A 72,089-nucleotide genomic window follows, 5' to 3' on the forward strand; every position below is an offset into this window, starting at 1 on the left:
GTGCGATGACATTATAGAAATATAAACCTCCAAACCAAGATGATGCTCTTTGACTCAAAATAGGGTGTATGAGCATCAAAGGGGGAATGTGGTAGAGCCCGTCCCTAAGGAACGTGGTGGGGGCCTCCTCAGAACAAAGGAAGGCAATGTGGCCCAATCAACTCCTATACACCTAGGCATAGTTCTGACATAACTCTGTAACTTGGACTATGTGAAATCAGACTATATGTCACCATATATGGGAGACAAAGAAGTAGAAATTGCATAAAAAGCTATATCCTGCTGTGCTTGGGGCTCAGTTTTTCAGGTATGAACCCACTAAGCCCGTGCCAGCACGATGAATAAAGTTGCTTCCTAGACAGAAAAGCTTCAGTGTCCTGTCTCTCTGTGCAAGAATCCTGCTACACCCTGCAAATATTGGCTTCATACCTTTCTTACAGAGTTCTCAGCAGCCTTACCAGGAAACCAATGAGCAAACTAATGTGCCTTCTTACTCTCGTGAACCTGTAGAAGATCTGAAACTACTCTTCAAACAACAATGAAGGTTGTATATTTTATCTTTGTTTTCTGCTCACCTATCTTGGCTGACTTCCTTTTTTACAATGGGTACATCATTACGCTGAACTACAAAATCAAATAGCTTGTTGGACATGTGGAGTTTTGCCCATATCAAGTATATCTTGGTTACCCTGTTAGGTTTCCCCTTTACAAGGCACTAATTGGCACTCTCTACATACCTGTATTGCAGAAATGATATATAATGATACCATGTTTCATGATAAATCTGTCACTAAGCAAAATGTTTCTTCCTGGCCCATGATCAACAGGACATGAAATTTACCAGGACATAACCAGACTTTTTCATACCTTCAAACTATTAAAACATTAATTGACTTTACAAACCCACAAATTGATGCCTGCCAATGAGTGCCTAAGTTATAAAACCCTACTTACCACTATACTGAGGATGACATATATCAAATTTGGGATGCATAATTATGGCTGACACCCACCATTGGTTGGGTGTCACCTCAGTCAAAGGCACCTTTGACCCACCTCAGTCAAAGGCAATTTTAAGCTGGGAGCAAATAAATCATATACATGATACCTGGGCAAATAGCACATGGTATTTAGGATGGTTATTATTAGAAGCGTGTTCTCAAAGCATTGTACTCCAGGCTACTGACTGGTTTGCTACTGATTGGATAAGGCAACCTGGTATCAGATGGCTAGTTCCAAATGGAACTCAATGGTAATGTGGAACTAATCTCTAACCCTTGCTTCCTCAAGGGTAGATACATTGTTGTACCTAGGTTTTGCCTGGATTCATGGACATTTTATCAAAATCATCACTACCCCAGCTAATCTTCCCAATTTAAAATAAAGATGGACATGGTCTATTTTTCATTGGTATGATCATTTGGTGTCCATTTTTACTCCATTTGTAGGATTAGAAAGTATACTTTGGCATATGGAAGCCCTTAATTAATATAACATAAAAGCACCCAGTGATTCACAGAACAGCATCTCTTTACTTCACACTGAAATTACACAGATACGCAAAGTGGTTCTACAAAACAGAATGGCTTTATATATCCTAACAGCAGCACAAGGTGGTACGTGTGCCATTATTAAAATAATGTTGTGTATACATCCCAGATTATCACAAAAACGTCACAAGTCTATTAAAAGATACAAATACCTAAATTGAAGCCTTACAAAAACTGTCTCTTTCAATGACTGATTAACTTCCTGGTTTGGAGGAGGATTGTGGTTAACTATTAAGGGTCTCTTTATTGGGCTTCTCATTCTTATAGCCATATCAATCCTAATATGTTGCCTTTTTCAACATCTCTCTGCTTGGTGCATCACTACAATAACTTTCATGTCTACAGATGATCCTTACCACCCACAGAGATACTTCTTTACTGTCCATGTTGGATTCAGCTGCCTCCGCCTTTCGTAACTCCCCTATGCATTCCCCAACTGACCACTATTGACCTGTAGGTAGAGATATCTCTATGCCCTTATTCAGTAGAAGTTACAGAAGATAACAACTTCCTCCAGCAATCTTAAAGAATTTAAGGGCCAAAATTGTTGGGGGGGGGAAATGATGTGGAAAATGAAGGCCAAAGAAATGTAGATAAATTAAATTTCTTTATAATTTGCAGCCCATTGACAAATACTTGAAGCAGGCAGAGTATAACATTCCTCCAGGAACTCCCAGTCTTAATGTCAATGCCTTGCTAGAAGAAAAAACAACCTTAGTTTGATGATAGCTAGGCCCCCAGAATTCTGTAAGTTTTCTTTTACTAATATATGAAAATCCTATTGGGAACTTCCTTTGTCTTTAGCTCCCCCAACTCCAAAGTATATAATCAATTGCTCCTCACAATCCCAGTGCAACTCTTTCTGCCCACAGGTCCTGTCCCTGTGATTTATAAAACTACATTTTGCACTGAAACATCTCAAGGATTCATTCTTGACCATTCACTCATGAACCCCACTTCAAACTACATCACTACAAACATACATTTATCATTCAAAAGTCTATGTGTAAGCATCATTTCCTCTGTGAAGCTTGCCTGGAATCACCTCACTAATCAGCATTTTTCATGTGTCTCTCGTATTCTTATCATGTGTTGTTTTAATTATTTAGTCAAAAAATTGTCTCCTGTATTTACATTATGTCTTACTTATCTTTGTATAACTCCCACCTCCTCAGGCTAATGCCCAAAGCAGCTGTTAAATGGATGCTGGTGTAATAATTAATGAACAAATAAATGTATTTAATTCATGAAAAATGGAAATAGATTAATAATAGCTAATACAACATTAAAATATAAAGAACTAGTGGTCTATGACAAAGTCACAGCAGATCACGGAGTCCTATGAAAGTCATCAAGTAAATTTTTTATGCATTTCCAGACTATATAACCTCTCAATGTACTATTTATAGATAAGGGTATAACATGGTTTTAAACAATACATTCTCTGAAGTGATAGCATGTAGGATGATACTCTAAAACTAGTTCTCATCAAATTTTAGACTCTTGCATCACTCTTCCTATTATTTTCAGTTACCAATAAGTAAATGCATTCTTTATGTTCTTAAATACACAACTATATTCTATACTGCTTAACGAGACCTCCTGGGCATTTCTAATAATGAAAACATGAATTGTTCACCACAATTTTCCTGTTTCAGTTAAACAAGGATGAAATAAAATAAAGATGAATTAGATAAATAAAGATTTCATGACATGTTGACAATATAAAATCCCTGGAGAATAAAAGTTAAGCAAGATTTTTTTTTTAATTGCTACTCAGGGATTTAGACACTACCTAGAAGACTTATTGCATCTTTGGGTATCTCAAACAATGCAAGTCTCTTTAGCCATAAATGTAAAATACCAAAAACTTCACCAAGGAATAAGGCTAAAGTTAAACTTTACTTGAAAAGCTTTAAAAAATTTATTTGAAAAAATATTTTAAAATTGTCAAATAATAGCACTAGTGTGGTCTGCCAAGTGTAATATAAAGTACTTAGGAAAATAATTTAAGTACCTGTGATAGCTAACATTCACTTGTCTGGTAATTATAAATTATTTTCATCCTTACATTAAAATTAGTCTTCTGAATGAGAATCGCATGAATCACATACATAGTCCTTTGGATTAGATTGCATTATCTTACCTCTCTTATAGTATAATAGAAAGTGTGTTCATGTTAGCATCAGACAAACCTGAATGTGAATCCTGCCTGTATCATGTAGAAGCAGTGTACCTTGAAGACATGGTTCTTACATTTTCTGAGATTCAGAGATTTCCCAATATGTCCTATAAAAAGAAATTTTAATTCTGATTAAACAAAATGACATTGTTTGATATGTAAGTTCTACCCCCTCTAAAACAATGCCGTTTTGATTGTTTGCAGAACCACTATTTTATACATATGGTGGTTATATATATTTATATAGAATTAGAGTGTGTGTGTATATATATATATATATATACATATATAATATCTCTATTTTCAATTAATTATTCATTCTGTATGGCATGCATAGAAAGCAATGAATTGTGGACCATGTTTGCTCGTGTGAATGTAGGTGTATGAATGCACATATGTGTAAGGGTACTAAAATCTAGAGAAAGAACATAAGCTTGGCATCGAAAAGAATAACATTTCTCTATTTGGGAAAAATATTTTAGCTTTGTTTGGATTTATTATCACCTGAATGATGTTCTCCTAATGGATGGAGTTTTTGCTTTGTTTTTATTATTTTTAGTTTATTTCCATTTAGCCATTGGTCTTATCCTCAAGGAACAGAGGACTACTCAGGTAAATTTTCTCTTCCACAGAGAGGTCCCCTCTTCTGAACATTCTGAAGTGTTAGGAGAGAGTACATAGAACAAAGGGTGAAGTGGGCTTCTCTTCATATTTGGGCAACTGACATACAGTACAAGACAAAATTATTGGCTGTTCAGCACATTAACTTGATTTCTGTATGAATGTTGGAACTCAATTGGCTTCTATACCACCATTCAAATGGTGACATGTCTACTGTTTGAGTTATTTATGGGATTAAAGAAGAAAAACATTGGCTACAGGATATGCAGTGTCCTTATCAACAGCTGGCCTGTACTTTATGAATGGTTGACATATACTGAGGTTACACACACTGTTATGTTTTCATGTTGAACATTTATGCAGCTTTTGGGACTTTTTTTTTGAGTAGGAGCTAATTATCCTGTAATAAAGATATAGAGAAGAGAAAATAGAGGGATAATTGTTCAACAAACATGGTTGACATGAGCTAACATTGCTGAATCCTTCATAAAATACATGCAACTTTAAATATAAAAATACAGCAGGAAAAAAAATGCTTTACCCTCTCACGAATGAAAAAACGCAGTTAAAATGCCACCTTCTCTTGGAAGTCTTTCTCTCAAGCCAAGTTAGCACCTATATTCTTTCTGTGGTCCCATGCCATTTTGTACATTAACCTCCATTGTAACCCCAACCTTCTCCCTGCATGCCTCCAATCTCCATTCTTCAAAGGCAGGGATTCAAAATAATATATCTCAGTATATTTAGCACCTCATAAAGAACCAGACATTTAATTCTCAACAGGCGCTCAAAACTGTTTAATGAATAAATGAATGAAGCACTACATAAGCCCACAAAGTATGTGTAGTCAAAGAATGAGAGAGGGTCATTCTACCTAAAAGTGACAGAAACCTATCTCAAGTTAGCCCAAGCATAAAGAATCATATTAGTTCATATAATTGGGGTGTTCAAGGACAAAGAAGACTTTAGCACAGCAAGTAGAAATAATTTTCTTAAAGCTCTGGACCAAAAGTCCTGGTCAGAACTCTGATAATCAGCTTTGGCTTCTTCTTGTTTACCTACTTGGGATCATTTACCTATTTCTATAGGGTTAGGGTAGACTAAACCTCACTTAAATTGAGGTTTCTTATGGGAAACAAAGTGTCTCTAAAATGAAAAAGGAAGTGGATGCTAAGTAGTCCAAAAAATCAGATGTTGACCTAAGTCAAAATCATTTAGAAAACTGAATTACTTCAAGCACTTGGGTAAGCAAATATCTAATAAGAAATCCCCTAAACAGCCCTTCTGTGAGTCCAAAACATGAATATCTCTAAGCTATCAAAGACATTCATTTATTCCCACATCTATTTCTTTATTCATTTATTTAACAACAATTTATTGAGACTATTTCATGTACCATACGCTGTGCTTAGATATTAGCCTAGCTGAGGAGGCAGACACATAAATAGAGGACTACAAAAAGATCATTAATTTGACTGAACTTTATGGAATATCCTATTAAACAATTAGCTTAAATTAGCTTTATGATGGAGTAATGACTAATTCATTTGAACAATACATGGTTATGTTTTGTCAATATGGATTTTTTTTCATGATTACACTTTAATACCTAGTCACATTAAAACCCAGAGTAAAATAGGCACAAACCAGTTTGTTTGCTTGATTTCTCTGTGAACATTCTGGAAAATGTATCTTATTAACATTTTTGAGCATATCTTTGTGATATTTCTGGTTCTTCTATACATCATTATGACGGTAGAAGACAAATTTTAGTTACTTGTAGTTTTATTCAGTTTAAAAATAGGCATCCAGTGTAGATTTCTTATCATCAGTTATTCTTTTCTTCACTTTACTCTCTAAATTGGAATTCAGTATTCGATAATTGCATAGTGACTCATTTTTGGTATTCAATTGCAATTGCATTGTGAATGATTTAAGAAAATGAAACTGAATAATTTACATATATTTAAAGAAGAAAAAAATTTCTACACTCTATGAGGCAATATAACAAATAACAAAAGAAAAAAGAAAATTAGTTGCATACAAAAGGATCTAAATTTTCAAATAGTACAAGAAAAACAATTTTTTATTTTTTATACAAAAGATTACTTTTAAATAATTAAAGGGTATGTATTTATATTATAAAATAATTAATTTTATAGCATTTTCCTCCACTCTTATTATCTTGTTGCAGTAAGTTGCTCTCACAAGATATGCCAGTGCAGCTGATAACTGGTCCTATCTGTATTTTCATTTTCCTCTTTTTCAACAGTTATTAACCATCTCTGATATATGGTTCCAATTTGTTTTTGATGACTGAAGGGTCAGAAGGCCTTTGCACACCTCAAATACATATAGCTTTTCTCTTCTTCCACATTATGTTTACTTTTTTGTGTGCTACCAATAGTGCTATTATGGAATCATTTCTTTTTTTTAAATACTGTTTTTAGTGTTTATTTATTTTTGAGAGAGAGACAGAGAAGATGTACACGTGCATAAGCATGGGAGGGGCAGAGAGAGAGGGAGGCAGAGGATCCCAAGAAGGCTCTGCTCTGACAACAGCAAGCCTGCTTCAGGGTTGGAACTCAGGAAGCCGAGATCATGGCCTGAGCCAAAGTTGGATGCTTAACCAACTGAGCCACCTAGGTGCCCCAGAATCTTATTTCTTTATATAAAATATTTTTCCCATTTAAGAAAAAATATTTATGAAAAAACAATTGAATTTGGAACGAGAGATATGATGCTAAAATCTTATGTGTAAGAATAAATTTGTTTCTTAGAGGTTAGCACTCCACAGATAGTCAAAGCACAATAATCAAAGTAGTTCTACAGTGGAAATAATTGGAGATAATCATGGTTTAAAATCTTAAGGTTGTCCAAGAATCTAAGCATCATCTGTATCATGAAAACAATTGTTAAAGAAAAAATTGCTGGCTCTTAAACTAAATATTAAAGCAACAAAAACTGGTCACATCTGCAACATCATTGTCCAATAGAAATAAATGTGAGTCCCATGTGTAATCGAAAACTTTCTAGTTGCCATATCAGAAAAGTGAAAGAAATAAGCAAAATTAAATTTAATAACACATTTTATTTTATCCCAGATAATCAAAATATTATTTGACCACTTAATCCATATTAAAAATATTTATCATATATTTTACTTTTTAATGCTATCATTAAAATACATTATGTATATTTATCTTTAAAACATATCTCAATTTGGAACAGTCACATTCAAGGGCCCAATAGCTACATGTGGCTAATAGCTACCATATTGAAGACCACAGTTCTGGAACTTTATGTAATATGAAAGAAACTCACAGTCTCAAATGAAGATACAACTAAAAATGAAAAATCAAGAAATTACCATTCTCTACAAAATAGATCTAGTTCAAACACATTTTATAAGCTGTCAGCCACATGCTTACTGGTTTACGTGTTTGCAAAGTAAATGGCAAATTGCAGGAACACAACTCTGATAAACTAACTAGCTGAATAAAACTTAAATTCTAGACATACACTGTATGTGCTAATCAGGTTGTATTTGAGGATAACATGCATCAGAATCACTGAGACACTTCCTGGTGAATGCTGAATTCTTGACTCACATTTGAAAAAAAAATTTTCTTCCCCTGAATTTATTTATTTTTTAATTGTTTTTAATGTTTTTATTTATTTTTGAGACAGAGAGAGACAGAGCATGAGCAGGGGAGGGGCAGAGCGAGAGGGAGACACAGAATCTGAAGCAGGCTCCAGGCTCTGAGCTGTCAGCACAGAGCCCGATGCGGTGCTCAAACTCACAGACTGTGAGATTATGACCTGAGCTGAAGTCGGATGCTCAACCGACTGAGCCACCTAGGCACCCCTACCCCTGAATTTCCAGCGTTGGAGCCTAAGAATCTGTGTATATAATTGTTCCTCATGTAATTTCTATGTATATTAATATTTGAAATATATGGCTATATATCATATGCTACATAGAAGTTAGTAATACTCTAATAAACAACAGGCAAGATTCTTCCACTTTGACAAACCAAATCATAAATTATATTTGTTATAATTACACATACAAAACGTTGTCATATCTTAAATACCCTGTATTATTCTCTGGAGTAAGATCCAGATCCATTCATTTGGCAGAGTTCAATTATTTATTCGAGAGCAAATTTAAGAAAGATTAATAAATTATTAATCTAAGAAAAATAATAAGAATAAAAAATAAAAAATGTATGGAGATAAACTGCCTTTTTCTTTGTTTCTTTTTTTAGTAAAGAAAAATAGACATTAAATAATTAGTCACATACACATTTAATATAATGCAAAAATAGTACAGGCTAACAGGAGAGAAAAATGAAGGAGACCAAGTGCATTGTAGATAAGATGATGACAGAAGTTCCTCCCAAGAAAAAATCTGAACAAAAGTCAAGGGGCGCCTGGGTGGCGCAGTCGGTTAAGCGTCCGACTTCAGCCAGGTCATGATCTCGCGGTCCGTGAGTTCGAGCCCCGCGTCAGGCTCTGGGCTGATGGCTCGGAGCCTGGAGCCTGTTTCCGATTCTGTGTCTCCCTCTCTCTCTGCCCCTCCCCCGTTCATGCTCTCTCTCTGTCCCAAAAATAAATAAACGTTGAAAAAAAAAAATTAAAAAAAAAAAAAAAAGTCTAAATGAAGTGTAGGAGAAAATCAAATGAAATCTGGACTATGATCATACTAGGCAGAGGGCACAGGATATTCAAGGGCCTTGTGCTGGGAATAAGCTTATCATATTCAAGGAAATGAATAATACCAGTGGGATTCTAGTAGAAGAAGTAAGTAGGAGAAAGGTAGGAGCATATATAAAAGAAATAGCCAGAATGCAGATAATTTTGATTCTTATAAATCACAGTATGGATTAGCAATTTTATTCTCTATGTGATAAAAAGTGCAAACAAAATTTATCATAGGTAACAGACATAATGTAACTGATGTTGTTAAAAACCACTCTGAATGCTCTGTGGCTAAATAAGTGTAAGACAGCAAAAATAGAAACAAAGAGATGGGTTAGAAGAATATTATAGCTGTTCAAGCAACATATTATGAGACTCAAATGAAGTCATAAGGAGGTCATAAGATGTGGCCCAATTTTATTTATATTTGGAGAACTCACAAGACTAGTTGATGAAATTAGATACGGGCTGTGAGAGGGAAAAGAAGCAAGTTTGTCTCTGAGGTTGTTGGCCTAGACTTTGGGGAAGTAGATAGATGATTTTTCCACTAACTGTGCAATACATTTTCAGTAACTTAGTAGCTTAAAACAACACCCATCCATTGTCTCAGTTTCTGTGGATAAGAAGTCTGGGTATGGGTCAGCTGGGCACTTTGCTCAGGGCCTCACCAGGCTGAAACTTAGATGTCAGAGAGGGCAGCAATATCATTTGAGGCTTGGAGCACCCTTCTAATTCCACTAGTTCTTGGCTGAATTCAGCTGCTAATGGTTGTCGGGCGAAGATCCCAGTATGTGGTTGATGGCCACATACTACTTTCAGCTTCTAGACTCCCCTTGAGTCTTTTCCATCTGGTCTTCTCTATAACATGGTATTTTGCTTCTTCAAGGCCAGCAGAAGAATCCTGGTTGCTGTTTTTTGCCTGTTAACAGTTCAACTGATTGGATCAGAACCACTTACAGCAATATTCCTTTTGATTAGCTCAAAGCCAAGTGTTTAGAGACTTCGATTATATCTGTAGAGTTAATTTGACATATAATAACATAGAAGTAAGATCCCATAATATTCAGAGATCCTCAAATGGAACAAATTATATAAGAATCACACACACACACACACACACACACACACACACACACGGAAGTAAGGTAAGAATCCTGAGGCTCATCTTAAAATTCTGCTTACCATAGTAGGTAACTTTGGGCAAAGCATTCTTATGAGGACAAGTTGCATTCTGTTTTAGTTTTATTGAATTTTGTATTCATATTATATATCTAAGTGTAAAGTAAGCAGTTGAATAAAGAATATGCATTTGGAATGCAGAGTGATATTGTGGCTGGAGATAATGCAATGGTAACCATCTGGATATAAATGGACTGGGTAAGATCATCTAGATAGTGTATGTTGATAGTGAACAAAAGACAGTTAATCAAATGTTTAGAGGCTGGGACTGAGAAGGGAAATTGCATGATTATATAGAGAGGAAAACAACTCTGGAAGTAAAGTTCTTTTCTTGGAGAGGGAAACAACAGCAATAACAACATAACGAAATGATAGAATCCAGCACAGAAGTAACTTGCCCATAAAAGTCCACATAATACATCTGCAATAGGGAGGAAATCTAAGGCTATAGATAGATAATGTAAGTAGGAATTAATGGTGGAAAAAAAAGGGTTAGCTCCGTTGATTGCTTCTGTTTCTCAAGGAAATAAGAATATGAAGATAAGTAGGGGAAGACACATAAAAGATTTAAGTGGAAAAAAAAGTAAACTATCTTTTTGTGAGTGGGACATTGAATTGACCAGCTAAATCACAGAGAACCCAGTTGAGACTTAAGGCATTGATAAGAATGTTTGTGTTTCCTTCTCTCTAATCAAGTCCAGCTGTTCATGTAATAACTTATTATACTCTTTGTGAGTGAAAAATCAAAATTCTATTTTGTTAACACAAGGCAATGAATGTTACAACAACTAGCGTTACCTTAATTAAGACAGAGTAGATGAGGGCTGCCTGGGTGGCTCAGTCAGTTGATTGTCCGACTTCAGTTCAGGTCATGATCTCATGGTTTGTGGGTTTGAGCCCCGCATGAGGCTCTGTGCCAAAAGCTCAAAGCCTGCAGCCTGCTTCAGATTCTGTGTCTCCCTCTCTCTCCACCCCTTCCCCACTCGCACTTTGTCTCTCTCTCTCTCAAAAATATAATAAAAAAATTAAAAAAAGAAAGAGTAGATGAAATGGCAAAATATGTTAAAGTAAAATATTGGGGAGCATGTCAGTAGAAGTTTTTGGATTTTTAGAATGCAAGACATACAAGTGAAATATTTGATAATTTGAATTTTTTTAAATTCTTTGAGATGTCATCCAAATTAAAAATAGAAAAAAGAGTCAGTGTGGGGAAGGAAGAAAAATTTTAGAAATGGGATTTTTTCAGAAGAATGCCTTTAGGTAAATGTACTGTTAGTCTCCCACCACCATCACCTACAAAGTAAAATTAGGGGTACCTGCCCTTTCACCTCAGGCATAGTGGTTCTGGGCTTCAACTAGGCTACTTGGGTCTTAACGTGTGTTCCTTTCAACTGAGGAAAAATGAAGATTGGAACCTCCATCCTGGCTAAGGAAGGCAGTGGAGATGGGATTGCAACTTACTTTGAAAATACCTAAAGGTAAGCTACTGTTACTTTGGAATTAGCTTTAATTTTCAGAATTTGTCAGGGCAAGGAATGCATGACTGTTTCCCATGGCCAAGATGATATTTCTATATCAAATAGAAATAGATGACAAGATGATCATCACAGATCATGCCCAAAATTACAAACCTAGCACAAAAGCAGAAAGGAATCTGGCAGATCTTGCAGAGGGAAATGAAACTGATTGACAGTGTTGAAGGTTTATGAGGAACAAGTAAAAAAGTGCATTGAAGAGATAGTGTCAAATTTAAAAATCTAAGGACAGAAGTGAGATGAAAAGAATAATGAAGTAATGATCACGGAGTGGTCTAACTTTTGAAATCAAGATTTTGGAAGTGGCACAGTTACTGGCAATGACAGTCTAGGCCATGACACCGGATGGACAGGTAAGACGGAGTGGAGGCAATGATCTTGGGAGTGAGGATGCTGAAAAACTAAGACTAGGCTGCTGGATTGATTACATGAGCATATATTAACAGACACTGACTACATGAGTAGTGTTGCCCAGAGAGAACCTGAACCACATGTTCAAATCCTCAGTGAATGAGGAAGAGCAAGCAGAATTAGAAAGATAACAGTGACAGAGGAGCCTGGGCACCTCAATTAGTTGTCTAACTCCATTTTGGTTCAGGTCAAGATCTCATGGTTCGTGAATTTGAGCCTCTTTGTGGGGCTCGCACTGACAGTGTGGAGCCTGCTTGTGATTCTCTCTCTCTTCCTCTCCTGTTCCTCCTTCATGTTCTCTCTCTCTCTCTCTCTCTCTCTCAAAAATAAATAAATAAACTTTAAAAACGTATATATACCTGTGACAAAGAAAGTTTGGTAATGATATCATATGGCTGCTTGCTTTTGAAAAGCTAGTTCTAACTTTGGGCTCTTCAATTTTTTTTTTTTTTTTTTTTTTTTTTTTTGTAGAATTGACCTAATAATTCCTGTATTCATTTCATGGGACTGCCATAAGGAAGTACTGCAAAATGAGACTTAAAACAATAGAAATTTATTTTCCCTCAGTCCCTGAGGAGAGAAATCTGAAACCAAGATAGTGCCAGAGCCATCTTTCTTAAGAAGCCTCTAGAGGAGGATCATTTCTTCTCCCAGCTTCCAGGGATCCTTCACCTAGGGCAGCATAACTCCAATTTCTGCTTCTGTCTTCACTTGGCATCTTCCCTGTGTTGGCTCTGCCCAAATTCCTATCTTTTTCAAGGACATCAGTCATATTTGATTAAAGGCCCATTTTTACTGACCTCATCTTAACTTGATTACATCTGTAAAGACCCTACTATTTCTAAAAAAGATCACATTCTCCAGCATGGAGATTAGGGCTTCAACAAATCTTTGTGGGGAATACAATAGAATCCCTTTAACAAACACCAAACCTTAACATGCATTATCATTATTTTTAAAAAATCAGCACCTCAGGTTAACTGTATGCAGAGTGGGTTACTTCTTGGGTATGAGGAATGTAATGGCAGAGAATGTGTCTGCTTTGTTTCCCAGATCATTTTGTTAAATAAGACTAATAAGAATTTCTTTGTTCAATTTTACTGTTTTATTTGATATTATTCATCAGAAATTTCTATTTCCTCAAGTTGGAATACTATAAAAAGCCACTGGTCTTTATGAGAAAATATGAATTATCTCTCAATATATAGGAGACAGTGTTTCAGATGTTTCCAAAAACCTGGTTTCATTTTCCTCCTCTTATTGGATAAATATATTAAATTTAATGAAACAGTATTAAAAAAATAATACAATAAAATGAAGCCAGTGTTTATCATTCAGAAGAAAATTATATGAACACAATAGCTTGGTAATATCTTAGAAAATATTTAGATGTTACAATTTAATAAAAGAGCTATAAATATGTCAGTACAAACTGTAAGTGTCTCATACAATAATGTGTCATAAGAAAATGAAACCAAATCTGTCTTCATTTTCATCATACCAAATATGAAATTAAATTCTTCTTATGCAATATGCACAACACCTCCTTAGTTTCTTCAGTGTGGGGCATGTTATACCGCAGCAGTACCAAGAGTTGGATTTTAAATGAAGAAACACACTTATTAGTATATAATTATAGATAAGCATATGCCCATAAAATCTAAACTCATGCTAGTGCTAGATAAATAGGGTTCAAATATGCAACCTATTTATAAATATAATTTGAACTTAGAAAGCTGAAAATTGCCCTATCTTCTGGCTTTTGGTGATATGATCCAAGATTTGATACTCTGCCATTCTTTACTGACATTTAGACAACTGGATTCCAATACACAGAATGACAAAACTATTTTTGCCTTGTTCTTTCCATTTGAGATATGATCATTCTGTTGAACTTTACATTGTGATTCAAGTTAAAACCTTTCATCTACTCTTATTATAGAAAAAAGCTTGATGGCTTAATGGATAAACGTTCTGACCTTTCCACGTCCGCATTTTAAGCACTAACCTCTGGTGAGTAATCCACATCTCAAACACAAATACACAGTTCTGTCCGGATAGCTTCGTGGTTAGAGATACTCTAAGGAGTAGTGTAGCCCTATGTTTTCCAGATCTTCGTTTGTGCATTTTTATTCCTAGACTGAAAGAGGATCAACTAAACAATGAAACTAAACAGACTTCTGTTAAGTTGGAAAGCGTCTCCATTGGAAAAAAAATTCTTCTTCGCAGGAATAAAGCCATCATTTTTAGCTATTCAAAATGATACCTAGTCCAATTTTAATAAGAAGATAAAATAATTTTAAGTAACTTATTATATAAACTAGCATTTTAAGCTGTAATGATATGTCAGTATTATAGTTAAACCATTTAAACTAAAACTCTCAAGCAAGAATTCCCTTTCCTCTATCTCCTCTGACCTCTTCCCATGGCCAATTCTACTATATTCTAATACCCCAGATTCTAAAATCGAAGTCTATACATCTGAGGTAGTCTTAAGCTGAAGATGCTCAAAAATCTCACTTCTTGGTCTTAGAAATCACACCTGGATGGCACATGGACTCATGACCACATTATATCTAAACCAAAACCTACTACTTTTTCTCTGATTCTCCTTTGCCCTCTATTTCATATGCCAATTTGCTCAAAAATGCAAGCAAGGGATTTCATGTCCATTTTCACCTCATTCCTTTATACGGTGATCTCACAAGGGACCAAAACCTTTCTATTTTTCTTTAAATAAATCTTTATTTTATAGAGCAGTTTTAGGTTCACCCTAGAGGGAAAACACAGAGGTCTCCCATATACTCTTGGCTCTTAACATTCATCCTCCCCTAGATCATTACTAATCTACCACAGTGGTGAATTTGTCACAACTGATGGACCTACATGAAACAACATGATCACAAAAGTCCATAGTTTAAATTATAGTTCACTCTTGGTTTTGTGTACTTTCTGGGTTTAGACTAATATCTAATGACATTTATCCATCATTATGGTATCACACAGAGTATTTTTACTGCCCTAAAAATCCTCTGCACTCCATCTATTCATCCCATTATCTACCTCCCAATAAATACCACAACCACCACCAATCTTTTTACTATCTCTATAATTTTTCCTTTTCCAAAATGTCAGAGAGCCAGAATCATACATTATGTGGTTTTTTCAGATTGGTTTTTTCACTTACTAATATGCATTTAAAATTCTTCCATGTCTTTTCATGGCTTGATAGCTCATTTCTTTTTAGTGCTGAATAATGTTATAGTGTCTGGATGTACCAGTTTATTTATTCATTCATCTACTGGAGGACATCAAGATTTGGTAATAATGAATAAAATATTCATGTGCAGTTTTTTTGGGTAGACATGTTTTCACCTCTTTTAAGTAAATACCCAGGAGTGTAACTGCTAGATCATATGGTAAGACTATGTTTAGTTTTGTAAGAAACCACTACATTGTCTTCCAATGTGCCTGTACCATTTTGCATTTCTACCAGCAATGAATGAGTGTTCCTGTGGTTCCACATCTTCTCTATTTCTTGATGTTGTCAGTTTTCTGGATTTTAGGCATTCTAATAAGTGGGCAGTGGTGCCTTGTTTTAATCTACATTTCCCTAATGACATAATGTGGAACATCTTTTCATATGCTTATTTGTCATGTGTGTAACTTGGTGACGTGTCTGTTAAGGTCTTTGGTCCATTTTTTTAAATGGGTTGTTAGTGTTCTTACTATCGAGTTTTAAGAATTCTTTGTGTATTTTAGATAACAGTCAGGTGTGTCTTTTGCAAATATTTTCTCCCTGGCTTGTTTTTGCATTCTCTTCACACTGTCTTTTATAGAGCAGAAATTTTTATTTATAATGAATTCAAGTTTATCAACAATTTCTTTCATGGATCATGACTTTGGTGTTGTATTTAAAAATACATCACCATATCATCTAGGATTTATCCTATGCTATCTTCTAGGAGTTTTACAATAGTGCAATTTATATTTAGATTAGTGATCCATTTTCATGAATGGTGCTAGGTAAGGTCTATGCCTAGAATAGTTTTATTCGCATGTGGCTGTCTCGTTCCAGCACTATTTGCTAAAAAGCCTATCTTTGCTCCATTGTATTGCCTTTGTTCCCTTATTAAAGATCAATTGACTATATATATAGTCAACATATGTATATATATATGTATATGTGTGTATGTATATATATATATAAATAAATATATATAAATATATAAATATATAAATATATATATATATATATATATATATATATATTTGCCTTTTCCAGAATGTCAGAGTTAAATGTTATAACTCTTTGTGTTTACAAATTGTCTCCCTCTCTCTGCATAAAGTATTGTTTACTGGTTGACTTATTTCTGTATGTCTTTCCCACTTCATGTCCCCACCCTCACCTTGCCTGAGAGCCTGCTACTGAGGTCCCGTTCTTAAATTAACTACTTAATTTTTCAATTTAAAAAACAAATTCTTATCATAAGTCATTTGTGGACAAACAAAATGAGCTTTCATTACTATAGCTAATATTTAAATGACTAATAATTTCTGGTCTTTCTTGGCTCACCTACATTTTCTCCCTTGCTCCTTAAGATACATTAAGTATAACAAGGCACTTACGATAATATATCTGACAAACACTTGTCACTTTCTCCTGACTTCTGGCTCTGACCCTGATCCTTTGGAGGAAGGTTGTTGAATATAAGGCACAGAGGTCAGCAATAGGGAAGATAGTTATGAATGGATAGTCTTGGGGTAAAGGCAGTCTGGGGGAGAAACTGAGCAGTCCTTCTAAAAGTAAACACCTTACTCTGGAAGGGAAGACAAAAACAAGATCTTAAGAACTAGCAAGAAGTATCACAGAGGGGCAAAAATATACTAGCAGAGGTAAAAGTCAATCTCCTTAGGAAAGAAAAGTTTGAAAATAAAAGGTTAGATTCATAGAACCTTAAGGCAAATCTATTTTCAGAGATTTGTGACTTCCATGCAAAGAGCTAAAGGGAAAAAAATCATCCTCATGAATACATTTATGTGTATATGTCTATATACAACTATACATATAATGTATTGATTCAAGGAATCAGAAAGGAGTAAAAATGATGGAAACTCTAAACTTCCACATTTTTAGATTCTTTTCTGCTGAAATATTATCATAAGGTATCTGTGCATCAATAAACAATGCCCATATTTCCCTAGTAATAGAAACTGATTACTAATAAACTAATGCTTATATGATCTAATAATTTTTGAAGCTATATAAATATTAATGTATACCTTCTATTTTAAAAGGGACAGAGAGCAAATTTATATCCTAAAGTTACATACTGTACTTGAAAGGAGGTGGTTATTTTCACTTTTTAAAGATATAGTTTTCCATGATTCTAGTAGCCACTCTTTCTCTTTTTCATGAGATCCACTATATTTTTCATTTCATATCGCAAACATAAAATTGATACCTCCACTTAGAGTGTATTTACTAAATAATTTGTGTCTAAAGACTTCACAACTCTATTATTTAGACCTTTTTAAAAAATTTAAAATCAGAAATGTCTATGTTTAAGGTGCACAATAATGATTTACTATACATATACATAGTGAAATGATCACTATAGTCGAGTTAACTAATATCTATTCTTGTATAGTTATCATTTTTGTGATGTGAGTACCTGAAATCTACTCTTTTAGCCAATTTCCAGTATTCAGTATGGTATTATTAACTATAGTAATCATTATGTACAATAGATCTCTGGATTTATTCATCCTACATAACTGCAACTTTGTACCCTTTTACCAACATATCCCCATAAATTGCTCAGAATTTCTAAGAAAAGTTTTCATTCAGAGGGTAGATTCTTTGCTTTGGTTTACCACTTAGATTTGGTTTCCCACATTAGATTATTAATGCCAGAAGAATTATACATTATTTTAAAATTTAGAGAGGCAGAACAAAATCAGAAATGCATTCTTATTTCATTTGTCCCAGGAACACAAAGTAGGGAACTAGTATTTCTCAAGAACGTGGTAGGGATGGCTTGTTTCAGGGGAGGTATTTTTGTTCTGCTCCTCTGAATCATACTTGTTCTCTAGAATCACTAGAGGCTAGAAACTGGTATCTAATTTCCTAAAAGACAAATCTCCTAAAAGTAAGATATCAGCAACCTAAAAATACTTTCAAAGTATAGCTCTGTGACAGAAATCATGCCATTAAATTATATAGAATTATGTCTAAAAATGCATTGCAGGAGGTGAGACTTTCACCTTATATTACAATTTCAATGTAAGAGCCAGTGCCTTTCCTTTGGGAGAAAAGGATTAGATAGGCCCAGTACTGTGCTTGGTTAGTACTCTATTTCCCAGATAATCAGTGAGCCAAATTCAGCCTCTGGCTGTTGGGAATTCTCCTTCAAACACACAGTGGTACTGGATCTGTTTCAACCCATCAACATGCTCCTTGAGATAGAAAGCTCCTTTGCCATTACACATGAATGGTTTTGCCCAGTCCCTCCATTTCTACATCTACAATTCAAATGGATCTTCTGCCTCTTACCTTTGTTGTTTTTGTTATCACTGTCATTTGGACATTAGTGAGATATTGGAATTTTTATGAACCACTGACTAAACTTAGATACTTTAAACTCATTAAAATGTATAATAAATAAAAATTAACACCTAAGCTTTAAAATTTTTTTAAATGTTTATTTATTTACTTTTGAGGCAGCGAGAGCACAAGCAGAGGAGGGACAGAGAGAGAGAGGGAAACACAGAATCCGAAGCAGGCTCCTGGCTCTAAGTTGTCAGTACAGAGCTCTATGTGGGGCCAGAACCCACAAACCATGAGATCATGACCTGAACTGGTCAGACACTCAATGGACTGAGCCACCCAGGCACCCCAAAACTAATACCTAAGCTTTTAATGTTTTTTTAACATCTCCAAATTTAGAGAAATCATTAGGAATTGAAGAAATGTAATATTGCTGAATTTTAGCAATTCTTCAATTTTACTTTTCTACTCTAAGAGTATTAACTCTGAGTATTCTGATTAAGAAAGTATCCATTTCATCATTGCATTTATGGTGCATCTGCATAATTCTTCATTCAGCTCTATTCTCCCTGCTCTTTAGTAACAAACCAAATCTAAGGAAATATATGGTTCTAGTGCAGGCAACAGTTTCCATTATAACAGACATGAAATTAAGGTTTTATACCTAAAAATGAGCTCCTTATCCACCTAAAATATTGTTTGTTGGTCTCTCTTTTATCTGCAGCCATCACATTTTCTCTCACTTCCTCTCTTGTGCAGTTGTTCAGACTCTGCTGCTCACAGTGTGTCTTACATTCATTTTGGATGGGGAAGAGTTTAGTTTGTGTCTAGTTTCAGTGAAACTGGCATTGGATTTCTGTTTCTCCTCTCCTTATGGATTATTTATAATCATTACTTTAGAAGTCTGATTTCTTTCTTCTTTCCTTCCTTCCTTCCTTCCTTCCTTCCTTCCTTCCTTCCTTCCCTCCTTCCTTCCTTCCTTTCTTCCTTCCTTATTTCCTTCCTTCCTTTCATTATTTTGAAGTAAGGGGAACTTTACTCTGGGGATGGAGAGCTTCATTCATTTCACTTCATTTCACTTTACAGTAGAACTGCATTTTCTATTATTCTCAGTATCTATTATGGAGATGTGGGAAAAACTGTAGTTCTTTCTTGTTTTGTGTGAGCCCCAAACCCTATTCAGGATCTCTCCTAAGGAGATTATTCACCTTTTTTAAAAAGGAAGACCTTATGGGGCGTGTGGGTGGCTCAGTCAGTTGAGTGTCTGACTTCGGTTCAGGTCATGATCTCATGGTTTGTGGGTTTGAGCCCCATGTTGGGCTCTGTGCTGATAGCTTGCTCAGAGCATGGAGCCTGCTTCAGATTCTGTGTCTCCTTCTCTCTCTGCCCCTTCTCTGCTCACACTCTGTCTCTCTCTGTCTCTGAAAAACAAATGTTAAAATAAAAAAAAAAAGGAAGATCTTAGGCCTTTAGAGGCAAAACATTATTTTCAATGACTATTTAAACGGAGAGATGGAAGATTTCAACTAGTCCTCAAAACTGGTAAAGTATTCTTCATTCACAAAAACAAAAACAAAAACACACACACGGTAAACTGGTAAAGCCCCCCAAACTGGTAAAGTATTCTTCATTCACAAAAAACAGAAACAAAAACACACATACTCACAAAAGAACAAAAAAACAAAACAAAACAAAAAACACCTATTGGTTGTTTACCAGGGGTAAGGCTCTCTAAGGATCAGGATATAGCATCCTTATAATATATAAATATAAAACTAAATGTAATAATCTCTGTGTTTATGGGTTTTATATTCTAGTGAGGAGATGCAAACACTGAACTAGATAAATAAGATGAATACCTAGTATGTTGAGTGGTGATGAATAGTAAGAAATTAAATAGGGAAAACAGATAGGGAAGAGTTGGGGAATAGTGTTAAAGTTATAGATAAAGTAGTTAAGAAAGGCCTTACAGAAAAGAAGACCATTAAGAAAATACTTGAAGGGAGCGAGAGAAGGAACCATGCTGTTTCCTGATGGGAGAGCATCTCAGGCAAGGGAAGAGCAGTCGTTGACCAGGATCCATGTGGGATTGCTGTGGCATGTTCAGTGAGAAGCTGTGTGGCTGAAGTGAAGTGACTTAGGGAGAAAGTGGTAGGAAATAAGGTCATAGCGGTAGTGGAGGTAAAATCATTACCACCTGGAGGGCTACTGGGAGGACTTTGGTTTTCATTGAGTCCGATGCAAAGCCATTGGAGGATTTTGAACAGAGGAGAAACACAGTGTAAATAATTCGTATGAGATGATGATAACAGCAGTAAGGGTTGTCAATTGACTGCAATCTGTACATATTTGGCAGCTAGAAGTGGTAGGATTTACTGAGAGATCAGATGTGTAGTAGATGATGATGTGGGTTATGAACGTTCCAATAGCTTTGAAGACTGCACAGTGGTCTCTTCCTGTATTTGATGACATTGAATTCAGAGTTCCATTAGGGCCCCACTGAAAACAGCTGCTGCCATCTTTGCAACAGCTTTCTCATGAGTGTACAGACACTTGTCTGGTTTCTCAGTCAATCATATTTATGCTAATCCCTTTCTTGCTGAAATTCTTTACAAATGTAAAGAATTGAGTTTCTTTCTGTTCCACTCATAACTTTCTTATTTTCCATATAGTTATATATTTTTCCCTCTTGCTTTAAACTAAATTTTCTGCAATTCCAATAAGAATTACAGGGAGAGGAGATAAACACGTGTGCTCAGTAAACCATATTTCCTTTATTTAAAGAAAAGAAAGAAAAGCAAAGGAAAGGAAAAGAAAGGAAGAAAGGAAAGAGAAAAGAAAAGAAAAGAAAAGAAAAGAAAAGAAAAGAAAAGAAAAGAAAAGAAAAGAAAATTCACTGCTGAAAACAAAGGGTAATGAGTCATTGTCTTAAGCATACATTTTAGGACTTTGATTCATCTGCCAGTAGCAGAAGGAGGTTGGCAACAGCAATAGTTTAAATAAAAAGATTGCTTATTTTTATCTCAGGTAAACAAAATCTAATAGTCTCCTAAACTGGTATAATTAACCCATAAACAGCAGATTCCAGGCTCCTTTTCTGCTTTGTCAGTTTGGGTAAGGGACATTCATTGTAATGGTCATCTCACTGTCTAAAATGGATGCTGGGACTCCATACATAAAGCTTACATTCCAGGCACAAGACACAAGTAAAGGGAACAGGCACTGAGGGGTCTATGCCAGCTGACTGTCCCTCTTTTGAGAGCCACACAAATTAAATTACTGCTATTTTTATTAACTAATAAGGGGATAATAGACATTAGTGAGGAACTATCTCTGCCAGCATCAGTCTACAGGCTTTACTCTTCATTCATGCATTGGCAGCAAATTCCTGCCACATATTTTTGCAAAGGAGAATTTTAATATATATTTTTGAGCTCTGAAAGTGAATTAAAGTATCAGCTCCATCCACAAAAATTTTTTTTTAATTTTTTTTTTCAACATTTATTTATTTTTGGGACAGAGAGAGACAGAGCATGAACGGGGGAGGGGCAGAGAGAGAGGGAGACACAGAATCGGAGACAGGCTCCAGGCTCTGAGCCATCAGCCCAGAGCCTGACGCGGGGCTCGAACTCACGGGCCGCGAGATCGTGACCTGGCTGAAGTCCGACGCTTAACCGACTGCGCCACCCAGGCGCCCCAACACAAAATTTTTTAAAAAATGGAATTATCTATTAAGATCTCCTGAAGCTTCTCACAAAAATGTAATTGCCTGGAAATCAGACAAAATTGGCAAAGAAAATACATCATGCTGATTAGGAATAAGAGCTCTGGCACCAGATGCTTGAATTTGAATCTAACCTGTACTACAGTTCAGTGAGATGATGGTCAAGTTATTTAACCTCAATGTATTTCAGTTTCCTCGTGTATCGAGTGGATGTTGTACTGATACTATCTACCTCATATTATAAGGACTACAAAATAAATTATGTAAAGCACTCAGAATGGTTCCTGGAACTCACAATCACTTAAGTGTCACATCATTTTTATAATTATTTAAATATATCTCTTTGCTTCTGATTCTTCATACATTTGGAGGAAAATTGAAGAGTTCTTTTGAAATGCAGGCAGCCATAGCTGATGTGAAGCTGAACTTTAAAACATGTTTACTTCTCCTCAAGGAAATGAAATAATTATTCAAACCCTATGTACAAACACCACACAAAAACTGAAAAATAAAACATTCTTATCTATGAACAGCAAAGAACCCTGATGGTAAAGGCATGACAACATTTCCTATATAATTAGAGTTCAGAAGAACCCACCATACCTCTGTGCAGATGCTCTCCATGAGGCAAAGTCTGACATGAAAGGTTTCATTTTAAAGTTGCCCTTTTCCTCCAGTAAAATTATTTAACATTTTTGCTCATAGCTATGCAGTGAAGAAAGCATTTGTTTGTTTAGATAAAATATCCTTCATCCTCTATCAGAAGAAAAATGGATACACTTGGAAATAGGTGAAGACATATGCTTTCCCCAGCAAGTTATTCATATGCATATATATAATTGGTAGTGTCTTGTTTGTTATATATTTTCCCCTTTTCTTATTTCTGTTGTTTTCATCTCCACGTTTTCACTCTGCTTTCCTTTGTTTTTGCTCTTTCTCTCCCTCTTGTTCTCTCTCTCTGTAATTATTAGGATTTTAAAATTTTATTTGAGTTTCTTAACAGATGCACTATTGACATTTTGGGTCAGATAACTCTTGGCTCTGTGGGTTGTCCTGTTTATTTTAGGGTATCCAGCAGCATCCCTGGTATACATTCACTAGATTCCAGAAGCATTCCTTTTCCCCAAACTGGGACAAATAAAAAGTGACTCCAGAAATTATCAAATATCCCCTTTGGGGCAAAACTGATCTCCAGTTGAGAACCATTAATTTAAATAAATTTCCATTTGTCTTCTTATATATTTTCTGATTTACTTGGTTTTTGTCCTTCTTTAATTTGTGTTCTTTTCTGAACTTCAGTTCTAAGAGCTTTCCACACAAGGAATGTGGTATTCCAGGAAGAACATGAAGTTGGCCCTCAGGAGATCTAGATTTAGGTTTCTATATCTATTTTTGGCAGTGTGACCTAGGACAAGCTGCACATCCAGTTTATTCTTGAATTTTCCCAACCACAAAATGGAGAAGGTTGGACTAGATGATGTCATAGAACTAAAAAAATTAAAATGTACATGAATGATTTATAAGGAAAGAATTCAATATCATAATATTCACTTTTTCTCTTATCTCTTTAATTTTACCATTTTTTTCATTTCCTTTCTTTCTAGTTTAATACTTTATTTATGGTTTTCTCATGCATTTTTTTCTTAAAAAAGAATGCCTTAAACAATCACTCTTTGTAGAGCTCTCCTTTCTCCTTATTTTCAAGTTTATTATCCAAATATACAGTTTTCCAAATAAACTTACAAACCAGAAAAGTGAGCACCACTCAGAAAGGTTAAGTTATTTTTTATAGCTTAGGGAGGAAATAATTGGTCATGTTGAGCTAAATTTTGAATGAAAATGTAGGATCATCCTTTTGGTACATTATTTTGCATTTTAAATAAGAGAAGATATAGTTACTGTTTTTGAAAACTCTTCAAACTTAAAAGGAATTCTACAAAACTATTGTACGAAGTTAAAAAATAACAGCAAAATATTCAAAATTATCTATGACTTTTTTTTAAATATGTGCTATGCTTAATAGTAACTTCACCCAAAATATATATTGTGAACAAAATTATTAACTAATGATAGCAGTGCATTTATACAATTAATATATCGAATCATACTAATATTGGCAAGTGAGGCCTACATTAGTTCGCTTTTTTTTTTTTTGCTAAGAGTGCCTAATAAGCATTTTAAAGACCATAGGTCTAAAGTGTTTGTTAGAAACATGATAAGGAATATAAGCACAACAGGTAAATGGAGTCCAAGCATAGAATAGTAATCAATGTTGAGCCACTAAAGTCTTTTTGTTTGTTTTTTGGTTTTGTTTTTTTGTTCCATGGGTTTTTGTTTTGTTTTGAACAAGAACATGACATGCTTGGAGAAAGATTCGTTTGTCCACGGAAAGTCTGGTTAATAAGTCCATTTATCTTGGTTGCAAAGGTATCAAATACTTTCGCTTTATATTATGGTGTTTGTTGTGTATGCTTGTCATGATTACTACTCAATGTGCCCTTTTTTAAAAAAAATATTTTTAATGTTTATTTACTTTTGAGAGACAGAGAGAAGCAGAGCATGAGCAGGGGAGGGAGACAGAGAGAGAGAGACAGAGAGAGAGAGAGAGAGAGAGAGACAGAGAGACAGAGAGAGACAGAGAGAGAGAGAGAGAGACTGAGAGAGAGAAAGATACAGAATCTGAAACAGGCTCCAGGCTCTGAGCTGGTTATCACAGAGCCGGACCCGGGGCTCGAACTCACGAACTACGAGACCACTGAAATTGGACGCTCAACCAACAAGCCACCCAGGCACCCCTCAATGTGCCCTTGAAATATTTCTCTTTGTATTTCCTTCCATACTTTAGGAAACAGAAGATATAAAGTGTTTTCCAGATGAGCAAATGGCCAAAATGATACCCAAATTCTGAGGATTCTAAATGAAATCAACTTCATGCTGAGATACTGTAGGAATCAGTCTGGCAAAATTTGGTACCAACCCATTTTTTTAATTTTTTTAAAAATATTTAGTTACTTTTGAGGGAGAGAGAGACAGAGCATGAGCCAGAGAGAGGCAGAGAGAGATGGAGACACAGAATCCAAGGCAGGCTCCAAGCTCAGCTGTCAGCACAGAGCCTGATGCTTTTATCTTTTATCTTATCCAAAAAATGACGATAATAATAACAATAATAATTGCTTAATCATGGAGTGTCATTCATCTAATGCCATCACATATGTAAAACAAATAGAATGGTATCTATTAGAAACAATAAGGAAAACAAAAACTAACTGCTTAATCATAAAGGTATCTTACTGATTCAATGCTAGTACATATGTAAAACAACTAGAATAGTTGTCTATCAAAATGCATACTCAATTTATGCTATTTCCCTATGGACCTCTAGAAACTACCTATCAATCTCTGTGAGTTAACCTAACTTATAATTTTTTTTTTATAAATTGTCTTTCTTTAGGTATAAGAGAAACACATAAAATAAGAGTAAAGTGTAATTTATTTTCCAAAACGATTCACTGGATGATGAGAAAGAATATTAAACCTGATTTCACTATCACTCAAATTCTAGAATAGTGATTAAAATTCCAGGGAAATATTCTAAACTATAATCCCTGCTTTGCAGCAAAGAGGAGGTATCCATAGGAAAAGTAGGATTCGCAACCATTCAAAATGTCAAATTCCTTTAGGGCACCAAAAAACCTGACAGCTTATAATAGTGGCTCCAAACTACAGGCTATAAAATCACTTAGTTTTTAATGCATATATAGAAAAGAAAACCAACATATGGTATATAAATGATAAAAGAACTTCACAGTTTGGATAGGAAAATGTTCAACCCTTTGGATAAGCTGCTATTTCATTTACTTGAGTTTAAAATTATGCAGAATCTCAGAAGTGAGACAAACGTATCTATATTAAAATGGGGTAATTTGGCAAATGTACTGTGCTCCTAAGTTATTTTCTCCTGAAATATATGTACATCCATTTGTCTGTCCTAGGCATAACAGGTAAGGTAGATTCTATGTTTAAACAAACAGGAAGGAGGAGAAGAGAGGAGGAGGAGGAGAAGGAGGAGGAGGAGGAGGAGGAGGAGGAGGAGGAGGACGACGACGACGACGACGACGACGGACAGGTGAGGGGGAAAATCCAGATTGTATGAGTTTCATAATTTAGTTTCCTTGCTTTCTTACTTCAGCCAAGATCACTCTCTAGATACAGGCCTGTATAAATACGTCCCTTTTTAATTTTCTTTTTTCTTAGGTACCACTATTCTGTTAGCATAGTTTCTAATTTATAGAGAAACCAGTTGGCTCTACTTGCAATGTTACATAAGGAGTTTGGGAGAGTTTTACACTTTGTTATTTGACAAAAGATGTGCTAAGATTTCTCTACAAGTAATTATCTTTTTGCTCATTTGTGCTTTTAGTCTATCAATTTAACAAGAGTTGTTGATGACAGGAATCTCACTGTGTTAAGATTAGGTAGAAATCTGAGAGCATAAAGAAATTTTGATACAAAGGTCAAAGAAAAAAATAAAGCCATTCATTTTTAAAATGCTAAATAAAATACATAGTAAGAAACTTGTATACCTGCAAAGAAAGCAAAGAAGCTTATTATACCACTATTTTTTTTTTGAAATTAGTGCATTATAACATTTGTCTTGGAGCACTGTTTTTCGGCTTTCTTTTTATAAAGTGAAATAAAGCAATGTAGGTTATATAAATAAGAAAATAAATTATTCTGATTATAAACACTGGAGTTTTTTTGATTGAGGTAAAAAATATCTGATCAATTCTGTATGATAATTTTAGCTGATAAGCTTTCAGAGACAACACTGAATTTATTTCTTTGAAATGTAGCTTAGAGTTTGGTATGAAACAATTGGGCATTCTGGATAGCATTTCATGCTAACCTGTTTGATTTAAGTTTAATTTTGAAAAGAAATCAGATTCTAATCAGAAAGAAAAAAATTATAAAAGAAGTGGTTAAATAGAAGGTGCTTTTCAACTTTACTTTCAGATAATTATTTTAACTGTATTACTCTATATTTTAAATAGTGATATAGTCTGAAATAAAAGAAGTTTGCTTTTCAGAATAAAATATTTCAGTTGACTGATTTAAATTTGAAAGTAGGAAAAGATGCTATTACTAAAATTTAGATTCTAAATATGTTTAAAATTCCGTCTAATTATATTTGGTAAATATTTAAAGATTGAGTAATTTATTTAAATACCAATTTATTCACAAATATTTATTGAGCAAATACTGTGTTCCAGATACTGTGCTCGGCAGAGAACAAAACAGATATACCACATGCCCTCATGGATTTATGAGACACTAACAAATAAATACACAATTTGGGGGGTTATAATAAGAGCCTTAAATATAAATGCAGAGGGATATGAGGCATAGGGAGTGATGGGTGATGCCATTGTTGCCCCATCTGGATGAACTAGTAAAGGTGATTACATGATAATAAGGTGATCCTCAAGGAGAAACCTAATGAATGTGAGGTAATGAGCCATATGGATATCTGGGGTAGGGCACCATAGGTAGAAAGAATAGCAAGGGCAAAGGCCATATATGATGTATCTGAAGAATACTAAGGAATCCAGTTCTACTGAAACTCTTTGAGGGAGAATTTTGTGGGAGATGTTGCAAAGATATCTAGGACCCATATATATGAGACTGTAAGAGTTTTGGCTTTTACTCTGAGATGTGAGAATGCTTTAGAACATTTGGGCAGTCACGTAAGCGGATCTGACTTCATAAGAAAGTCATGTCTTTAAGTGCAGGGTAGAGAGTATCTGACAGGGAGTCTGGAACAGAAGAAAGGAGGCCAATTGAGAAGGCTTTGCAAAAATGCAGCTGGGAAACCATGTTTGCATAATCTAGGGTGATAGCAAAAGTGCTGAAAAGTGGTGAGGCGTCTGACTGGATTTATTGGGAAGAGATTACAGAATTTGCTGATGTTGGGAGGAGGTTTGAGGGAAAAAATGCATTTAGCAATGAATCCACAGTTTGTTTGTTTGTTTGTTTGTTTGTTTGTTTGTTTGTTTCCTGAGCAACAGGAAGAACAGAATTGCCAATCACCGAGGTGGGAAAGATTGGAGAAGCAGCAGAGAAAAATGAAGTAGCAATCAGCAGTTAAGTTTTGGCCATTTTAAGTTAGAGATGCCCAGCAGACATAGAAATGGAGAAATGAGTACATATTTGAATAACTCACAGGAGAAATCTCAGATAGAGCTGGTATCTAAAGACATGATATTTGAATCTCAAATCACCCTACGTACCATGATCTTGTCTTAATTTAACATTTTAATATTTTGTATATCATGGATTTTTTGGATTAATCTTGATTTCTGTTAAATGTAGCATTAAAATATTATTCATCTTGTTGATTAAAGTTTTAGTTACCTCTTTAAATTTTGTGCTTGAGTGTCTCATCAGCTACAGCCTAGTCTCAGTCCTTCTTACTGATGCTCTTTGCTTTAGACTTCTACAAACCCCTGTGCAATTCTTCCTTGTTCCTTGAAGACTTTAGCACCCAATCTGTCACTCTCCCCAACATTAACCCTGCCATAAGTGTTAGAGATTTCAACTCATAATGATTTATTTCAGCTCATAAGTACTTTATTCAATACCCTGGCTTCTCAATGCCTTGATCTCTCCTCCAATGATTTTGTCTTCTACCCTGCTCCAGCTGCACTTCTATTATCACATCCTAGTATGATATATGATTTGTCTCTATCTTATTCTCTAGACTTTGTCATTTTTGATCAATGCAATCCTTCCAGAATCTCAGTTTTAAGCACTGCTCTTATCTACGATCTCTATATTTTTAAAACCCTCTCTCTAGTACATTAACTCCTATGATTCTTTAACTCAATCAGTACTTAAAATATGTTCATTCTATCATCTTTTCACCATCCCATACCACTCTCATATACCTATGTCCTCTTTATCCAGCATAAATTCCTCAAATTTGTTGCCATGTCTGTGTGAAGGGATCTTCATGTCTTTCTCACTGTCTTCAGCCAGGTCTTTGCAGATGTAATCTGTTCCATGAATCCTTTCCTTGCCACCCCAAGTCATTTCCAATAAATCCTCCCTCTTATCCCCACAGGAAGGGAGCACTGACAATTAGCACTCTGATCTGAGATAAAATATGGGGGCACCTGGGTGGCTCAGTCAGTTAAGTGTCGGGCTTTGGCTCAGGTCATGATCTCACAACTTGTGGGGTCAAGCCCTGTGTTGAGCTCTGTGCTGACAGCTCAGATCTTGGAGCCTGCTTCGGATTCAGTGTCTCTCTCTCTCTCTCTCTCTGCCCTTCCACCACTCATGCTCTGTCTCTCTCTCTCTGTTTCCCTCTCTCAAAAATAAACATTAAAAAACAAAAATAATAAAATAAAATAAGAAAATTATGGAATGAAAATTTTAACCCATTTGTCTAACTTCTCATAATTTTTCAGTGATAATTATGGAACTGGAACACTGCATAAACTAATTGTCCATTGTCTTACTTAATATACTCAATTGACTTTTATTTATCCTGTAGAATCAAATCCAAACTCTTTAGTATTGTATATATAAAATACTTTAAAAGATATGACCATAAATCAAAGCTTTGGTCCATTGTTAGTTTTCCCTGACCCCTGACTTAAGCTATATCTATATTAATTTGTTTAATAAAATGTCCTCACAGGTGCTACATTTTCTGCTGTTTTTGACTCCTCAGAACCTAAAAGATCCCCTGGCATATTGTAGACAACAAAAAATTATTTGGTGAAATTAATGTGTGAATGGATTTACTTATTAATCTCTACCAGTTATGAAGTAGTTCTATGCATTATTTAGGACCCAAATTAAATATATTTATTTTATCAATCTCTTTTCTCACAGTATTACAAAAAAGCTCTATGTTACCAAAGAATGTTGTGTTAGCTGCAGTGACAATATAGGAAATTAGGAGAAAGTACTACGCTGGATAAAGGAATGTTTATCACATAACTGCACAGAGAGTTTTGTTTGTTTTGTTTTTTACGTAGGCTTTACGCCCAGCATGGAGCCCAATGCGGGGCTTGAACTCACAACCATGAGATCAAAACCTGAGCTGAGATCAAGAGTCTGGATGCTTTACCGACTGACTTAGCCATTCAGGTGCCCCACACAGAGAATTTTTAAGTGCCTGTAAGTGTGGGCTTTGGAATCATTTAGACTTGGCAAATCCTAGATTGTTAACTTAAAATAATGATCTTGAACAAATGTCCAAATTGTCTTTCATCTGTGAAATGGGCATTATTGTCTATGACCAAAAGTATTTTTCCAAAGAGAAAAAGAGATACGTGTTAAATCCATCTATACTGCTATGAATAGGGAAGTGAGGTGGTACATCTGTTGATCTTTCCAGTCTTAGTGTCTACTAGAACACAAAACTCAGAATACATTTTTTAAATAATTTATTGAATTGCATCGATGTTTGTACTTGCAGAATCATGTGGATAGCATATCAATATCTTCAGGCTCATCTTCAAAGAAGTATAATGGGTAGCAAAATAGCATGGGAAATGGTTCAAATGTAGGGATAGCAAAATGATTGCAGCTGTGGTCACTCTAATAGTGATGGTTGTGTGGGCCTCTGTATTGAGAAGGCACTGTGGCCACTTCTGACTTACTTGTGGAAGAATGTCATGTTAGAAAACTGGTGTCTATTGGAACAGCAGAGTGCCATCTTTGGTTAGAGTGGCAATACTTCCAACTGGATTTCCTCTAAACTCAAAAGTTTTAGCATGAAAATACACAATCTAGGATTCCAAAATACGTGTATAGAATAGCAAAAAAATGAATTGGAAAGAATGAGAAATAAAGGTATAAAGAGCAGATGAACCAACAAAGTATTAAAATCCACTCTAAAAAATATGAAAACAATTGCTGGTAATTTTTAACATCTAATACTGTGACATGTACAAAAGCAGTATTTCACATTTAATTATTCTCAGATCTAAAGAGACATGAAACAATTCAGGCCAATTGCCATTAAACATGACTACTACATTCAAATTGTTAAGACTGAAGATTGTAGGCAATAATACTAGAGTTTTACAAATCTCAAAGAGGACATGTAGTTAAGTCAACCCTGTATAATGTCAAAAGTCAAAAAGTTCTCCAAGATGCCTATAGGGTTATTTTCTCAAACATTCAATGTGTTTGTGGAACAAATTACAATGTCTCCAATGGACAGCTATGTATTATCAAACACACATACAGGTCAAGTGCTCCTAAACTTTTCTTCTGAATACAATGGAACAGTGGGAATGAATATTAATATAATATAAATGACAATATTTGAGGATAGATTTTCAAATTTTATATTTTTAATGTTGGGATACAGTCACAGGACTGAGGTATAATTTACAAAATATATTCATATCTTATATGCTTGGTGCACTGAGACAGATTCTAGTCTCAGGTTGACAGTTTGCATGATCTTTCATAAGTCTTATGTCTGAAAGGACACAAGAGAGGATTTAAAGGGTTACATTAATAGGTTGGTAAAAATACTACTCATTCGGAAATTGTATTAAGTAGATAATTTTGCTTGTTCAGAGAATTTTATATTCAAGCTAAATAAACCATTTACTTCTGAGTACTGATCAATGTATATATTTTTAATGTCTTCCTATATTTTTCTTCTAGAATTAGTCTAAACCTCACTGAATAATTCATTAATTCTGGACAGTACAGTTGTTCAGAAACTTCCATCAAAATGAAAATGGATATACTCCCTCTTGATTCCACCAGAAAATTACAACTTTTTTCCTCCATAAATATTTACCAATCCCAGTAGATTTGAGACAACCCACTTTGTAAAGTAAAAACGGAAAATCCTGTAAGGATTTACTTTTTTAGGGAAAATTTTTTCTATGTGTTATTATTACACTTTATAATATTGTGATAAACACTACCATTATTACATATAAATTATCATAAATTGAGTTTATCATACGCACTTGCCAAAAGTACATCATTATACTTAATATCGGAAAGTAACCTGTGGTGAGTAGGTGCTATTATTACTAAAATTCTAGAGATGAAAGTCATACAGCTGGTGGGTTGCAAACGTGGGTTAAATCTAGTTTTGTCTGACTTCAAAGCCAAAAGTCTTAGCCATTATATCTTTTTTTAAAATTTTTGTTAATATGTATTTATTTTTGAAGGAGAAAGAGACACAGCGTGGATTAGGGGGAGGCGCAGGGTGAGAGGGAGACACAGAATCTGAAGCAGGCTCCAGGCTCTGAGCTGTCAGCACAGAGTCCGACACGGGACTCAAACTCATGGACTGTGAGATCATGACCTGAGCCAAAGTCAGATGCTTAACCAACTGAGCCACCCAGGTGTTCCAGCAATCTTTTTTTTTTTTAAGATTTTATTTTGAAGTAATTTTAGATATACAGAATTGTTGCAAACAGTAGAGTGCTCCCATATATGCTTCACCCAGCTGCTTCTAATGTTTACATTTTACATAATCATGATACAATTATCAAAGCTAAGAAATTAATATTTATATTTTCTATATTTTTGTGTAATACTAACAATTACATCAGTGGTAAGTAGATTTTTTCTGGAAATAGCTACTTGGTCATTTAGGCTTGTGGGCCATATGTTTTTTTCCCCAAATAATAAACTCTGTCCTTATAGCTTGAAAGCAGCCTTTACATAAATAAATGGTTGTTGCTATATTCTTTATTTTTTCAACATAAGCCTGTTCTTTAATCCCCATCTCCCATTTCACCCATCTCCCTAACCACCTCCCCCTTGGTAACCATCAGTTTGTTCTTTATAGTTAAGAGTCTGTTTCACATGGTTTGTCTCTCTCTTTCTCTCTCTCTTTCTTTCTTTGTTCATTTGTTTTGTGTCTTAAATTCCATATATGAGTGAAATCATATGCTATTTGTCTTTCTCTGACTAATTTTGCTTAGCATTATAGTATCTAGCTCTATCCATGTTGTTGCAAATGGGTGTAGCCAAATTCTAATAAAACTTTTACAACAAGCAGCTGGACTCATCTGGCCCATGGGCTATAGTTTGCAGAGACATGAATTATAGATTTTATTCGGATTTCCCCAGTTGTCCACCAATGTCTGGGTTTTTTTTGTTTTTCTGTTTTTTTTTTTTTTTTGTTCTAGGATTTAATTCAGGATGCCATGTTGCCTTTGGTGGACCAGGTGTCCTTAGTTTCTTCCCATCTATAACATTTTTTCACTCACCTTTTCATCTATAACTTTAATACTTCTGAAGAATAATGGCCAGGGATTTTGAAAACTGTCCCTCAAATTGGTTTGTTTGATGGTTTCTCCTGACTACAGTGGAGTTATGGATTTGGGGGAAGAATATCACAAAGATGATTTGCCATTCTCCTTGTAGCATATTATAACATCTTTTAAAGAAAATTTAAGCCATTGGGTTTTAGAATTTATTAAATTTTGGCATTACTGATTTCCCTTTGAGCTGTAGCATTATGTAGACTATTAAAAATTCTGTGGATTTTGATACAAGTATTACTATTTATGGTTTATTGGCAATGCTACCGAGTCCTTAGTCTGGGGACATAGTGAATTATTAGAGTTGTATACAACCATTGTCATTTGATATTCTGCATTTGCCATTTATCAGAACTTAACAGTAGCCACCAAAAATGTACTATAGAAGAATAACAGGTCTTAGTAAGCTTAGTTTAATTGCAAGGCAATTGGTTTAAATGGGTTAGAAAAAGAATAAGGTATTTAAACCAAGCTTATGATTTAGCAAAAGCATTTCTTACTTTATTTATTTATTTATTTATTTATTTATTTATTTATTTATTTATTATGTGCGTGCATGCACGTGAAAGAAAGGGAAGGGCAAGGGGAGAGGAAGAGAGAGAATCTTAAGCAGGCCCTACATGGGGCTGAATCTCATGAGTGAGTGATCATGACCTGAGCCGAAATCCAGAGTCCCATGTTTAACTGAGTGAGCCACCCAGGTGCCCCCCAAAAACATTTCTAATTAGGCTGAATTAATTTTATATCTCCAGTGAGTCAACCCGAAATTTATTTTTTTCATCTAGCAAAATTATCTCTATCTTAATTAAACACATTAAAGTAGGAACTTACATTCTTAGGTAGTCCTAAGACTGAGTTTAAAAATATATTTCCTCAAAAATATTTCGTTTAACAATATTAAGCTAATTTTTTCATGCTAGGTACTTCTTGAATGACAAGACATTCAAAAAATGTCCCTTATATGGACTTTGTGATAGAAGTATTTTTGATTTTTTACACAATCTTTTGAAGTTATCACCATGGTAGTCTATAAAGGTAAAATAACATGTTACTTCAAGTCAGTCACAAATTCATTTGCTTCCTACACACATACAACTTTTAAACATTTTAGTTTCAAACCTATTATAACTTGCACTTAAAATTTTCTCATCTGTAAATAATAAGTATTTGTTGTCTCATACTTTATTTTTTAAATGTTTATTTATTTGAAAGAGAGACAGAGACAGAGAGAGAGAGAGAGAGAGAGAGAGAGAGAGAGACAGAGCATGATCAGGGGAGAGGCAGAGAGAGGGAGACACAGAATCTGAAGCAGGTTCCAGCCTCTGAGCTGGAGCCCAACGTGGGGCTTGAACCCATAAACATGAGATCATGGGCTGAGCCGAAGTCGATGCTCAACTGACCGAGCCACCCAGGCACCCAGTCTTCTCATACTTATAATTAGGTACAGTAATTTTGCATTAATGTCATCAGAAGTATAATGGTCTAAAATTTTCACTGATTATTTCAGATACATGCTGGCATGATTAATTTGCTGACCATATTTTTGTTGACTGATATATATTTGTTTTTTCTGGACAAAGTTACTTGAAGCTCAATAAGTCCAAAATTAATCATTGTTCTCAACCACATATCTGTGTGGTCTCTTGTATTCCCCAAGCAAATGAGGTGATTATCTGCTCATTCTCCTAAATTAAGAGTTTTCTGAATAGATTGCTATTTCCTTTAACACATAGTCCGTTTTTCTTTCCAAATCCAGTCAATTCTGCATCAGATACTTCTCATAAAAATGATCTCAACTCCCACTCCTCATGGCCATCTCTCAGTTCTGTACATCATCTTCTCCTGGACCTTAAGCAATCATTCTGACAAGACCCTCTTCTACCTATATACCCCATTCTCCACAGTGTTAGCATACTTACCTTTCTAAGTAATATAACTGATCACGTCACCCTGCACATTAAAAAATTATTGTATTCTTTACCTAAGATGAAAGATAAAGCTTAAACTTCTAGGCATGGCATAAAAACATTTCCATGATGTGCTTGAAACCTCACTGTCTAGAATCAGAACCTATCACTACCCACCCTCACCTCCTCAACTTGTGCCAGGATAAGTTTGAATTTCTTATGATACGCTTCTTGCTTTTGCAGGATAGTCCTCTCCTATATCTACATGATTCTTTAGATATATTGTTTTGTTATACATTTCCTAAAATTATGCTGAACGTGTTTTCAAGCATTTAATGCATTTTTATGTATTTTATTTTTATTTATACATTTTAATTTTATATACTTTAATATATATTAAGCATCTAGTCCATATGTTAAATTTATACATGTATGATAGTACTTTTAATAATGTAAAGGTATAATATGTGTGACTGACTTTAAGAAACAGAAACTTATATTGCCTCTATCATATGTGCCTCAGAAAATGGACTGAAAAGACAATTTTTCTTTATAGCTGTTCAATATGCCTAATATGGAAAGATTCTAGAAGCTTTAAAACTTAACCTAAAATCAATCTATTCTTTACTTTCTGTAAAAAAATCCTGTGGCAATGTTCAATTTCTTCCCTAGTGGTCTGGTCTGTTCATGTTTTCTATATTTTATATATAATATTGCTTTACAGATTTTTCAAGGAAATCATTCAATTTAATTAAAACTCCAAATTACTCTTATGTAACACCATAGACTTTTCTAATACATGTTGAAAGTTATTGCCTTATATATATTTTTATTGTTTTTGAACTGATTTGAATATATACTACATTAGTTTTGTATTAGTTTTCTATTTTTGTGCATCAGAATGTCACAAACTTTTAAGCATGAAACCACACCTATTTATTAACTCATTTTCTGTAGGTCAGAAGTCTAGCACAGTACAATGTGGTTCTCTGCTAAAAGTATCACAAGGCTGATATCAAGACATAGGATAGACTGAGTTTTCTGAAGAGTCTGGGGGAAAATCCACTTCTAAGCTTACTCTTGTTGCTGCAAAATTTTAGTTCCTTGAAACTATCTGACTGAATTCCCTTTGCCCTTTATGGTTGCAACCCAGGGGGCACTTTCAGTTTCTAGAAGCCACTTAGAACCTTGTCACATGAACTTCTTCATCTTCAAGCCAACAATGGCACATTGAATCCTTCCCATGCTTTGAATCTATGACTTCCTCCTCTGTGACCTGTCAGAAAAAGCTTACTGCTTTTAAAGGGCTCAAGTGATTAGGTCAGACCCACCTAGATAATCTTCCTATAGGTCAACTATGCCATCTATTATAACCTAATTATAGGAATAAAATCCATCATATTCCTTGTGCTCTGGATGAAGCATAGGGCATGTACAAAAACAGGGGTGGAAAATCTTGTAAGCCATCTTAGAATTTTGCCTACCATTGTATTCAGAATTTATCTAAAATAAACATTCTCTTTCTTTCCTTTCTTTCTCCCTTTCTTTCTTTCTTTCTTTCTTTCTTTCTTTCTTTCTTTCCTCCAATAGATTTTCCAAGTTTTAATTTCAATTCCGGTTAAAGGCACTCAACGTCACTCCTCATCAGGGAAATACAAATCAAAACCTCACTGAGATATCACCTCACGCCAGTCAGAGTGGTGAAAATGAGCAAATCAGGAGACTATAGATGCTGGAGAGGATGTGAAGAAACAGGAACCTCTTGCACTGTTGGTGGGAATGCAAACTGCTGCAGCCACTCTGGAAAACAGTGTGGAGGTTCCTCAAAAAATTAAAAATAGATCTACCCTATGACCAAGCAATAGCACTGCTAGGAATTTACCCAAGGGATACAGGAGTGCTGATGCATAGGGGCACTTGTACCCCCAATGTTTATAGCAGCACTTTCAACAATAGCCAAATTATGGAAAGAGCCTAAATGTCCATCAACTGATGAATGGATAAGAAATTGTGGTTTATATACACAATGAAATACTACTTGGCCATGAGAAAGAATGAAATATGGCCCTTTGTAGCAACATGGATGGAACTGGAGAGTGTTATGCTAAGTCATACAGAGAAATAAGTCATACAGAGAAAGACAGATACCATATGTTTTCACTCTTAGGTGGATCCTGAGAAATTTAACAGAAGACCATGGGGGAGGGGAAGGGAAAAAAAAAGTTAGAGAGGGAGGGAGCCAAACCATAAGAGACTCTTAAAAACTGAGAATAAACTGAGGGTTGATGGGGGGTGGGAGGGAGGGCGGGTGGGTGATGGGCATTGAGGAGGGCACCTGTTGGGATGAGCACTGGGTGTTGTATGGAAACCAATTTGACAATAAATTTCATATTAAAAAAAAGTAAAAAAAAATAAAAAATTAAAAGACAATAATATTGTAACTGACAAAAAAATAAATAAATTCCAGTTAGTTAACATACAGAGTAATAGTAAATTCAGATGGAGAATTTAGTGATTTATCACTCACATATATCACCCAGTGCTCATCACAAGTGGCCTCCTTAATACTCATCACTCATTTCTTATATATTTGTAAATGGAGTTCCAAGTCATCTACATAACCAAGTTGGATACTCTAGATCAGCCCAGTCCTTAAACCACACCTACTCCTACATACACGCAAGTTTTAGCAGATAAGTGAAATGAAATTCTTTTTCACCAACATCTCTAGGGAATAATCCTGGATTTGTATCTCTACTGACAGACTCTTAGTTCTGACTCTATAATCTCTGGTCAGACTGCATCTACCTCTCCTACTTATGCCACTGGTTTCTCCTTATTTTAAACCATTTTTCAGTCTGACATTAAATCCAGCTTGCTAAAAACCAAATATGATCATTTTATCTCTGTAATTAAAAATATGTTTTAGTTCTCTTCTTTCTTTTAGTAAATTTCAGATGTCTTGACATATCAATATATATCTGCAAGGGCAGCAGGCAGCATGAAAGAACTGTCTGTATTATAGTGTGCATTTAATAAACACTTGTTTACTGAATTATAGAAAAATTTAATTTAAAAAATCACTGCCTTTTATTCCCTCAGCTTCGACTTTTGCCACTTACCTCACTCTGTGTTCCAAAGACACTAAACATCTCACCTTTTACAGAATACTCAACTATTTCACGCATTTTTGTCTTGACACATGCTCTTAGCTATTCCTGTAAAATCTTTTTTCACATTCTCTGTTTCCTCATTTTACAAGATCCATTCCAAATGTTTCTTCCAGTGTGAACTCTTCTATAATAATCCCCAAAATTTTAGTTACCTTTTTTTCTGTCATGTTAATGACCTTGTGAAGTTATGAGTGGTGTAATCCCATTAGGAATGAAGTCCTGTAATGTGACAATCTGCTTGGCACTTGGTAAGATTACAATACATTTTTGAGGAATACAGTGGGCTGAAATACTACCTTTCCTACAGCAAATTAGGAAAAAATACATGTCATAAGATAAATGCAATATTGATTTATAACAAAGTTAATTTGGACCCACAGAACAATTAAAAAATAGATGATATCTACATAAAAGAATACATTGAAATTGCAGGCCAGAATATGCATAGAAGCAAACTGCTGCAGATGAATGGGATCAGAACTAATAGTGATTCACTCCAAGGAGGAGTGAGAACTGGAAGTGGGAGAGGAGCAGGGAGAACAACTGGGCTTCTCAGCAGTGGATGTGGCAGAGTCCTGGAGGAAGTAAGGATGTAATCCATGCATATATGTGAATAAAGAATACTGTCGGCAGAGAAAATAGTGTAAAATCCCTGAGGGAGGTGAGACAATGTCTGGTATGTTCAAGAAATAGCAAGAAGGTAGAGCAATGGTAATAAAGGAGAAGTGGTAGCAGATGAAGTCAGAAGGTTCAAAAGTGGAGGAGGCTGGTTATGAAGGACATTCTACACCATTCTAAGGACTTAAACTTTAAATCTGAATAAAATGGTAAACTAAGGGAGGGTTTCAATAGAGCAGTAACATGATCTGATATATATAAAATGAGTCAACTTGGCTATCATGTTGAGAATATATTTCCCCTCATTTCAATTAAGAAAACATTTAAATATTCAATTTTCTTAAATTTCAGCCAAGCATAGTTTCAAGTAGATAGACAAATATTTGATGGCTGAGGGGGAGATTTTTTTCTTGATAAAAAAGATAAATTATGGTACCTAATTCCTAAGTTGAAACACATATTCAAGAGTTTTTGATTTGCTAAAAGAAGCAGTTTAATATGCTTAACCTAGTAATTATTAAATAATGCTAAAAAATAAAAAAAGGAAAGATGCTTTTAGGTATATATCTTTTGCTGATTTAATTTGTTACCCAAGTGGCCTGCCAATTATTCTTCTTCACCATGGTTAAGCTCCAAATTCATCTATTTGTGCCTGTGTAACTATGTTGAGTTATATATTTGACTCTTAGTTTTTTTTGTTTTGTTTTTTTCTGAACTTAATTGATTGTTCTTACTTTGCTTACTCTTTGGACCTGTAATGGTTAAGCTTCTAGGTTTTGGTGAGAAACATAATAATTTAAGTTTGGAATGCAATTTACAACTGGTAAGACTTAACACAAAGATAATATTTTCCCCATAAAAAAAGATGAAATAAACAGAAACCACTTTATGAAAATTTCTAAGTTCTGTTTAGTTTACCTTGAACTTTTAGATATCTGACTTCATAAGCACTTGTAAAATATGGAAAATATACCTTCCTCTCATATTTCAATGGTTAAAAGAAAAATGATTAATGTTTAAACTAAGTTTCAATTATTGGGTAAAGACTGCTAAAATAATTTAGGGAATATCAACATGATCATGCAACTGGAACTTTTAAAAGAAAATGGCACATGAGGACATTTTTCATAAACATTCAAAGTTGTATTCATATGCTCTTTCTCTTTAATCAATTTTTATTTTATCATGATTAAAATCTATTGTGGAATGAATAACGAAGAACAGTGACACATTAGCATAAAATAAGGAGTATGGACAGAATTATAGAAGAGAATTGTAGCCTAGCTTCAACTTGGTGAGTGAATGTCCTCCAAAATTATATGTTCCCTCAAAAGAGCTTGGTTAAAGGTGGTTTATGCTCTTAAATTACCAGCCGTACTTGAAAGAGTAATTTACAGAGGGGAATTTTATTCTCACTGAATTAAAATTGCATAGCATGAAGTGAGGTTGCTGCACACAAGAAGGAACAAAGAGATTCCACAATATTAACTATAGGTTACCAATATATAATCCTAAAATATAGTATTCTGGGTCATGCATGTCAACGAAATGACAATTAATGGCAAAATGCCACTGGGATTTTTTATTGCTTCTAATCTAAGCTTTATTTTTATTTTTTTAAATAAAATTAATTAAGTTCCCTGACAAGATGCTTCACGAGGCGTGCACCCAAACTAATTAAGCCTGTTTTCTTAGGGATTTATGACTTACGGTTGATTGACTTTGTAACTGAATTACATACTAATCTTCTAGCTTTATAACCCCTGATATTTTTGGCTTTACAATATTCCTTTTACCAGATCATATCTGTAGGAATGTATTCACAGAAACTATTGTTACTCCAGAGTACAGATTTAAAATAACCTCATTGTTGCAACAATGCTCAACATTATAGCACAAGAAATGCTTCATGTGTAAGAGAAGCCCTATTAGGCAATGCTACAATACATCCTGGCCACAACCATCATCAGACTTTCAGCCATTCAAAGGCAGGTCATATAGGTGCATATAATCAAGTCACAGAGGAAAAATTGCAGTGAAATGAATGTGTAAGTAGTAATACAAACCATCCTGGACCTGATATCATGGTTTTAAATTAGTTGTAATAATTGGGAGGGCCAAAAAACCTAGCATTTCCAGCTATTGAAAATATAAATGTTTTATACAATATCATCTTGAACCTTTATATGAAGAAGCTATAGAAAGCTGTTACCCAAAGCCAAGAATTTACTAATAAAATTGCCCTGATTTAAAAAGCTTAAGATCAGGTATTTCCTTTCTATTTAAATTATAAAAGTATACTAAATCTAAAATTATCTGAAATATTATGTTTTAAATTTTGCTCTTCATATTAGTTCATTCCAGTAGTTGTCTGATTATTAAAATTTGAATGTGTCCTGTCCTATGGAATGTTAACACTTTCTTACTTGGCTATTATCAACTCTATAGACATTAGGTAGATTGTAGTTACATAGTTCTTGTATATATACCATTTATTTTAGTTTACCTCATTAATTAAGTTCTTAATTAAAACCTAACTCTGAAAAAAAAAGATAAATAAATAAATAAATAAATAAATAAATAAATAAATAAATTTTAAAAATTAAAAAAAAAGGGGGGGGGCACCTGGGTGGCTTGGTCGGTTAAGCGTCCGACTTCAGCCCAGGTCGTGATCTCACAGTTTGTGAGTTCGAGCCCCGTGTCGGGTTCCGTGCTGATGGCTCAGAGCCTGGAGCCTGTTTCGGATTCTGTGTCTCCCTCTCTCTCTCTGCCCCTCCCCCAGCTCATGTTCACACTCTGTCTCTGTCAAAAATAAACTTAAAAAAAAAAACCTAACTCTGTTGTTTGGGCTGCTCTCTCTTTGTTTTCAGCACTAAAGAAAGAGTCTTCCCATTTTTATTTCCACATTTCACTATCAACTCCTACTCCCAGGCCCCATCTAAAATATTACTCTCATTCCTGCCTCAGTGAAAGAAAAATAAGAACTTTTCTATCTATCTGCACACATTAGATCCAAAGAAAAATTATAAAACCCTGACTTGGCAATTAATCTTCTGGATTCAGATTAAAGATCTGTAGCTACATGGTGCTTTTGAGGCTTTTGTGAGACAGAGGGAAAAAAATACTTTAGCTGTCTAGAAAGCATATACCTCTTCAATCTTTCTAGTCTTCTTTCAAATAAACAAGACACAAACTCAGACTGCAAAAAAAAAATTGCAAAAAGTGAAATTGCTTTCACTCTTTCTTACTGTTAAGTTAAAGATTTGATAGTCATCTGTGTACCAGTTAAGAAACCCAGTTGGGGAGTGTATGAGCTTACTTCCAGTTAAGGGTAAAGGACTCAAGACTCCTACTATTTTAATGTTTAAATCAATGGAGAAGAGTGTGTCTATCAAGAAGCTTAACCTTGCCACCACCAACATTCATCAGCATAAACATTTACTCATGAAACAAAAGGCCACATGAACACACACACACACACACACACACACACACACACACATTCTGATAATCAGAATTATCAACTATGTCACTAAATATTTGTTTTTTTAATTGTGGTAAAATATACATAGGATTTATCATATTAAGAATTTTTCAATGTAACCATTTGCTTTGATAGGCTTTTGTTTGAAAGGTTCTAAACCATGACTTCAAAAAAGTCCCTTTTCCTGCCTTGAGACATATTTGCCATCTCAAAGTAACAGATGAGATCTAACAAGGAATGCAATATACTTAGACAAGGAAGCTGCTCAGATTTGGGCTTCTTGTGTATACTTCATTATTCATTCAGGCTGAGAGCCTACATGACATACTTCTGTTCTTCAACCAATTGTATTCCATAAGTCTATAACTCTACATGCATTTATAATAAGCAGACAATTCAGACCAGATATATCCTGACAAAAACATTCTTAAATAATGACTTGATTATCTCTATGCCAGTAAATGGCAATGCAGTGTTGGCGAGGAGTCTAGTCAAAGTAAAAATTCCCTATCATATCCCTGAGGAGTGGAGAGCAAGTTACAGAATTATTGCCAACTCTTCTCTTCCCATCGTATCACATGGAAGCACACATTGGCATCAGATAACCAAGTTAAACCCAACTCCATACTTATTAGTTGTATGACTTTGGGCACATTGCATAATTTCTGAAAGCCTCAGTGCCTAATTTGTGAAGTGAGATTAATATTTAGCTCATAAAGCTATTGACGGTTAAATGAGGTAATCTCAGATGGCTTGGAAGATGGTGGACTAGGAGTACACTAAATTTGCCTGGTACCACAAATACAACTAGATAACATTCACATCAGTGTAAACAAACCAGAAAATGGCCTAAAAACTGGCAGAATAAACACCATTAATAACGACAGAGAAGAGGCCAGATTGAAGGTAGGAAAGGTGAGGATGTGGTCTGGGGCAAAACAGACCATGCTGTTCATGCCTGGAGGGAGCCAGTGGTGTAGAGAAGGGCAGAAAACATATTTTTCACACCAGGGAGTGCATGAATGGAGAGGATGAATGCCAGTAATATTTGCCTTTGAAAGAAAGAGGGGCCAAATTTCATTAGTCCTTACAGCCAGCAGAAATTAAAGCTTAGAATTTTAAAAATTGGCAGGCTCTGCTCTGGGAAAGTCCAGAGGGCATCAGAAAGTAGAATCTCCACTTTTAAAGAGACAGTATGACAAAAAGCCAGAGAAGATACAGTGTAGAACCAGCAGTTGGGAAAACACTGGGAGCAGACAGGAGGGAGGAGAGTAATAGTCTCATCTGAGAACATGGCATGGAGAGACAGGGGTCATGATGTGATCCCTCCAGTTAAATGAGCTGGCAGGCATCAGCTCCTTCCCTGTCTCCCAACAACTCCCCCCTCCCCCCGCACCCCCCCCACCATAGCATAAACAACTGCCCTATGTGGGAACCAGATCAGCACTGACACTTGCTACCTAACTTGCCTGCACCAATCCCCGTACCCTGCACTTCAGTAATTGCCCTTCCCTGTCTTGCTCACTTCAGTCCCAGAACTGCAGGCCCCTCCTCCAGAAGACTGGCACATGGGGCGCCTGGGTGGCTCAGTTGGCTGAGCGTCTGACTTTGGCTCAGGTCATGATCTCACTGTTCACAAGTTCAAGCCCTGCATCGGGCTCTGTGCCGACAACTCAGAGCCTGGGGCCTGCTTCAGATTCTGTGTCTCCCTCTCTCTCTGCCCTTCCCCCATTGTGTTCTGTCTCTCTCTCAAAAACAAATAAACGTTAAAAAAAAAAGATTTTTTTTAATCACATCATCACATCTCCCAACCCATGGGTTGTGTGGGACCTCAGTCCTGGTGGCAGCAATGACAGATTTCATTTCACAAGCAGATCACTGCACATCTTGATAAAATGCTTCCACCCTTGCTGGGGACCAAACACTCCTCACAATAGGCAAAGAAAGACTCTGCACAATAGGCAAAGAAAGGCTCTGATGGAAAAAGACACCAAGACTCAACAGGAAAGCACATGCAACACACATAGGAGACACTCTCTGAAGCTCTATGTCCTAAGACAGGACCTCTTCTTCATAATGCTATTATTATTAGGAGCAAGAGCAGTATCTGACTTTCCTAACACACAGAAATAGACACAGAAAGTCAGTTGCATGCTCACGGGTTGGAAGAACAAATATTGTTAAAATGTCTATACTACCCAAAGCAATCTACAAACTCAAAATACCAATAGCATTTCTCACAGAACCAGAACAAACAATCCTAAAATTTATATGAAGCCACAAAAACCTCAGATAGCCAAAGCAATCTTGAAAAAGAAAAACAAAACTGGAGATATCACAATTCCAAATTTCAAGTTATATTTACAAAGTGGTAGTAATACAACAGTATGGTACCGGCATAAAAATAGGCACATGGGTCAATAGAATAGAACAGAAAACTCAGAAAGAAACCCATAATTATACAGTCAATTTTTGACAAAGGTGGAATGAACATACAATGGGAAAAAGACAGTCTCTTCGATAAATTTGTTGGTGTTTATGTTGTCAATAGGCACTCGGTAGCTTAACTGTTGACAGTGCACTACCGGGGACTTATTGAGAAGAGCATAAAGAGTGGCTATTATGTAAGGGACATTTAAACTTTATTTTTTTTTTAATTTTTTTTTCAACGTTTATTTATTTTTGGGACAGAGAGAGACAGAGCATGAACGGGGGAGGGGCAGAGAGAGAGGGAGACACAGAATCGGAAACAGGCTCCAGGCTCTGAGCCATCAGCCCAGAGCCTGACGCGGGGCTCGAACTCACGGACCGCGAGATCGTGACCTGGCTGAAGTCGGACGCTTAACCGACTGCGCCACCCAGGCGCCCCTATACTTTAAATAACAAGAGTTTGTGAGGGCTTACCAAGAGTGTCTGGTCTGGGCAAGGCTACTCTTGGTGACCTAATAATAGCTCTCTAAAGATCTTGAAAGACTTGCCCTTGTCACGGCCAGGCTATTTGTGGTCAGCTGTGGTGTTAAATCACGAAGCAGTCTCAGGAAGAGAAGGGACATCCATTTCTGCCTTGGCGAAGCTACTCCTTATGGGCAGTGGTATAAACCGTGTACTGGTCTCTCCAGTAATAACTTTTAGAGCAGCTTACCTTGCCTGTCAACACTGGTGCCCCAGCATAGAGGGACTCAACAGAACAGCTGATTCCCAACTTTTAGTTGTAAGCACTAATCCTACCAAGAACCAACTGATAGAAAGGTACACCTCAGCTAAATTTGGACTTTATTTCTTTCATCTCTCCTTTTCCTGGAACAATAGTCTACTTTATCATTCGTGTGGAGTATGATATTTCTTCATTGGTTTATTAAGAAATATTATCCTGTATGCTATTGGCTTGTAAAATATTGCTATTATAAATTATAATTCCAACAGTAAATCTGTGCTAAATAAATTATTGGCAAAGACAAATCTCAGTCTCTGAGCATAATTTGCCCCAAACAAAAACAACTGGCATAGTTGGCCGCCTGACCCAAACTAATAATAATTAAAATTGGCCATTGCTTCATTTTGAAATACAGATTGGTAAATTATGCTAAACTTATAATTGACCAAAATATATTAAAAACCATTACTGTATTCACAAACTTTAGTCTTAATACACTATTTACCATTTATAGCATCTTACTGAAACTATAAACAGTCAGTCAATGGATAAAATTGATTGAGCTATTATAGTTTGGAGGTTGACATTGGTCACAATATTTATCTTAATACTGCTTATTGTAATATTACAAATAATTTGGAATACTTTATTAAGCAACTGTATAATAAAACATGCTTTGAACACTGTTGGGAAAGGCAGGAGGACAATAGCGAATATGCTTTGCTCACTAACACAATCAACATTATTCAAGAAGTGATTTAGGATCCCTAAAGACCTAGAAAGAATTTGTCTGGACAAAACTTAAAGTTAAGGGAACTCCAGATGTTGGCCTGATCATCCAACCCAGTGAGTTACATTCTACAGTAAAAAAGCAACTAAGGAAGACATTTCAGCAATCTTATTAGAAGCATTTAGCAACATAGATGCAGACAGATAGAAAGGAAAGGCTATAGTCCAAAAGTTAATCCCCAGAATAGGAAGAAATCCAGATCCTTTTACTCCTAAGGGTACCAATCCACAGCCCAAAGAGAATGATGATCATTATAACCCTTTGATTTTAGTAATTTTAACCTACTCAAAATGGCCCATGAGAATAGACAAAACTATAACATATAATATGAAACCAGTAAGAGTTACTGAATAGAGAGCCTATACTAGACAAGAAATGACAAAAATTAGAATGTAATTCCAACAAATGGATGTGGACACAGAAATCTAATGGCTCTTAGATTTATAGCCCAAACGAGGACCTGATCCTCATAGGAGCAGATTGTGTAATTTGGATACACTGCCACTGACACTAAATTTAATCAACACCTTAGAGTATTTGGAGAGAATTATACGAATATACAAAGATCTTTGGCAGGGTAGGAGCAGTCTAGAGATTAAGATGGCCTATAACTAATATATTATCCCTTACAACATCTACACGGAAGACAGCAGGGGAAGTTACTAATATAGTAATGAAATTAGGACCATTGACTATGATTTATGATAGAAGACAGACACCCCTCATTGCTACATGCAGAAGCAACAGAAAAAATTAAAAGTTAATCCTAAAATCTGTGTCCCTAAAGGACACAACAGCATATTTATGATATTTGCAGGTGCCAGAAACACAGGAGAACTGTTTGACTTGATCAGAACAGTTGAATAACTGAGTCAAGATAAAAGCTATAGCTTTAACACTAATATATATAGACAAAATAGGCCTATACCTAATGTAAATAGGCCTAATAGAACCAAATCCATGAGGCTTTTTTGGCCTAAGTCACCTAAATCATTTAGACTACCACCTTTCAACTGAAATTATAAAAACAGAAACTCAACTAGAAAACCAGAAACTACTTGCAGTGGCAGAGAAACAGGAAGAACTAACATTTTAGAGGAAGTAGACCTATAGAAAATAGACCTTCACCCATTTATGACAACCCATTCAGGAAACTTAGTCCCATTAATAGATGAGCCACTGACAAACAGGAGAGAAAGTCCAATGAACCCCCTATAGGGACTCAGCAGACTCCATCTCCTGACCCAAGCCAGAGACAATTGTCCTTATGTTATAGTGGCCATTTCAATTAAAAAAAAACCTCTTTGTAAATAAAAACATTTTAAATACTATTATGATATTGGACACAGGGTCCCAAGTAACAATGACTCAGGGACAACCCAATAAGATAGGAAAATCAGAAAACAAGAAGGGATTAACTGAAGGATTAGGAAGAAAACTAACCCAGGAACCTGAGTGTCTGGATTTCTAACAATTAATGATAGACCACCAGTAAAGGCAAAGCTCCTTATAGAACTCAATTTAGAAAACATCCTGGGAATGAAAGTAATAGGACAACATGTGAACAATAAAGACATAAACATCCCAAATAATAATTTAACTATAGTAAAATGGACTGCAATTAAACTACCCAAACCATCTAAAATAATAAGTATACTTCAATAGGTAATCTTAAGGGAAAACATAATCAAAATGAGGAAAATATTCAGGAAGTCCTAAAAGAACAAATTATTGTGCTTACTACTTCAACATATAATATCCTTATCTGGACTTTTAAATAGTCAGATGCATCATACAGATTTATAGCAGATTATAGGAATTTAAACAAACATTTTCCTAAAATTGAGGGGGCACTCTCAGATACAGGCATTATAATAAACAGTATCACCACTGGATCTGGAACTTATTATACAGTGATAAATTTACCCGAGATGTTCTTTAACATATCCTACCAATTGATGAGAAAAGTCAGCCCATGACTGCATTCACATAGGAAGGTAGACAATATCAGTTTACTAGGTTACCAAAAGGATACTTTAACAGTCTCCTAATACCTTCAAACTTCTAACAGAAGATAGCCCAGCCCTTTCAGAAAAACATAACACACACACAAACCATCATTTCCCTTATTGATTATATCCTTATTTCTGGTAATAACTTGGAAGAACCTAATAAGGTCAAAGTAGACTTAAATTCCTTACACTCAGAGACTGGACAATGAATCCAGGTAATAATATTTAAAGGCCTCAATCTACGGGGGCACCTGCGTGGCTCAGTTGGTTAAGCGTCTAACTTCAGCTCAGGTCATGATCTCGCAGTTCGTGGGTTTGAGTCCTGCATCAGGCTCTGTGCTGACAGCTCAGAGCCTGGAGCCTGCTTTGAATTCTGTGTCTCCCTCCTTCTCTGCATCTCCCCTTCTCATACTCTGTTTCTGTCTCTCTCAAAAATGAATAAATTAAAAAAAATAAAGGCCTCAAACTACAATCAAATTTCTAGATATAATTTGGTCCTCTGAAGGAAGAAAAATATCACACCTAATCATAAACAGTATAGATCGCATACTAACTCTTACCACAAAAGAAGTAACTCAGAAACTGATAGGACTGTTTGGATATTAGAAAAAGCACACACCATATATGGAGATAATATTAAGACACATCTATGAAATAACCAGGAAGAGTAGGAATTGAGGTGGATAGAAACTCAAGAGGCAGTATCTAGTTATTTGAAGAATGCTGTCTGAACTTTTAACCCATTGGCATCAGCTAATGAGGATTCTAAATACAAACTAAAGGGCCTACAATCACAAGGCTTTACAACATTGTCACTGTGGACTAAAGTACTGCAGGACCCCAAATTTTATCAGTTGGGTTTTTAACTAGGAAGTTTCCATGGTCTGAGAATAGATACCAACCAATTGAAAGACTCACTTGGGCCCTCTATGAGGCCCTATAAAAAAATACACAGCCAACAACAGATGCTCTATACTAACTGAGGAAATCTCAACAATGCCAATAGTGGATTTGCCAGAGTTTCCAAAGGGTGAGCCTATTTAAGCCCAAGAAGTTGAGCAGTAGGGACCATTCTGATCCACAGAACTAAAAAATACATACTTTACAGATGGATCAGCCTCCATAATATGCATAATATCCAGAATATGCAGTGGGCTGTACCCTTAAGGACTAATGATGATCTAACTTTGACAGAATCAGGCTTGGGAAAACCAGTACAATATGCTCAGCTAAGAGCCATAAAATAGGTGATTCAATGATCTATTAAGGAAACCCAGAAAGTCTTTTCCCAAACTCATGCGCAGTAACTAATGAAATAGCTGTTTGGTCAAGAATATGGAGAAAAAGATGACTGGAAAATAGGAAATAAGGATATATGAGGTAAAGATATATGGCAGAAAATAGCACAAGCTTATATCTCAATATTTATTACACATGTCCCGGCTCACCAAAGATGACCTTTTGGTAACAAAGTATAATAATCAGGTAGGAAAACCCACTAGAAGAGCTAATGAGGCTAGAATTTCTAAACTTACAAAAACCACAATGGTTCATGTATAAAAAGAGAGTCTAATCAAAATATACATAAACCAAAGGAACAATGGGTGATAAAACAGAAAAGGATAGAAATGCTAATTGATAGAATCATAGTTGACCCGTGAATAATGCGGGGGTTAGGGACACCAACCCACTGCACAGTCAAAATTCCATGTATAACTTAAGATTCTCCCAAAACTTAACCTACTGTAAAAGTTAAAACAGAGGGGCCCCTGGGAGGCTCAGTTTGCAAAGGATTTCCAGCTCTTGATTTCAGCTCAGGTCATGAGCTCACAATTGGTGATTTCGAGACACACATAAGGCTCTGTGCTGACAGTGCAGAGCCTGCTTGGGATTCTGTCTCCCTCTCTTTCTGCCCCTCTCCCACTTGCTCTCTATCTCACAAAATAAATAAAAATAAACTTTAAAAAAAAGTTAAAACATAGCCTACTGTTGACTGGATACCTAACTGATAATATAAATAACTGACTGACACATATATAGTATGTTATATGTATGTAATACATACTATATTCTTACAATACAGTAAGCTGGAGAAAAAAGTTATTAAGAAAATCATACAGAATAGATAATACATCTATGGTACTCTAATTTTAAAAATCCACGTATAAGTGGAGCCATGGAATTCAAGCCCATGTTGTTCAAGAGTCAACAGTATTATATAGGCACATCACCAAAAGGGACATTCAGGAATACATGTCTCTAAAACCTGGTTGAAAACAGAAACATATATATACCAACTACATATCTATAATATCACATTAAAAATGCAAGAATTAAAGAAAATTTGAAGCTTGGAAATCTTAACACATCAAAATTAAGGCTTATAAATCCTTCCAAATTATACAAATTGATTACATAGGACCCTTGTTTATATCAGAGAATGAATCATATGCATGCATTATTGTAGACACATGGTGAGGAACAGGATTACCCTACTCTTGCAGAAGTAATGCTAAAAAATTCACTATAAGAATGCTATGGTATCTATCCATCATAGAAGCTGACTAGGGAACCTGCTTCACAGGAAAAATAATAGAATATTGGGCAAAAGACCAGAGCATAATGAGAAACTTCCACTTACAATTCAGTTGCTCTTGGATCAATTGTAAGGTACCATGGTTTTATTAGACAAAACTTAGATTGGTTACTAACAATCTAGACATGAAAACTTGGACTAAAGCAATATGGTAAGTAGCAAAGTCATTAAATCCATAGATATATAAGTAATGGTAAAACAAGCATAGAATCAATACTGAACTAACTCACAAAAGTAAAGATAACCACTAAATAGCACCCCAAACACCAAAGTAAAGGGGAAAGTGCTATTTAAAAAACAAAATGTCACATATAATATCAGTGAAATTATAGCATTTACCACTAATAAAACCTACTGGGTGATCAAAGGAAAAATAAATTACATAATTTTAATAAAATAATATGAAGACTTTATAAAATTTTCAAGCATGTAAAACATGATCTTTTATTGTATCAACATTGGACGCAGTCACTAAAAATACTGGTGTTTACACCACATATGCTGGCAAGCCACCTAGTAGCAGATACATTCTTGTATAGAATCATTACCAAATGCTTAATATTCAGCCTAGCATGATATAGTACAATTATGTTCAGGGAAATACTAGAAGTAATGGCCATTATAGCTATAGATTCCCTTGAGTGACAAGAATGACAGAAAGAAATAATTAGAAATTTACAGGGTACTATCTTGATTTTGCAGGTATGAACCCACTATACATCTTGAATCATTACTAAGTGGGTCTTGTGGGATGCTAGACACACTATTTTGCTTATTTCCCACTATTGGATACCTATACTCATTGCAGATAACACCAACAACAGCAATTTTATAACCCCTCCAAACTGGAATGCCACCCGCTGGTCAGGATATAACTCCACCATTTGTGACATCTTCCACTTCTTCTACAGATCATTATTGGGGTCACCTTATTCAACCGAGGACATACAGCATCACCAGTATCACCAGCATCACCAGTATTATCAAGCCCAACATTTCTACCCCACCTTTTGCCATCAGCATCATCTACTCACTGGAAAGCCTTTGATGAATGGAGAAACCTTGTATTGTAGGAAGCTGACGAAGCAGTGGACACCTCCATTTCAATCTCTCCAAAATCACTGTGGATCCTGCCCCTATTGTATTACACTCCAACTCAGAAGATGAAGATTGGCTTGATCTACTAAATGTCTCTTGGTGTTATAACCCAGCATACATACCAAGTTAACTAGGTAGTTTACCTTATTCTTCACTATACCTTGGCTTACTGAATTAAGCACAGCATTAGGCATATGGCAAAGACTTTGTGAAAATAATCCCAATTTAATTCTTGATTTACTTTGTGTGCGAGCATTTTATTGTAAAAGAGCAGATGCTGATATGCAGAATAGGTACTTGCGTACCCACAACCAAGACCCCTTCCAAATCTTATGACCACTTATTTACTAGGCCAACTTGCTGCTCTTGCTCATTTAGAATGTGGAGACCAGTTATCTATCCATTTGGTGTCTCCAGACATTGTGTTGGTTAAATTGCTCATTATCTTCTTCTTAATGGAGAGAAGCCTACATATTGGCATAAATAGGTCCACTTCACCCTCTGCACACTCAGCATCCAGTTCTAGCATAGCTACATCTCCTAATCAATCTGCAATTAAAAACATCTCATGTTAGCCCTATTAGAACCTAGTAGATCAAAATATTATGCAATATCAAGGCAAACATTTGACTTTAGCCATAGACCAAGCATCACTACAAGAAATTACAAAAATGCCTACATACACACATACTAATAAGGATATATTAGAAAATATATTTAGAGGCACCAGCTGGCTCAGTTGGCAGAACATGCGACTCTTGATCTTGGAGTCATGAGTGCAAATACCACAGTACCACATTGGGGATAGAGTTTACTTAATTGAAAAAAAAAAAAGAAAATATGTTCAAACCATTATGCAGAAAAACATATAATCATCAATTTAATATCTTATGGTATAAAATAATTAGGCACAAAGTAAGAAGGAAACTTCATCTAATAATACTAGGAATATGGTTGCTTACGTTGGTGTAAAACAAATGTATGTATAAAGAAAATTATACACAAAATATAGTTGAGTGTGATTAAAAATAATAAGTAATTATAATCACAGGGTGAACTGATATGTAAGTGGACTTAGGTTTGTAAAGGATGTTATATCCTTAAGATACATATTTAAAAAATGTGATTTGAAATCACAGAGTGGATTGTTGTGTATCAGTTTGTTATGATTTCAAATCCCTTTGTTTAGGACATAAGTTGTTTTGAATCTAAAGGTGATTCTATTTACATTAAAGAAGGTGTATCAGGATTTTTCAAATCAACATTTGTTGTTGTCAATAAGTTGTCAGTAGCTCAAGTGTTGATGGGTGCTACTAGCAATTTACCAATAAGAACATTTAGAAGAGTGGTATTAAGAAGAGGGTCTTATCAATAAGAATCTATGGAAGAAACATAATGGACATTCAAACTTTAAATAACAAGAATTCGTGAGGACTTACTGAGAGTGTCTGGTTTGGGAAATGCTATGCTTTGCTGATCTGAATAGCTCTCCAAGGATCTTGAGATGCTCGCTCCTGTGTTGGCCAGGCTACTTTTAACTGGCAATGGTGTTAAATCATGCAGCAGTGTCAGGAAGAGAAGGGGCATCTGTTCCTGTCTTGGTGAGGCTACTTCTATGGGAAGTGGTGTAAATTATGTAATGGTCTCACTGTCCTGAATACAAAGTAAACCTGGAAACTTAGGCTTATTAGTATTATGTTTAAATTAATTAAACCATTCACTAATAAGCTCATCTCAACCACATAGATTATAGAATCAACAGAGACAAAGTTAACTACTCCAGTAAAAATTTACAACGATATGTACATAATTCCAAAGAAGATACATTTAAAACAAATAAAGAATTAGTATTTTAATTTCAGTTTATTCAGATATATTTTTAATTACAGCTGCCTTCAAGAAATGTAAATTATTTATATTTATTCATATATAGAGTATAGGTCTTTATACTTTCTTGCAAAAAAATAATAACTTCTTAAGCACGAAACACAATAAGCAGCTGGAATCAGAGTAAGCACAAGTATTACCAAAGGTATTGTCAGACACTTAGGAATTGATCTGACACTGCTCTCCCCCTACACTGGAGACTATACTATCAAAATGCTAGGACAACTAATAAACCTAATACCAATTCTTAAAACTATCATTTGGTTATTTGCTTTACTAGGCTCTAGGAAGCTAGAACTAAAGATTCTACTGACCGACAATGCCAAAATTATCCAAAAGTTGAAATAAGGGATGCAAAAGAGACTTAAAGAAATTATGATTCATATGAATCCCTGATGTAAATTCAACTCAATTTCAGTGACATCCTAAACCTGAAAATCACCTAGGCTGCTGGTGAAAAACTGTCTCTAGTACATCTTGGAAATTATATCTTCAAAGTCATCTTAGATAACTCCAATGCAGGTGGTATCAGAGCACATTTTGAGAAACACATTAAATGGTCTACATGCATTAGTTTACAGATACTGATGGCCACATATAAGCATGCCTCTTTGCTATAGAAATTATTTCCTGGTTTCCTAGTATTTGAGTTACTACATTAAAATGACTGGGAAAATCATAATGATAAGCATGATGGTTTCAGCAAACATTATGTTTATGTTTAATGTATTCTGTATGAATTATACAGTGGCCCATTTTTTTAATTGGCAATCCAGCTTTAGATGTTCTTTTTAACCATCATACTCAATTAAGCAGAACACCTCAATCCTCAAGTGCTTTGAAACAACAGAAGATAATTTCTTCCATGAAAAAAAAATGGCTGTGAGGAAAGTCAGGCAGATGTTTTAACTACTTTAAGTGTTTGTGTGTGTGTGTACTAGTAGTAATTATCTTTGCTCTAATACTGCTCAAATTACATCAATCGCTACTATTAAGCAGTAAATTTGTATACATGTGCTTACAATGTGTGAAGATCAAATATAGGAATCTCTGTAAATTGTAAGGAAGAAAAAATGCTGTATGACAATCTGGCTCATTATCCTTATTCTGAAGGCATGAGATTTTAGGCAACTAAATAATGGCAGAAGGAAAGAAACACACTGAGAAAAACAAAGACAAAGACAGAGACAGAGAGGTGGGAGGGCCAGAGGGAAACTATGTAACACAAAAGAAGATTTGTTAAATTTTTTCAATGCTATACTAGCTGAAGCCTTGTTGCACTTAAGCAAAAAGAGAGCTTGCCCTCAGTTATGTCCTCCCCAGTTTCAGACTGAGAGCAACACTCTACACCCACTAAGGGAATGAGGGAAAGAGAAAAGTTCTTCAGACACCCCATTTGCTGGTCAGATAAAGAAGAATTAAACAAATTTCCATTTAAAATCATGTTTGACTAATAATACGTAAATCAACGTCTTTTAATAGATGAAGACTTCAAAAGAAAAATAAAACATAACAAATATAAAGCTGAAAGACAATGAGACATTTGCCAGATTCTGGGAATAAGTTCCACTAAGTGCAACATCCATAAAATTGAAATTAGAATATCAGTTGTCATATTCCTTATACCATGTAAAAGAAACTGAAGATCCTAATAGATGTCTTTCTCCTTTTGAATGTTTTGCCCCTGATCAGAATACTAGGGTCTGTGCCAAAGAAAAAATTGGGCAGCTGTCCCTCAGTTGCACAGATATCGCTTTTCAGATGGCTGACATATGCAGCCTATCCAAGAGTACAGGTTATCCTGTTTTTTAAATTTTTTTTCTTTTTTTTAAGTTTATTTATATTTTCAGAGAGAGAGAGAGCGAGAGAGAGCGCACATATGAGGGGGGGAAGGGGCAGAGAGAGAGGGGGACACAGAATCTGAAACGGGCTCCAGGTTCCGGTGTCAGCACAGAGCCCGACGCAGGGCTCAAACTCACAAACTGCGATATCATGACCTGAGCCTAAGTCAGACGCTCAGGCAACTGAGCCACCCAGGTGCCCCTAAGGTTATCTTGCTTTTTATTATGAGACTTTAACCCATGGAAAGCAACATACTAGAAGGCACATGGAACTGATGATATTACACAGCAACATTGGTAGGGTCATTTCAACAAGTAAATACATTTATTGCAAGAAGCCACACCATCTCCACTCCCATCTCCACTCTTCCCCAGAAAAAGATGCCTAAATGAAGACAAGGAACAAAACATGAAAAAGAATATGATATAAAATCCCCCAAACCAGAAAACATGAAGTAACTATTGGTAAAATTGAATGAAGAAAAATAAAAACAACCAGTGTTATCAAAATTCAATCACTGTAACAAAAAATAAATAGAATACTTGGGGGGGGGGGGCATTTACTACATCACTGAAAGGCAAATGTCAGTGTCTTCATTGCCTAGAAAGTCATTACAGTGGGAACAAACAAACAAACCAAAAGGATGAACACTACAGAAGTAAAACAATGACTCTGAATCTAAAATTCACAAACAAAGAAATAAATGTGGCTGAAAGAACACAATAATGCTATTTCACTAGTGTAAATGAATATCTTCAAGTAAAAACAAAATATCATATTTCACCTAATAAAGTAGTTTTAGGAAGGAATGAAAGAAGGAAGGCAGAAAGGAGGAAAGAAGAAAGGAATGATTTTGTAAGTATAATGCTAAATGTCAGCAAGAATTCTGTGAAATTGATTCTTTCATGCACTGTTGTTGAAGGTATACATTTATATAACCTGCCTGGGTAACAGTTTAGAAATCTAGAGTTTTGTAAAAATTTATGGCCTTTGACTAAGTAATGCTGCTTCTTGGAATCTCACTAGGAAGTAATATTAAAAAAAAAGGAAAAAAACATTTATTCATAAATTTATTTATTAAAGCATTATTTCTAAAAAGAAATTTAGAAATGACTTAAACACCTAAGGATAGGAGAGCCATTCAGTAAATTATAATACATTCATATGATATTATGAAGCTTGTTTTTAAATAAAATAATGAAATGCATAGGTTACAGGTTAATGTATAATATGTTATTAACTGCAGGAAAAAAAAACAAAAAACAAAGGAAACAAAATGAGAATTAAATACATTAAAAGGCTAAGAGTGGTCATCTCCGGATCTCCACTGCTACCACAGAGGTTCTGAACTATGGTTCTATGGTGACAACTAGACATCAGCTTTCCAAGTGATTCTGATGCAGGCAGGCCATACTTTGTAGAACCCTGACCTAAAGAATAAAATCCAACCTTGTGTCATATACAAAGCCCTGTGTGATCTGGTTCCTTCTCACTTCCAGTTTCATCTCATACCCCTTGCCACATACTCTCAACCCATGGAAAATATCATTCTTTAAATAATTAAGTATGGAGAAAGGTGAATACAAGATCAGAATCACTAGGGGTGAGACCTAGGACTCTACATTTTTTAACCTAGTGATTAAGTGCCTAGTTTTTCTGACTTGCCACAATGACTTCAATATTCCCCTCAACCTGACTAAACCTTAGACAGATTTTTTCTTCACTGCAAGGCCCCCGAACTCCCTTTACTTAGAACATCTACTTTAGAAAACTTACAAATGTAAATTCTTTCTCTGCCCCTCTGAAATATTTGTAAACCTTCTCCAAGATTCTTGCCAATTTTACAACCTAGGAAATATCTTTCTCAAGGACTCAGAAACCGTCTCTTTGGAGACAGTCTCTCTCAAAGGAGATAGCACCTCTATTTCCCTGATAACTGAAGAATGGAAGGAGTCTACGTTCATAGAGTGACATTTAGCAAACTCGGATGGCCTGATCACAGAGAAAAACGTTTGTAAATTCAGGAATAACTCCATGTCCTAGACACATCCCCTTTATCAATCTCACCTAGTATTTTTCTACTAGCTCACTCCAAAGATTAAAAGGTGCTCACTTTTGCCTTTTGTATCAGTGGAATTTGAATTCAACCTGTCTACTCTATTGCAATAGTCTGAATAAAGTATTTCTTGCCTGCTTAGCTCTGCCCAGTACAATTTTGCTTTAATAACACTAAAAATGGAGACTTCATGCCCTTCCCTCTGCCTGGAGGGTTTTCTTCTCCATCCATATTGCTTACCTTGATAAATTCACCAATACCTAAAGTCTTAGTTTGTCTTTCAACTCCATAGAAAGTTTCTCTAACCTTCCCTGATAATTTCCATCCTTCCTTTCCAATTCTGAAATGATGGCACCTCTAATTTATCAGATTATAATAAAAAGAACATGAGTTTTGGAGTCCTAAATGAACATACCTATTTCACTGTATGCCAGCTTTATGATCTTTAGCATTGAACTTAACTTTGCAGAGACTAGGTTCTCTCAGGCTTAACACAGAAATTATAAAACCTTTTTTTCCTCAGGGTATGGTAACTGGATTTAAAATATTTTTAAAGTACTTATAGCACAAAACCATGTTTTGTTTTTGAGTTGATTGTATTTTTTTATTAAGACTTTGTTTTTAGAGCTGTTTTTTGGTTCCTAGTAAAACTGAAAGAAAGATACAGAGATTAAAATATATCTCCTGCTCCTGCACATGCACAGCCTCGCACATGATCAACATCTGCAAACAGGATGGTATGATTGTTACAGTTGAACCTACACTGACACATCGTAATCAACAAAAGTCCATAGTTTATCCTGGGGTTCATTCTTGGTGCTGTATATTCTATGGGTGTGCACAAATGTATAATGTATCCATCATTATAGTATCATGCAAAGTATTACCATTAAATACAGAGTACTATCACCAAAAATTTCTCTATGATCCACCTATTCATGTCTCCTCACCCCCATTCCCTGACAACTACTGCCCTTTTTACCACCTCATGGTTTTGTCTTTGCTAGAACATTATTACACAGTTGGCATCATAGAGTATTTAGGGTTTTTAAGTTGGCTTCTTTCACTTAGTAGTATGTACTTTAAATGTGTCCATGTCTTTTGATGGCTATTTGATTGTATTTTTATTTCTTGGGGTATATGCATATTTCATCTGAGAGGTGGTGCCTGTCATGAGTATCTTTCCCCTTCTTCTGAATATAGTATGTCTAATTCCTTTTTGGAGCTGGCTTCTCTCTTCCCTCTAGGGCTGTAAATGACTTGATCCTGCCTATTTTAATTAATGGTAGCCATGTGACATACCCAAAGAGACAAGAAGCTTGTTTCAGAATGTAAATCAACAACATCAAGAAATTCTTGCTTTGAAAAACAAACAAACCAACAAAAAACACAGGTGAACTACAGAGTATTCTCAGTTATGTAGGTGAAGTTTCTCCTGGCACAAGCTCTGAATCTGCGTGCAAACTAGGAACAACAGTCAGTGGATCTCAGCTGTTCACGGACATATGTTGAGTAGCACTAAGCTTCCCTTAGGTTAAAGATTGTTGGTCGAAAAGTCCATTATGGTGAATAATGTGGCAGTAGTGGTCCAGAACCATAATTACTATGTACTTCCTGCTCACCCTCACTCACCCATACATCCCTACAAGGCCTGCCATCTTGGAATAACTTGAACATCACGGAAGAGGATAATTTAAAAGTTGGTTCTAGCTTCAAAAATTCACAATTCATTGTATTTATTGGTAAGGAGAATCAACCTCACTAATTTGTCAGAAGAACCTCACAAAGGCAAAGAACTACAACAGGTAAGTATATTTATCAGAAAAATGTTTCCTCAAATGCATTTTTTCCTTCTCTTAACAATGAGTAGGAAAAATAAAATATGGAAAATATGTTTATCCTCACAGATTAAAAGATGAAATAAAATCCATCCAGATATAAGGAGGAAATGAAAAATATTTTCCCCAAAGTTCCACCTGCTTATTTCCTATAGACATGGCAGTGAATCTACCCTATTCCATCCCAACGTCAAATGTGGCCTTATGAGAGAGCATTTAGTCAGTTTATTGTTCTGACGTTGCCCATTTTCCCCATAAAAGCAGATTTTAAGACTCCAAATGACTTTCAGATCACTGATTCTACCACCAGCTGTTGCATTACAACATGGATTTTGGGCTCTGAAAGGCATTTTTGTGCTCCAATATTTATACTTTGGCACATCTTTTTAACAGGTGCTTTGTGGTAAAGAGAGGCTAAGCATTATGAGGCATTACAGGTGCTAGAGAAAAGATCACTGAAATAAAACTTCTTTCATTAAAATATACTTGCCTCTTGGCACCTACGACTTTTTAGCTATAGTTTGATCAATCTAGGCTCTAATCCTTGGTTGCCATAGCAGTTGGTTTTGAAAGGCTGCCTGGTTTCATTTTCCATACAAATATGTTAGCACTTGAATGAAGAATGAAGGCTATCCTCAAGTTATTTATGCAGAACAGCATTGGATCTACCATTGCTAATCCTAAAGCTAACTGAAAGCTTTTTAAAAAATCCACATAAAAGAATGTATGGGCTATTTGTTCCAAATAAAATAGTTTCAAAGGAATTCAAGACGGAAGTTGAAAATAATAATTTGAGTGAATTAAATATTTTCTATAAGATGAGAAAAAAATTTGAAAATCACTAGAATGTGTTGGGGCAGAAAATTACTGCATAGATTTTTCCACTCCTCTTATGCAAATATTGGCTTTGTAGAATTTTTTGAACTTTTGAGTTTTCATAGCTCAAGGTCACATTCCATTTAAAAACACATTCCAGAAAGAGCTAAAGGAAGGTTCACAAAGGACACCTGGTTTTTTCAAAGACCTGGATTCTTTTAAAGTGGATTTCTAAATGGAATCACTCTATTCATATATAAGGGGCAGTTATATTTGGTCATAAAAGCTAGATTTTACAGTAGAAAAAATGTTTCCATCTCAAAATGATACTTATAACATGTTTTAAAGCACAGTTAAATTAAAAAAATACATCCACTTAAAGTTTTCCTTTAAAAAATCTGTATTAAATTCTAATAAAGGTATTTTATTGAGAAAAAAATAACCACTGAATTATTCTCTTGCTTCCAGATTATCAATGTTTTTCTTAACTTTACTATAAAGTTTTTGCTAATGGTAAACACAATTTTTGTAACCACGCTTTACCTACCCTACCCTTTCATCCCCTTCTGTGGCCACTCCTTCCCTTATATCCAATACTCAAACATTATCTCAATTTGTTCAAATTGCTTTCTATGCTTGAAATCTTCTAAGTACTATTCCCTCACTTTAATAATTCCATATTATTCTTTAGGTATCATCTAGATGTGCCATTTTTTCTGGGCTGTCTCCCTGAAGACATCCTTTCCCCACTGGACCCTTACCTCATTGCGTCCTGTGTAGGTATATTCTGCCCAATACTCCATCCAAGCTTCTGTTTCCCTTTTTGCTGAACATTACTCTGAATCTCTTACTCACCACACTAACTGTAATTACCTCTTAACTCTCTATTTTCTCATAAGAATCCTTGAATTCCTTGGAGACAAAAGCTAGATCGTATTCAACTTTAAATTCCTAGCACCTGTCTTTGTGACTGAACAAGTATTAATTCATTGTTTCTTGAATAAATGTATAAATGGAAGTGTATACACTGACCTCCAACCCCACAACAGCACAGTTGCCTATACAAGGGACAATAATTTATTCTATTGCCTATGTTCTGCCCATACAAACTGACCTACTGTAAGGTGCTCTTGAAAAATAAAGATAATTTGGAAGCTTCTTCCAACACTACAAGATCACCACTGAATGTACAGATGACTTGCACATTTGGGTCCTATGTTTAAAAGAGGAAGTGAATTGTTCTGCATAAAATGAAATTTTCATGTGCATAAAAAGTAAATACTAAGGGCTTGGGGACAAGTGGACAATACAGAGAGAAGATGGGAGTCAATAGAGAAGAGCAAGACCAGGCAGACTGGCATAAATCTGGAGCTGATATGGGTAAAGTTGTCTCCTAATTCCTCTTGATGGATTAGCCAAATGTTGTTTATGGATGGTGATATTTGCTTTTAATTCTAAACTGTCAGCACTGCTGTGAAGTGAACCCCTTCATTAATCTGAAATCTTAGGTTAAGACCATCACAAAATCCAAATGTTTTCTGAAGGTTTTTGTTTTATGTTGCTTCTGTATAAATAAGGGAAACAGGGCTGACTTTCAAGTTAGGGTAGAGAAAAGAGACAGGAACAGCCTTAGGAGGTAAGACACAAGGGATTTTCAGCAGCATCAGAACCTTGGAAGCCAAATATGCCATGAAATCATAAGCCCCTGGGAATTTACTAAAACCTGGGGAAGGTCATTGGACAAGGATGTGGCTCAGTATGCTACAATTTATTAGTGTGTATGTGCATGTGTGTTTGTATGTCTGTGGGGTGTGTGTGGGTGTGTGTGTGTGTGCGCATGTGTATGTGTGAAAGAATAGAGCCACTTCAGCTGGCTACTAAGATATATATATAACTTGATGCAACTATTTTCAATCACTAAGTTAACATTAAAAACTATGTATCATTTTCCCTGTCATAGTATATTCTCAAAGATACCAAAATATTAGTAATATTAGTACTGAAATTTACGTACCTATAAGATACTAATTAGAAAAATATGTCAGAGTTGTGTTAAATATTACAAAAATGAAATTTTGGCTTTAAGAAATAATTGGAAAAACCAAAAGAAGACTGAATTTTTCCTTTTTTAAAAGAGAAAAAAACAAATTCACTGTACTATATAAAATTTAAAATAATAAAGAATATTAAGTTGTATTATCATTTTTACAGTAGTTTGTACCAATCATACTGATTATTCCCACATAAGTAAACCACCTTTAAAATACGTTAGTGAGGTGTTAGTATATAGTATACCATGTTTTATTTGTAAATAAAATAAATAGCTATGACTTTGGTGGAAAAGTTTTGTTTGTTTTACTACATTTTATTTCACGTTAATATATGAAATAATCATGGTCCATTTTTCATATGGTTCTATAACAGACTGGTAAACTTTTATATTAAAAGAATGAATATTTTAGAATCAGTTTAATAAAGTATAAAATTCAGTGGAAAAACAACCCCGGTAGTTCCTCTATAGGACAAAGATCCTTCTCATGTTAAAAGATGGCACAAATGCCTACGACAGTACAGACTAACTAGGTTGTACATTGCTTTTCTTGTAACTGTTTCTGTTTGGTGCATTTAATTTGACCGGTTCACAATGTGTCACGATGAATTGTTATAGTGGTACTCTTGTGAGAACGCATAAATTCTAGGGTGTTTATGTCATTTAACATCAGTGCTAAGCTTCATATTATATTTTAAGGATCTGGATTTTCTCCAGATATCTTGAACTCCTTCATTGTAATGACAGACCACATTTTATCAAGTAATTTGAGTCATACATAACCATAAGCAATTAAGCAAGTGAGCAGATATATCTATATATCCATATCTATATATCTATATCTATATCCATATCTATATACAGATATATATTTGAGGTGCCAAGTGTTCACCTGCAAATAATTTATACACCAAACCCTTCAGTAATAGCTTATCCCATCCCTTCACTTTAATCAATGGCACAGTGGGGAAGTTAATAGTCCATTGACATTCTAATCACCATGAGGTCTTGCAGCTATTGTTGATATACATAATTATGTAATTAGTTTTAAGAATCTTTGTATTACTCTCCACAAGAAAAGTGCTTTCATTTATATTCAGGGAAAATAGACTTACAATATTCATCTCTGACATGGCAAAAATTCCTGTTAAAATATACATACACTGAGATATTTCAACTAAGTATTTCATTAATACAGAATTTAATTTTATTTTCTGTTCCAGTTGCTAGGACTATATAACAAATTACTTTAAGCCTAGAAGCATAAAACAACTTTAGAGACAGATTATCTTAGCTGACTGTAAGCCATCTGATTAATATAGTCAAGATTCTTACAGAGTTGGCAAAACTACCTAGCAAAAAATTACCTAGTACACAGTGTGCAAATACATATAGTGCCCACTGTGGGCTGGACACTCTGCTAAGAGCTGCTGGAAGCTTTAGATAGGAATCAACATGGATGCTGGCTTGGGGGCCGTCTGGTAACAGAGATGAGATGATTTGTAATGCTAACTATTACAAGACGAATCTAGTGGAAGACTGGGGAGAGCCAGTGCCATTCGGAGAAGATAGAAGACAGCATCAACCTGGCAGGACCTGATAAGGAGAGCATGAATAACTCTGATTTATCAAATGTTGTCTCACATGGAAGGGTTTTAAAGTTTCAAAGAAGAAAACTGTTACCACATCCTTTTTATAATTATAATCATTTAGGTACTTAAAAGTTCTACAGTGCACTAATAATGAAGGTCATACTTTCCTATTACATGCAAATGTTGGTATTTTTTATCATTTGTATATTTTGTTTGAAAAATCTTACTTGCTTGACATTTTGTTTTTAAAAAATACAGAGCTAAGAACATTTTAGAATTTTTCTGAGAAATATGGTTTTATAAAGCTTCATGACTATTTGGGCAGTTTTATTATTTTGACACGCTCTAGTATACCAGGAAATATGCCAGGTTGTGCTGGTTTTGTACTTTGTACTTCTTTCTGGTAAGTGAACTGTTATCATTTCTGCCAAACACCTGTGAGCAGTTCAATAAGCTGCATATTATAATTCTGATATATTTATAAAGTATCATAGCCACCTGGCTTTTTAAAACCAAGGTAAGCCAGGATATTATTTTTTATTGAACAAATTGGTAAAACTATTTCAGCATCACTATGGTTTGTCTACTTACACATAAAGTATTATAAGTTTGACATAATAGCTTAGGTAATTAGAAACAATAAAATTGTGTCAAATGTAAAAGGAAGTTTTATAAACTCTTTTATCTTAGATTTGGACTGTAATTATACCAATTTAGTCTCTAGATTACATCTAACATACCTGCACGACCTTAGATTGGAACAATTGTCTTTAATTTAAATGGAACTTAATATCATGTTTTATTAAGAACTATTTTGTTTTGTTTCAAAGAAATCAGTTTTACTCCAAAAAGCACCAGTAACGGGGAAGATTATTATAAAGATTTAAGTAAGTTAATAAGGACATCACACTTTCATGGAAATACACTAACAGAGCTGGATGTCATAGAGAATTGAGCTGGGGGTTAATTTTGGATTCAAGATGTCTCAGTCAGTTCATGCTGTCAAAACAAAATACTGTGGACTGGGTGGCTTAAAAAACAGAAATTTATTTCTCACAGTTCTGGAATCTGAAAGTCCAAGATCAAGGTGTCAGCAAATTCAATTCCTAGAGAGTCAGCTTCCTGGCTTTTAATAGGCCAGTTTTTTGCTCCATTCTCCCAAGGTAGGAAGACTAAGTTCTGGTCTCATCCTCTTCTTATAGGAACACTAAGGCCATCATGCAACCCTGACCTTCATAACTTCATCTAAATGTAAATACCACCCAAAGGCCCCCGTCTCCAAATACCACCAAATTAGGAGCTAGGATTTCAACATATTATTTGAGGCAGGGGTGGGGGGTGGGTGGGAGGGAGATACAAACGTTCAGTCCATAACATAAGACATCCCTACGGACATTGGGCTAGGCATCCTATGAAGACTGATTATAGAATCTGGCCATTACTATGACTGAACAACATTTCACAATGGCCTTTTTTTGTATCCCAATACCAATGCCTTCTACCCAGTAGGTCATCAATGTAGTGGTTTTCCTCTAGTTTTTTAGAAATTTTACTGAGTAATGTATCAGATAACCATCTGTTTATACTGCTTAGAGAAGATATGCAGCTAGTTTTATTTCCTCATCATACTGTATCTTGCCTCTGAAAGTTTTAAAACTGTATTAGGAACATATTATTTGTGTTTTAGGAATTATTTTTCTTATGTAGAAATGTAAAGCTTGAAAATAATATACACAGATGATTACAAAATAAGGTGGAAATATGGCATTGGGGAAAAAAGAATGTTCATCTCTAATTTCATGGGGAAAAAATGAAACTGAAATAATCTACTTTCATTATGAATCTATAAGTATGGGCCTATTTGTAAAGGTTAAATGTTGCATGTTAAAAGGTATTTTAACGTTTTTCATCAAAATCCAAAGTAAAAATCTAACATCCATATTCAAGGAATGTATATTCCTTCTCCACTACATTTTACATGCTTGAAAGAAAACTTTTATCACATTACACATCTGAAAGCAAAATTTACATGTGTGAATAGAAACATACATAAAATTCCTTGTGTTTCTCTCACCATTAATCTTTTTCTGAAGGGTCTCAACAATGTTTCTAAACACAGTACACAAATTCCATACAAATATAGAGTACTTTTTAATATACTGAACAGACTTCCCTTTGCATATTTAGGACACATTCTCCATCAAAAAGGCTCAAAGAAATTTCATTAAATAACATTGATTAATTCTGTCCTCCATAGTTAATGAATGCATATCCATACAAAAAAACTTGGAAAGCATAGAAAAGCAAAAAGAAGAAACAAAAATAACTCCCAATCTCACTGCCACCAAATACAGTTATCTGAAGTTAACCAGTCCCTAAGCAGTATTTTTTTTTTCTTTGAAAACCTGGGACATTTCCTTACTGTAGTACTTCTTTGAATATCAGACATTAGCTTCCAAGATAACTATACTTACAGATTATTTTTTATATGTCACTTTCAGAGATAGTTTATTAAAGGAAACTAAACTTAAGTTCCTTCCTAAATCACCTTTCTCTCCAGATTTCCATTTTCCATTAATGTTCAAGTGATTCCATTTCCCTAGGCCCAATGTCAGGATTATGTTTTGTCCAATTCTACCCTTAAAAATTCTTCTGTCCCGACTTTCTTTAACATAGGACTGTAGCCAATCCTGTGTTAAGTACCTGGGAGTGAAAATGAACTATTTCCCAAGAACTTAAAGCCTATAAAATCGTCTTCTGAGAGTTAAAAGCAGTAAGACCAATGTAAGGATTAGGAATGCCTAGTCAACAAAAAGCGACTGAAAGGCCTTCTCAACTGCTAGTCAACTAAGAGTTACCCATAACCATGCTCGAAAGTATTAACATACACTATAAAGAAATGAGTTCATCAGGAAGGGATATAGCATGACTGAGGAACAATGGAAAAAGGAAATCACAGAAAAAAACATATTATGAGGAGAAAGTGTTCACACTTTCTCTTGTGTATGTGAATTTCAATTGTCTAACAAGTCTGCCTAAGAATTACCTGATACTAGAGAATGGCACATTGTTTGATTTATTATTTATACTGACTTAGGTGGAAAAAATATCTTTGTCATAATTAAGGAAATGGATAATATTCAATGACTTTTACCTGTCCCATAGAAAAATAACCCCAAGGTTATGGTTTTATTATTCTGTGATACATTAATTAGTTTGTTTCTAACTTAATTTTTTAACTGACTACATTAAATCCAAGTTATTATATCTTCTTTTAAACTACACTTTTAAACTACAACTACCTTGCAACTTCTTTTAAACTACAACTACCCTGCAAGTTTCCTCATTAATGATTTAGGGAAACTTCTGTGATAATATCTACATTATGGAAATGCATAATACTATCAGTAATTGATGTCAGTAAACATGTGAATCACCTAACTTATCTTATTCTGACTCTAGTTGTTCTGATTATCATTTGATTTTTCAGTAGTAGGCTTTCTGAGATAAAATGTGTTGGCCAAATAATTCAAGTATCTGGCCTCCTGCGTTAATGAGTGAGAAAGTTCATTCCTGAGAGAGAAGTACATTTCTGTTGTGGATACAACATCCAGTCTGTAAGAAAACTGAAATATAGGTTCTAGATGATGACCAACCTGTTAAATTCATGCTAGACAACAAGTCAGCTTCCTCCAGATTAATATGCCTTAGTGAGTGGTTGGCTGTCCTTTACTTCTGTCAAGGAAGAATTATCTCTAACCTGATCTGGGAAAGAATGTTTATTGTGTGTCACAGCATTCACAACCTTCTCCTGGGAAGGAAGAAATTTGTGTTCCAGACAAATGCTTAAGTGAGGTTTTGAGATGTATTTGAGATTAAGAATTTCTGGGGACTTAGTTGCCTACATGCAACTGAATTTCAGCCTAGGCTATATTAGCCTTTAACTACACACACACACACACACACACACACACACACACACGCACACTAATAGTGAGGATAAGAAATAAATAAAAGGTAAACAAAATAGCAAATACAATAATACAGCTTTGGAATTTAAGAAATTCTAAGATAAAAATGAAACAAAGTAAATAAAATAGAGCTGAGGCGGCAGGTATATGGGAGTGCTTTCAGTAGGATTTCACAAAGAGCTTTTTAGGAAGGTGATATTTAAGCAGAGATGTGAAAGACTGGATTTCTGAAAAGAATTCCAGGCCCAGGTCAAAGCAAGAGTATGGGCCCTTTGGAAGAAATAAGATTGATAGTTTCTAGACAATTCAGGTTCCACCTACTTTATTAAACACTACTTTTGATAAAGAAACTAGGTACTACCACACCAAAAGGTCACAAATCCTTCAGTAGGAAAAGTAAATGTAGGTCTTTAGGAAACTACTGGAAAAGAACGTGGCATCTTTGAAATATATATAAACTGCACTCTTTTAGAAAAACATTTTGAGGGGCGCCTGTGTGGCTCAGTCAGTTGGGTATCCCACTTTGGCTCAGGTCATTGAAAGAGTGGACCTAGGCCAGCCAACTCCATTTTGTTCTGTGTTCTCCATCTTGAGTGACTATGACCCCGATATGGCCCCTTTTCTGGGAAAACCACAGAAAGAAATTCCAGCTCAAACCTCAGACCACGCCTCCTCCCCTTGAGTAACTTCCCGCTCACCCGTTCAAACTTCCCGTTCAAACCATGCCCAGCAACCTGCGCAATGGGACTCTGACCCTTCCCCAGCCAATTGGCTAAGGCCACAACCATTACCCCACCAACCGCCCCTAGATCCCTATAAAACCTTTGTGCTTTTGAAACTCGCTCTCTCTCCAGCATCTCACTGCTGCGTTGGTGCAGGTAGGGGACTGAGCTCCAGCTAGCTCGAATAAAGGCTCTTTGCTTTTGCATCGGACTCGGCTCTCTGGTGGTCTTTGGGGATCACTAATTCTGGGCATAACAGTCATGATCTTGCAGTCTGTGGGTTTCAGCCCCATGTCAGGTTCTGTGCTGACAGCTCAGAACCTGGAGCCTGCTTCAGATTCTGTGTCTCCGTCTGTCTGTCCCTCCCCTCCTCATGCTCTGTCTCTCTTTCTCTCTCAAAAATAAATAAACATTATTAAATTTTTTTTTAATTTTTGAAACAATTTTTGACAATTTTCAAACAGGATCCTGAGTGGTATCATTTTAGAAAAAGAAAACTTAGAATTAGGTGAGTTAAAAGATAGGGATGTGATTGCCCTCTTCACTTCCTTCCTACATGCAGATTTTAATAAAATATAAAATACTATTTTATATTTTAAGTCTATCATCTTATTTTCTGTACCACCTTCCATCATAGTTATGAGAATATATCTCTCTCTAGATCTTAAACTTCCTGAAGTCAGGAGCCATGCTTCATTTACATTAGTATCTGCTACCTATTGCATACTACCTTAGAGACAGTTATTCTCAATACTTACTTGTTGAATAAATGAAATACATGCATATGTTTCTTCCATTAATAAAGATTTTGCAACATTATACTTTCTAAATTTACTTCTTAAAAAAAAAAGGACACTTAACTACAGAGAACAAACTAATGGTTGCCAGAGGGGAGATGGGTAGAGGGGATAGAGGAAAGAGATCAAGGTGATTAAGAATACACTTATCTTGATAAACACTGAATAATGTATAGAATTGTTGAGTCACTTTTATACCTGAAACTAATATAACAATGTATGTTAGTTATACTTTAATAAAAATTAATTAATAAAATGAGACAGATAATTAATAGTAAGTAGTGTTATGAAGGCTGTATTGTTTATTACTGTTTACTCAGAATCTAACAGTTCTGACTTGTCGTAGGCTAACAAGTACATTTTGAATATTGAACTAAAACATCTCAGACTATTCAACCAACTGAATATTGGTCTTCAAAGCAATGAACTCAGGAGTTCATTGTTTTTTCTAATGATTCAACCCTTGCTCGAAAGATTCTTGAAAAAAAACTTAACTGATTTCTGAGCAAGACTACAGGTTTCACGAGAAAAGTCAGTTCCAGTTCTTTATAGATACGTGTTTATTGACCAGTCAGAACCACAATTCTAAATTCCAAGAAAAAAAAATTCTATTATAGCAGAATTTCTGCAATATAGTAATAGTTGAGGACGTGTTCAGATTTAATTGGAAATGTTTTCATTTGATGTAAAAAGTCAGATTTTAGAAACAATTAATATACATTAATAAGGAAATCAGCTCCTTTGTAATACATAGATGCTATCAGTAAAAAGAAAAGTCTCAATGGTTGGGCCTAACTACTTGATTGATAATGTAATTGTTTTCGAATATGTATTGTTATCACAGGTTTCTAGTAGTCTTTTTGACCTTTACTAACTCGTTTCATTTCCCTTTATCTGAGGAGAATCTTTCCCTGAGAATCTCAAAGTCTTATCTGCTGATCATAGGCTGATGCTTGGGAAAGCCCTCTAGTTTACTCATGTAAAACATTTTAAAAGCCTCTAATCTTAATGAGTTACATTTCTTCCAGAAATGCAGTTCTCAATTATGGCAAAGAGTTAGGTTGTTGTTGTTGTTTGCAATTCTTTATCTGTGGCCTTTATTTCTACCACAAAAACCTAAGCTCTAATAGTTATGTTATCAACAGGTAATATATTCTAAAGTGTATGTAAGATCCCACTGTCTACAATATCTCAAGGGTCATTATCAAGCCTCAATCATCAAATTTACGTACAACAACCAAGAATGCCCACAAATGCTGGCTTTTCCCTCCACCAGACATTTTTAGTCAGATAACAAATCAGGGTGAGTTTAGTCAAGGGACTCATTTTCCTCCGGCAGTGATTGCATTAGCTGTCACAACTAGAGTTTAAAGTCATGTACTTTGGGTCACATTTTCCTTGATCCAGTTCTGTTCCTGCCGCTGGCAATATCAGCAGCTGTGGTTATTATAACTACCCCCAGGTGACAGAACTTAGCATTTCATTTTGGGGGGTGTCAGGGAAAGGCAGCGAAAAGGGATGGAAGCTTAGTATCTGTATAATGTTTATGACATCCCCAAGTACCATATAGCTAAAAAAACAAACACCATTTAATCATGTCTGCCTGAGATACAGCAGAGGGCACCATATACGGGTCATCACTCAGGCAATAGTGCATTAACAATTCCTTTTTCTCCTCCAGTAATTTGAGTCACATCGAAAAAAAAAAAAAGGTTGCAGTTATTTCAAATCTTTTCCAACCTCAATCCTGATGAATGCTGAATTGGTGTTCTTTTCATGATTCTCTTTGTTTCTTACTCCTTTCCACACTGAGGAGAAATCAATGCTTAAAAACAATATTTTCAAGATTTACATTTATTCTATATACAAAACAAATATCATCAAAAAAATCTGACATATCGCCAAAGAAGAGAAA

The sequence above is a fragment of the Prionailurus viverrinus genome, chromosome B4, assembly GCF_022837055.1.
Source record: "Prionailurus viverrinus isolate Anna chromosome B4, UM_Priviv_1.0, whole genome shotgun sequence".
Classification (NCBI taxonomy): domain Eukaryota; kingdom Metazoa; phylum Chordata; class Mammalia; order Carnivora; family Felidae; genus Prionailurus; species Prionailurus viverrinus.